General features: G+C 36.9%; 2 protein-coding genes across 4 annotated transcripts; one reads left to right on the top strand and one right to left on the bottom strand.

Moving 5' to 3' along the window:
- Window positions 1-11,547: 11,547 nt before the first annotated feature.
- On the bottom strand, window positions 11,548-49,723 carry CEP126 (centrosomal protein 126). 3 transcript variants are annotated; one of them, XM_066570665.1, is made up of 12 exons: window positions 49,569-49,723; window positions 48,605-48,730; window positions 39,818-39,963; window positions 38,337-38,457; window positions 34,335-34,533; window positions 24,036-24,420; window positions 22,290-22,979; window positions 18,264-18,388; window positions 17,880-17,970; window positions 17,144-17,353; window positions 14,678-14,741; window positions 11,548-11,907 (listed from the first exon to the last, which is right to left on the bottom strand). In XM_066570665.1, coding segments are annotated over exons 1-12 (2,253 nt in total). In that variant the 5' UTR covers window positions 49,664-49,723; the 3' UTR covers window positions 11,548-11,906. The 3 variants fall into 3 exon arrangements, with proteins under 3 accessions (XP_066426762.1, XP_066426746.1, XP_066426754.1); XM_066570649.1 differs by having other exon boundaries at window positions 22,290-24,420; XM_066570657.1 differs by lacking the exons at window positions 11,548-11,907; window positions 14,678-14,741; window positions 17,880-17,970 and having other exon boundaries at window positions 17,203-17,353; window positions 22,290-24,420.
- Window positions 49,724-53,176: 3,453 nt separating this feature from the next.
- On the top strand, window positions 53,177-64,595 carry ANGPTL5 (angiopoietin like 5). The gene is made up of 8 exons (XM_066570636.1): window positions 53,177-53,278; window positions 55,019-55,166; window positions 56,145-56,248; window positions 56,628-56,721; window positions 57,486-57,586; window positions 61,881-62,001; window positions 63,022-63,207; window positions 64,276-64,595. The coding sequence occupies exons 1-8, from the start codon at window positions 53,177-53,179 to the stop codon at window positions 64,593-64,595; spliced, it is 1,176 nt and encodes a 391-aa protein (XP_066426733.1).
- The last annotated feature ends 7,494 nt before the right edge of the window (window positions 64,596-72,089 follow it).

The raw sequence follows: 72,089 nt of genomic DNA, 5'->3' as shown, positions 1-72,089 counted from the left end.
AACATGAGCGGCCACAGGAGTGGCGTTCTTTATAGGAAATGAATAAGCACAAAAGGGTCATCTGATACCCCACAGGCTAATGTGTGACCACTGTCTTATTAAGGACAAAAGAGATCTGAGGAATTGGCAGAGATGTCAAATTTAGTACTCTGGCTTTTAAAAATATGTTAATAACTCCATCTTCTCTAACACTTCAGATTTTTTCTTCTCCAGAAGAAACAAAAAAAAACCTCCAGTAACTTTTAGATTCATTTGGTTTAATATATCTTGCATTTTATAGTACCAGAAGGATTTTAAAATGCTGAATTAATTATGGGCCAGATGTTGTATGCAGGGCCAAGCTAAATTGATAGGACTGTTCAGGGCTGCCACAAAGCTGTGTGTTTGTTGTCAGCTCTCAGGAGAAGGGTAACATACCTGACAGCTATGTATCACTGAACAAGAATTTTGACTGAGAAAATCTGTATGATTCTGAGAGTTATATTGTCTTTTAAAGTGTTTTCTGCAAAATTTCTATAAAGCATTTATACTTTGGTATTTAGAAACTGAACTAAGCATTGTCATTGGACTGTTGGATTCACCTCAATTTGCTGCAATGTGCTCTGTGCATTTATTGCTCTTTTTGGGTGCCATTTAAATGCTTTTGTGCTTGGTTAATAAATCATACCTGAGATTTAAAAATCTTTCAAAAAAATGTTTCCTTAAAATGAGTGGGAACTTTGGACCCTGTCCCTAACTTGGACTATTATAATGTTGTATGAATAATTATTCATCTCAGTATATTGAATACTTTATTTCACCTTCTCTCCTTTCAAAATTAAGAAGAAAAATAGAATAAGTGCTTCTGATAAGGATTTAATTGCAACATATTTGTTTTGAATTTGGATTTTTATCAATAGCACAAAATCCAAATTAAAGTATTTTGCAGAGAATAGTCCCACTTTTCAGAATCATCTTGCTTCTACATTCAAAAGAAAAGTGTCTTCCTATGTTTTCTATATTCTTAGCTCCCTGAAGCAAGCCACAAAACTCAAGCTTTTCCTTGGCTTCCCATTTTGCAGAAGACCCCATGTAAGTGTGCAATCATATTTTCAGCAACATATAATAATATATATAATAGATACATAATTTAGTATATATACACTATAATACTTATTATATATCTTGATATAATAATATAAGAATATTGAAAAGTAGCTTTCATAATGCTCCCCTCCATGTGGTACACATCCCCAATGTTTAAAAAACCCGTAACAGATTCTGAGCTATCAGCATGCTGAATTAGTAGAGACATCTGACTGCTCAAATAGAGTCTGATCTATTTTATCTGACTGTTTTAGAATATAATCGTACTTACACAAATTGGATGTAGTGTCTCATGATGATCTCCTTCATTGAAACTTTAAATCAAGATATTTTGTCTTGTTTACAGTTTAATTTACCAATCTTTGGTATGACCAATAGGAAACTTGAAATATGTTTTGGTGGAGCTGCCTGTTTGTGCAAATCCTACTAGCCAACAAAGGCCACTTGAAAAGATAGATGAAAGGATTTTAGTATGTACTTCTCTTGGAAAAACTGAGCTCAGATGACAAGACCTCAGAAAATAGAGCCATTAGGTGTTCTTCATGCTGTGCTGGTGTTGGGTTGAAAGGATGTTTTTCTTTTGTGTGGGGTCTCTGTTCCTCCATTAATGACAGATTCAGAACAACTTAGAACTGGTCTCAACAGTTTTTTATATCAGATGAGGAATGGAAATGAGCCACTCTCAAAACAATTTCAGCACAATTTTCTGCATGATATTCAGGCAAAGCTTATCCTGATGATGTTCTCATCATTTGGGTTGCTATAATGCAAACTATGGAGACTTACAAGCTGTCTGGAGAGGAACTTTTCACAAGGCTATGCAGCCATAGGCAGCCATAAGAAAAAAAGAAATGTCCTTAAGCTGAAGGAGTGCAATGTTTAGATTAAACATTAGGAAAAATATTCTCTACTGTGATGGTGGTGAGGCACTTGCACAGGTTGTCCAGAGTGGTTGTGGACTCCCCATCCCTGGAAGTGTCAAATGCCACTTGGGATGGGGCTCTGAGTAACCTGGTCTAGTGGAAGGTTTCCTGCCCATGGCAGGAGGTTTGGTGCTAGGTGGTTTTTAAGGCTCCTTCCAATCCAAACTATTCCATGGTTTTTTGATTTTCTGATAGCTGTACAGAATCTCTCAAACGACATGTACCCCACAGCATTCTTAGGTTAAAGAAGAGATGAGACTGAGTCTGCTACAAGTGTTGATAAAAAGTAAAACAAAACTAGGGGCAATATGCTCTCTCCAACTCATATGCACAAAGGACAGTTGCATTGTACCTATATGGTCAAAAAAGTAATACACTTAGACCACAGCTGTGCTGGAGACAGTTCAGGAGATCTTGCTGTTCAAATTACCATGTGTACCCAAATGGCTTTTGGCAAGCTTTGTACCTTGCTGCAGGGTCTTCTGGGAGTGGTAATGCCATAGTTACCTGAGTTTGAAACTCTTTTCCCTTTCCTCTTCTCCTCTGCAGCCTGCCAAAGCTTGGATCCAGAAGCTTCTGGCCCTGCAACCATTTTCCTTTAGTATTGATACGGCAGTGGATTTAATGACACAAACAGAAAAAAAAAAATAGGCCTAAACTGAGAAGAAAACAGGAATATTTTAGTATTTTAGCTGCAGTCATAAATCCCAGAGGTATTAATCTGTGTAGCCAGCATATATGTATCTGTGCAGCCACTGTGCAGTGCCAGGAGCAGTTTCCTTGTTGGAAATGGTCCCTGTGTAGTGTTTATTGTTATAGTGCCATTTCCTCTCCTTTCCTATCATGTGCTCATGGCCAGAAGTGCATAAAACATCTACCAGATCCCTGAAAACAGGAAAGGTGGCTGAGTACTGAGCATACAGGGGGTCTCCCTTTTGCAAGTATGTATTCTCTAACCAATATTTCTTCTTTGAATGTCCCCTATGTAACAGCCCTTGAGGATAGCCTGGAAAACACTTGTTTTACTTCCAGTGCTGTCCATGACAAGGCTCATGAGTCAGAGCCCTGAGGCGTCTCAGGTCCCAGCCCTGGGTGTTCATTAACTTGTTTTGGGGTTGTGAAGTTCAGCTGAGCCATGGGGATGCACATCTCCAGAGCAGGGGAGGATGGACAGATCAGGTCTGTGACACCTTAAGTGACTCAGTGGTTTGACTCCGGAATCTTAAGGGGTTTTTTCTAACCTAATGATCCTGTGATTTTAACATGAGCTATCAGAGCTTGTGAACAAGGGACCTAATAGGGGTTCAACGGCGCCGAGACTGGACCATGTGGTTGGACCATTGCAAAAGCAGGAGACTCAGGACACAGATATTCATTTATAGAATAATGTAACCTCAGCAGGGTTGGAGAAGTATTTTATATTCCTCTTCTCTGTCCTAATTCATTGACATAATGAGGCAGCAAAACTGCTATGACTATTGGTCTATCTATCTATCTATCTATCTATCTATCTATCTATCTGTCTCAGAGTGACTAGAAGCCAGGGCTAATGATTTAGTTCTCCAAACGGTATTAGCCTCTGGAAGATTCAGAATGACATTCGTGTACCTTAAGAGGATACATAAGGTAAGGACACATGTCCAGTACCTAATCCATATCCAAAGTTTGGTTCTCACCCATGAACAGAAATGCTACTATCTTGAGTTAACAGACTACCTGGGCATCAGTCATTGGTTCAAGGCATTTGAGACTCCAAATCTACTTGTCCCTGAGTACTCTGAAAAATGAGGTACCCACAGAGTACATGTAACAAATGCAGCTAATGGGGAACACACATTTCAGAGCAAGGTAAGGGGTGGAGGAGCTGGCCCTGGTAGCCTATTGTGGAGGGGTCTAATCCTCAGACAGTGAGTTTGCCATAATGGTTTGCTCTTACCAGTAGAACCCTTTCTGTCAAGTTTACCTTTTTTTCAAAATCAAAGTATGGGGATCTAATAATGTGTGTCTTTTCATATTGACTGAGTGTGTGAATACAAAATATGATTTAAGAAGACTCATTGTGGAGCTTGTCTCCAAAGCTGAGGACAGAAGCTTTCTCCTAGAGTTCTCCTGTTTGACCTCAGCCCTGCTTTTCTTGCTCTGGTGCTAGGTCCCCAGAAACCTGGAAAGGGCAGTTTTCAGAGGGGAGGCTGGGTGATCCTGCTGCAAGCACTGCATTGGGTGTGAATGGCGATGAGACTAAGGAGATAAACACAGAAGGCAATTGAAAACTTTTTGTTGTGAAGATTTAACATAGGATTCATTGCTTTAAGCACTGCCTTGTCAGATCATTGCCCTTTGACAGGGCTTTAATAACTGGAATAAAGCAAACTGTCAAGATTGTCTCTCCAGCTCTTTGTAATAGAGTAAGCATAAATGCTAGAAATCAATTGCACTTGGATAGGAAACTTGTAAAGGAGAACTTTCTTTCTAGAAAGTAAGATTTATGGGAAGTGTGGCTTTTGTAGGAGATAAAGAATAGCTAAAACATTTCAAGAAAAAAAAAAGAAGGAAAAGTTCACCTTTTTCTATCCCTTAACACCAAACATTCAGCCAAAGGAAAAAAGGTATGGACTAAGCAGAAGACTGCCAAAGTTAGTTAAAGCTTATCATTCACATATTGCCTAGAAAATGTAATTCATTCCTATCCTAATTATTTCAAATTTGGCCTGTCTGGCATTCAGTGACAAGTCATTAGCAAGATAGACTTGCAATAGCAAGCTGCTATTGCAGTGCAGTCTGAACTCTTCTGAAAAAACATGCAAACTATTGAAAGGCACAGAAAAAACTGAGCAACATGTTCCTATTTCCCCAGGCTTACCAGAGAGGAAAGGTACAGGATAGGAAGCAAAGATCACCTTAATCCATTTCAAAATGTGTTGGAAAAATTAAGGTGAAAAATTCTGTGCAATTCTTCTGTCACACTGAGGCCAGGAGTTGATGAGAGGATGTTGTATAATTTCATTTAAACACTACTGGGAGTTCAGGCAGAGGAGACCAAACGGAAGGTCTAGCTAAAGATCCACCACAAGATTTAAGGATGACTGTTGCTGTTCATTCAACATGCAAAGACTCAGCTGTTGTGCCTTTACTGGGTCCTATTGTCACAAACTGAACCCACCAAAGGTGTGCTGTCAATCTGTACAATATCCACTGTCCCCTGTGCCCCTGTACTGCAGAGTGTTTCTCTACCTGCAGTCTGGCCAATCCATGTTCTTTGCAACAGGAGATGCTATTTAGCAGCAGTTTTCTGTGATGTGCAGCTGGCTACAGTCTGAAGGTTTGCCTGACAAGTTTTTGCTGCCCTGTCTCCTCACCTGCTCTCAGGTGCTTAATATGTGGAAACTGCCATCAAATTTGGGGTTGAGGGGCCTCTCATCTGACATGTGCATCAGCCGTCTGGGAGAACACAGCTCACGAGAGTATTACTACAGCACTTGATATTTGACAGGACCTTGAATAACAGGCTAATAGAGCTGTGTGCTTATTTATACCAGCAACAGCACAGTAGTCAGTGCAGGTGAAATTGGGAAGTCACATGCCGTGATAATGATAAGCTGTCCATGTTTCACATGAGTACGAGAAAGTGGTGATGACAGCTGTGTGGCACTTTGAAGCCAGATGCCTCCTGTATTCCAGATACAGGGCCCTTTAATCTTTTAAGAGCCATGCTGGATTTTGCTGTGCTCTGCATGACTTCATGTCTTGCTGTGACACTCCAAGACAGCCTCCTGCCGAGGTTCTCTGAGCAGAGTTGGTCTGCAGGCTGCAGAGCTGCATTGTGAGCTCATACAGACAGGTCAGTCTATTTTCTACCACGGTGAGTGTGGAAAAGAACCTCAATTTTCTTTCTATTGGTGATCAAGCCAAATTGCCTGGCAGCATTACTGAAGTATTAATTAATGTGCTGTACATCTTCTTCTGGATGCACAATGACTGGTTGGCTGTCAACAAAGAGCAGGTTCTCAGTACAGAGCCTCTGGGGCAGCAGGAGGGAAAGTAGCACTCAAGAGTTTATTGTTATTTCACCTTCTGTTGGTTCTTCTGCACTGGAAGAACATTTTTTTGGTAATTATGGATGATTTGCAAATATTAGTTATTTTAGAGCAACTCAACCATGAACAAACATAAATATGTGAAAAGGCATTTTAAGCCATGTCTCCAGAAATCTTTACATGTAATAAGCTTGAGTATGATGTTTCAAATAATCATTCTGAGACTTATTAAGGCTCAGAAGCTTAGCTAAGTGCAGATTTAGACCACTCTGTATGTGACTAGCTATTTTCCTGAGAACTTTCTGACCTAACTGTGTGACAGAAGCTTTCTTTTTTAAATAACCTTATGAATGTTTGCTGGCATGGCAAAGCAAAAGAACAAGATACAATAGCCTCTTGGTATAAATCTCTGTTAATGAGATCAGGACTAGAAACCTCATTGTTCAACTCACATTCTGTCTGAACACAATCTGCTTCTCAAATTATAAATCAGGGGCAAGACACTGTACCATTGTGTAACCCTACACTCTGGCTCTGGAATGTTTCCTAGTCATAAGAGGATTGTCATCATTTCATTTACGAGAGAACTATCAAACAGGCCTGGGCCATATTTGGTCTACAACCCCACCTTGAAAGAAGACAAATACCCCTGCTTGCAGCAGGATATTTTTGCAGTAACAGCACAGAAGCATGCATTATAGTGTGCCACATCCTAAAAACAAAAGAAAAAAAGCACTGTCAGAAGCAGTGCTCATTACTAAGAAAACTAATTTGTTTATGCATACCCTATATATCTGTGTGCCTCTATAAAACAAATACACATATCTGTAATAAGATCACTGAGTTGGAAGGTTTAGTTCTGTCTGCAAAGGCACAATTGTGTGCATGAAGCCTCTGCCATCCCAGAAGACCTTACAGCACATTCTGCTTCAGAAAGAAAGAACTATCCCCTCTGACAATCTCAGACAGACAGAGAGAAGGACTTAGTCACAGGGTGTGGATGGCACAGTCATCTGAAGAGCTCTGAAGGACATAATTGCTTTCACATTTTCATCCAGCTTTCTAACAATCCAAGAAAATGGGGAAAGACTTACTAATTTTTTACTGGCTTAGAAGCTGTCTAGGAAATCCCAAGCTCACTCATTGGCTCCATCAAATGTAGGTTATTAAACAATTAACCTAAATGCACAACCTGCCAGCCAAGTCACCTCTTGTCTTTGGTAGGACACTCTACAGGAAGGGAAAGAGGTTCACCCTTAGCACCCAGTGTTCTGTCTCTCTAGTTCTGCCTGCTCTTAAGAACAATATCATGACAGGTCTGTGTAAATACCATCCTACCCCCATATCCCCACATAGCTTTGTTCTCCAAAGGAGGACCGTGGGCATGTGCTGATTGGACAACACAGAAATCAGTGCTGCCCTGTGAATAATCACGAGAGAATAACACTAGCACTCTGACCGAACGACCTCTGAAGGCTGTGTTCCCCAGTGCCAAACCCTTTGCCTACAGCTGAGAACAGAGTTCAGACCTCTTGAACAGATTGTGTAAGTTTTGCTTTTTATTAGACAGCCAAACTGAAAAATCAGAAAGGGAAATAATTTCCATGGGCAAGAAATGACCAAATTTTTAAGTCAACATTAAACAAAACACTTCACATAGCTTTTGACTAATCTTATTAAGCTAGTCTTAAAATCTTATTTTGAATTGAAAAGTCAATCTTTTAAATTGAAATATTTGAACTTTGTTTTTTTCTTTGATGAAAAATCTGAATATGAATTACTTCATCAGCATTTCCTTTTTTAGAAATATATGTTTTCACTTTTTCAGTTTGCCTAATGGTAACACACTTAAATGATCATTCAATAACAGATAGTGGTCCATTCTACTGGCATTTTTACCTAACTGCAGGATGGCACAATCTGCAAGAGATTCAGCATCTTTTAGAGTCTTATCATGGCACAAGTAAGATCAAATAAAAACATTGCTGAAAATGGAATAAAAAGCATAGAAATTAACCTTTCTCCTTTCCTTTCCTTTCCTTTCCTTTCCTTTCCTTTCCTTTCCTTTCCTTTCCTTTCCTTTCCTTTCCTTTCCTTTCCTTTCCTTTCCTTTCCTTTCCTTTCCTTTCCTTTCCTTTCCTTTCCTTTCCTTTCCTTTCCTTTCCTTTCTTTTTTAAATTTTTCTTCCTCCTTTCCATTTTTCTTTCCTTCTTTTTTTCTTTTTGTTTTTGTTTCTCTGATAGAGCACAAACTACTGGATACAGACTAAATAACAATGTTAACCAATTGCTTCCTTCTCAAAAAAAGAACAAAATTAATAAATACAATAATAGAAATGTTATATGTAGATTCCTGTCACCCATGGACACTTCGGTCACCTTGGATTACTGCTACCATTGTTGTTGGTTTGGGATTTATAGTCACTATTGAAGGAATTGTGTAGCTATGATTTGAAATACAGTTCCAAAAATATTGTGGAGCCATCTCTAGTTATACGGGGTCAAATTCAGTTTGAGTGAATTCTCTCTTATAAAAGCAATGGTATTAGAGAAGGAATCATTATGAGCCAGATGATTATGAATATTATGATGAGGATGAAAAAAGGCTATGACACCTTCTGTCTACTTGATGGAGCAGATGTGTTTTAGTGTATTTAGTGAGAAGTCTGGTCATTCCCACACACCACTGACCATGTTTTAGATGGCACTCTGCCCACTCGTTTCTGGTTCAATTTGTATTGTTTATTGTCATTCCTGTTGTGTCTGGAGAATTTGACAGTATCAGTCAGGTTCTCCTCCCAACAGGGGCTTTACCAAAGATGCTGTCACACAGCTCAAGACTTGTGTACTCTATACTGGCCTAACACAGGCAAATGCATATTTTGAGGTAGCCCTTTTGTCTCAAATGATTTGATGCACCCTCCTAGCAGCCTGTGGTATAGCACAGTAGTGTTCACTGCTGCAATTTTACACACACATTGGCTGCCCCAAAACACTGTCATAAGGGTTTACTTGTGCCTGTTTTGCCTGCAAAACAGAGTGTTCAAAATGCTTGAAACATCATTTACAGGTGTCAGTAGTAGTTCTGCAAAGGCCTTCCCCCTTCACAGGGCTGCAGTTCTTTTAGCCAGTGAATCTGGTAGCTAAAAAAAATACTTTTTTCCCCATGAAAGCAAATTGACCATGAGCAATGGCTGGAGGAGGAGGATCTCTGACTTCTCCCAGTCCCCTTCTTCCCACCCTTTACTGCTGCAGCTCTTGCCCCTGCCAAGAGCTTAGTGCTTATCAATGAGCATAGGCAAGGACCCTGCAGTCTAATGACCATGGCTGGCAGGAAGTTCCAGAAGAGAAAGGAGAACCAGAGCCTTGTTCAGAACTCCCAGGCCGCTGTGGCATGTCCAGCTGCAGCCCAGCCAGTCCCTGTCTTGCTGTGCCTGTCAGTGCTGAGGATTTGTCATAGTCCCCATGTGTCTGTAGCTGCACCTATCCCTCACATCCACGGCACTGTCACGCCTGTCACTTCTGCCTCCAGTGCCAATGGCAGGCCTCAGGTACATTGGCTCCTGCCATCCTAGAGCCTAGATGCAGGTGCTGGAGTGGATGGTGGCAATTTGCTGTGGTGCCCTCCCAGATATAGAGGTAGATAATTTTCTTCCTGGCAGCATTGGAGGCTGCTACACAGGTGATAGAGGAAAAGGTGAACCTTGTTAGGGTAGGGGTGCTTTTACACCCTGTTAAGCCCTGATGGGGCATAAAATTAGCCCATTTCTTCTAACCCTAGCGTTCTCCTGGACATGTCTGCACTCAGGAGGCTGTTTGTCAATGACACCCTCATGAGGCTCTGCTCTGGTTTTTCACAAGTGCTCAGAATCCAGCTGCTGCCCCTGGGCCCACTCTCATAGTGCACATTTCTGATGCCCAAGGGTCACCCTATTTAGACCCCTAAACAAAAATTATACTTCACTGTTGTCATAAGAGCCAAAGTGACCTCAGAAACAAGGTTATTACATTATTGAAGGTAATATTACCTTAGTTGAAGTCTGTAATGCTAAATCAAAAAACTAATTTGAAATTACTTTCCTGGAAATGTAAATGCAGGCACCTGCTTTTGAAAGAATATCTTCAGGTAATTGAGGAAGTTGACTCATGGGCTTTACTTTTGCCACCTAAACTGCCACCCAGGAGTAGAGACCTGGTTAAGCTGCTGCTCTGGCTTGCTGACTAGCACTACCATGGCCTCTGGTATTTGGATTATTTGCTTTCCTCTCTCTTAATCTGTGTTGGGAAACCTTCCCCCGCTATTTAAATATAAAATCCTCACCATACTGGAATGTCACAGGGGACTGCTGACAAACAGAGATGTAAGGGCTCAGTATTTCAGGGCAACCAATTTTGAGTCCAACTCAAAATGCTCCTTGTTAGTTTGTTTCATGCCTTTTGCTGGGAATTCTACATTTATTTGAGACCAAAGACCAAGTAAGTACTGACACACATCAAAATCCTTTAGGCATGTGGACTTCAGCTACATTTTCCCTTTTCTGGCAGAACTATCAGAGCAGATGGCAACAGCAGTCATAAGAAACCAAGTTTCTGCAATTTTGATGTTTAAATACAGTTTATCTTAACAGTCTCCAGACTGACGTCCCCTTTAAGCCAGATTTTTCCTCTAAAGATGTAGTAATGCCTAGCTAGAGGAGAAAGGTTATTTATTATTTATTATTCCAGTCTTCAAAATATTTTCTTGAAAGACTCAATCTTTCCCTAAACCTTCTTTGTAAAATTTAAGCTGCTATTTGCTATATGTAGTTCACCTTAGTCTTGGCTGACACAATGCACCAGCAGGTAGCTCTAAACCCTGAGAAACTGTCCATTGTTAAGATGGGCACATGTTTTCCTCTTCTCTTTTTCTTGAAGTCTGGTTCCTTCCTAAGCAATGGCAGCACTTTTTAAAGACAATGATATGATGACCTTGGTATGATGGGGAACAACCAAGTTTTTAAAATACTTTTGCCAAATGATCATTTAAGATCTTCTTTTGGGAAGATGCATTCCATTTATAAAATACCAGTCTCTAAATGGGGGGAGATGTTCCTGTGGTTGCACTCTTATGGCACTGAGTCCACCCCTGAAATAAGGCTCTCCTAGGCTTCCATACACTTTGTTTCAAAGACTAGCAGAAACACTGTGTGGGGATCAGGCACAGCTCTGGTGGAAGTACAGGAGAGCTTAACCCCCGAGACAATTGTTACTGTGTAGGTATGAACAACTGCTTGTTTAACAAAAAAAAAGAGATGAGGATGTGGTGCCTGAGTACTTGGTTTAGTGGCAAACACTGCAGTGTCAGGTTGATGAACTCAATGATCTTCCAACTGAAATAGTTTTGTGATTTTATGATTCTATGAATGTTTATCTTTTTATTACTTTTTATTGAAACAGCAGAGGAAGTGAACAAGAAGAAGTTAAAAACTTACCGTTTCTTAGCAATTAACTTCACAAATTGAAGTATCATGCTTGTTAACAAAAGGTCTTTAATCCAGAACTAGCATAACAATTCTGATGGGTTTTTTTAAATTGATTTTACAATAAAGTGCAGAATAAAATAGACTGAGTTATCCTAAAAATGCTTACCAGTCAATTGACATTCATTATTTGAGTTTCTGCTTTCTTCTTAATTTTGTTGCTAATTTTGTATTTTCAAACATTATACACACTGCATATAAAGTACATAAAGCCACAAGATCCTGTAGCAGATACTGTCAGTGTCTCCTGTACAATTGCAGTGGGTTGCCAGCTGGAAGTACTCTGGTACTGCTGTGAGGCTATTGCAGGGCTCACCCAAGGGGAGGACAGGCATTGCTGAATACTCTATAATAAAACAGAATATAGTGAGATATGCATGTACATGAACAGAAATGTGATTATGTATAACATTCAAGAAGTATAATTTGATGGTATCATGTGATCTATTTTCCATTCTATAAAAAACTACATACCTTCATCTGGATTTAGAGGTTGGTATTACAGAGTACAAGGTCCTTCACAGAAATTACTGTGTAAATATCCATATTTTATCTGGGTGCTCTGAAACAAGGAGAGCTGAAACAGGTTGTTCTCTTGGTGAAGTAAAAATTTAAAACCCCATTGTTTCTCCCAGTAGATTTGATCTCATTCATCTGTACTTTTTCTGCAGCTGGATGCTTATATGACAGTTCATTGTTATCATCAAGAAGAATTCCAAACCAGTGGCTGAGATTTGAATGTATATCTATAGCTGGACACCTGTTTCAATGTGTAAGTATATACTTGTAGTGAAAGGAGGGTCTTAAATGTCCATCAGAGAACTTGAAGTTCCAGAGACTGGACAGACTGAGCAATATCTACTGTTTGTATCGTATTCATGAAATAAAAATATTGTAGATGAATTAGTGGGAGAAAGCTTTGTTGCAGACCAGTCAGCCAAGAAAGGATTCTGTCTATTGAAAGCCATGGAAATGCATTGGTGAGGAAAACAGCTTTGTTTCTTTTTTTTTTTTTTATTTTTAATGTTGGGCAGACCATGAAGGACCAGAGTTCAAAAATGCATTATTAAAACACACTTAGATCCAATAAAGGTAACTGTGCAGAAAAAAACAAAATTAAAAAAAAATTTAAAAACAAAAGTTGTTTAGCTGTAAACAACTAAATTTATAATATAGGAGGCAGAAGAAAGGAAGTTGAGGTTCCAAGTCACACCTATTACTGAGATTCATAAGAAGAAAGGCACTGATGCACAGTTGTCTTTTCAGAGTCTCACTTCAAAACCGAGCAATCATTTTGAATTTAGGAGCTGGGATACTTCCTGGGGTGTTTCAGTCTCAAATTCAGGGAGTTGTAAAAGCCTTATGAATAAAGAACATTTTCTTTAACATTTTTGGTAACAGCTTATCCAGTAAAGTATATGCAGTATGCGAAGCAGATCATCTTGACTGTGATCACACAGTATGTACAGGACCATGAGGGTATCAGGCCCAGCCAGCATGGGTATAGGAAAGACAGGTCCTCTTTGACCAACCTGATCTCCTTCTATGACCAGGTGACCCACTTAGTGGATGCAGGAAAGGCTGTGCATATTCTTTATCTGGACTTCAGTAAATACTTTGGCACAGTTCCCCACAGCAGTCTCCTGGAAAACTGGCTGCTTATGGTATGAATGGATGCACTCCTCTGTGACGGTGGTTACAGGGGTCTTAGGATGAGTGAAGAGACGTAGATCTGACTCTATGTTACAGAAGGCTCGATTTATTATTTTATGATATATATTACATTGAAACTATACTAAAGAATAGAAGGAAAAGTTTCATCTCAGAAGGCTAGTTAAGCTAAGAATAGAAAAGAATGATAACAAAAGGCAGCTGCCTCAGACTCTGTCTGACAGCTGGGCCTTGATTGGCCATTAATTATAAACATCTAAGATGGGCCAATCAAATATCCACCTGTTGCATTCCACAACAGCAGATAACCATTGTTTACATTTTGTTTCTGAGGCCTCTCAGCTTCTCAGAAGGAAAAATCCCAAGAAAAGGATTTTCACAAAATGATGTCTGCGACACTCCTCAGAGATTAAAAAACTGTCTAGTTGGCTGAGCCCAGAAAGTGGTGGTGCCTGGAGGTACATCCAGCTGGCACCCGTCACAAGTGGGTTTCCCAAGGGCTCAGTGCTGGGGCCAGTTCTTTATCACTGATCTGGATTAGGGGATGAATACACTCTCAGTCACTTTGCAGCTGACACCAAGTTGGGTTGGAGTGTTGATCTGCTGGTGGCTCTTCAGGGAAATCTGGACAGGCTGGATCAATGGTAAAAGTTGGTCAATGCCAACTGTTGAGGTTCAACAAGGCCAAGTGCTGGGTCCTGCACCTGTGTCATTGCAACCCCAGGCAGTGCTACAGGCTGGGGGCAGTGGCTGGAAAATTGCTCACTAGAAAAGGACCTGGGGATGTTCATCAATGGCAGCTGAACATGAACCAGCAATGTGCCAAGAAGGCCGATGGCATCCTGGCCTGGATCAGCCAGGTGTGGCCAGCAGGAGCAGGGCAGTGACCGTCCCCCTGTAGCCAGCACTGCTGAGGCCACAGCTCCAATGCTGTGCTCAGTTCTGGGCCCCTCAGTGCAAGAGAGACATTGAGGGGCTGGAGCGTGTCCAGGGAAGGGCAACGGAGCTGGGGAAGGCTCTGGAGCACAAGTGCTGTGAGGAGCAGCTGAGGGAGCTGGGGGTGTTCAGCCTGGAGAAAAGGAGGCTCAGGGGAGACCTTACTGCAAAGAACTACAAATTATTTCTGAGTTACATATACTTCAAATGGACCCTGCTAAATGACTGTTCCTTAGAAGTTCTTGGGACTTCCTGGACTTAGCAAATGTCTTCAAATACCAAAATGGAAATGAAGCCAGAGGATGAGGCAGTCTGACATAAACTGTTAAAGCCTGTTTACAGTAATATAAAGTTCATGTTTGTTGGGGTTTTTTTTACATAAACAGAAAATAGGGCAAGCCAGCTGAATAGATTGATATCAGTATTTTCAATTATATTTTTACAATAAAATAAGCCATAAGGTTAGTTTGTAGAAATTAAAGCTAAACACATTTAAATTAAATACTTACTAAGGGTTGCTTATCTGCAAAACATGTGAAGCAAATGGGTTTCTGGTAATGGCTTTTTGAACATCTGAAAAAAGCATTAAAGTATATAATGAATATCAAATAAAAAATACTTCAATAAAAATAAGATTCACAGTCAAATATTCAACTAAAAACTTTCTGAAGGCTGTGAAAATGTAATTTAATAGCACTGGTTTTATTTCCCCTGCCAACAGCTGCTGAAGTATAGGCCATACCTCTATTTTTAAAATTTGCATCTAAATAGTATATGAACAAAAAATTTAGTACCAATAAAGACATCTAAAGCTAGAGAAAAGAATGCTATCTACTCATCAGCAACAAATATTTCAAATGTAGATTGGCTAGTGATTGACTGCTATTCATTAAAAAGACCAATATAAAGCTACACGATTTTTCAATTTGGTAACATGTGAAAACAAAGCCAAAAGAAGGGATGCAAAAAGATAACAGCTTAGAAAAGCAACGTACTTGTATGACGTGTGAATACCTACAACACTTAGTTACTTACAAGTACTTACATGTAAGTCTACCTGTAAAATTTCCCAGCTTCCTACTACCAGTATTAATCCCCAAATAATTAGGCATGCTAATTAAATTTCTGAGACACATATGTACGTGTATGTATTACACTAATTTTCACAGTTACTTCATTTTCAATCTGTTAATTCCTATGATTCTTTCACTGTTTCTTCCATACTGCTATGTACTTTTCTTACAGTTTTCCTTTTCACATTTCAAAAAATTCAGCGTTGTTGCTCCCAGATATTTTGCTGAATTCACCTTTCCCTTCTTTGTAGTTTCTCTGTTACTTACACAGAAATTTAATTTTTATATGCTCATATTTCTCTTTTCATATCCACTTTCTTAACCTGAGCACATCATACTAAAACAGTTTCCTGGTAAAAAATGGATTTTTAAATTTCCATTTGCCTGGAAGGTAAATGGAAATTTACCTTCCAGGCAAATGGAAGGTAAATTTCCATTTACCACGGGTTATGATACAATGAAATTCTGAACCACTGTTTCACAGAGCAAGAATTGTAAGCTACAGCTGCACAAAGTTTCTAAACAATTGCAAAGATCTTTTATTCTATTGTTGCAGTCTATAGGAAACTGAAGCTTTTTTCCTCAAAGTGAGACTATTCACCATATAATGTAGAAATACACAGATAGTGTGCAGAAGTTTAATAAACCCTGGTTTAGTTTGATTCCAGTCAATAAGGGGGTAAACAGATAAACTGATCATAAATAGTGCAGTCCAGAAGGAATAGCAGTGGAATAGTAAAGTGAAATCAGTGGACATTTGGAAAGCATTTTATTTCTAATAAATCAAATAATTAGCATTTAAAATTTTATATGAAAAAAGTGCAAGGAAAATGTAAAATTCAGGAGACACCTGGCAATTCCATGTAGAGCACAAATGACAAGCAGTTATTCCAATCATATAAAAAGCCAATCAGCCAAGCAGAAGAGACTAAGTCATAAGGTTCCCACTGATTTCAAGTACAGGATGGAGCACACAAAATACCAAAACTATGCCAAACTAATGTGAATTTTCAATGGAAGACCGGTATGATCACATCAGTCAAAACAAATCCTAAAGCAGCAAGAGACTCAGGAAGTAAGTTTGTTCTTCAAGTGCAAGATCATAGGATGACTAAAGAAAGCATCAGCTGACTAATCACAGGGGAAAAAATTATTAAGAACAAGTACAGACTTTTCCCCCACATTCTTCAGCAAAATGGAAGCTGTGGCTGGGGAGTTCATACAAAGAGCACCAGTATAAAGCAGGTAAGAAATCCACCTGGCATAAAGGAAGAACAAGTTAGAGAACACTTAGGTAAGAATGCCATTTTTAAATGGTTGCACAAGTAATATTCATTTATACATTTATATTTATCTGCAGCAATGTCAGAACTCCTTATTTATTATTTCTAGTCTTTCAGAATTCATGGAGAAGAGAAACATTCTAAACTATTAGAAGAAAGAAAATGAAAAGCCCATTCATTATAAAGGGCTACATTTGCAAAACTGTATGACATAGAGGGCAATAATTTGCAAAAAAATTGCAAAAAAATGAAGATGGATAAGCTTTGGAACAGATTTCCAAGTGAGGCTGATGGACCCGATGCACCTTGACGGAACAATTTTGACAAACATCTCTTACAAACAACAGGTATCTGAAGATATCCTCCCATCACATTTAGAGTTATTCTTTACAAAGAAAAATTCATAATTGTTTTAAATTAATTTCATTGACTTAAAGAAGGGTTTCCTGATTTTGATACACTGTTTGATACATTTAGTAAACAACAACAACAACAAGAACAGCAACAACAGAAAATATTTCTATTACAGGATTCTTGGTTTCATCCTAAAAATCGATGGCAACAAAATATAAAGTTATTTAATCAACAGATGTAGCAGTATATTTATTATCCAACTTACTTTGTAGCTTTTCATCCAGACAATCCAGAGACTGGAAAATCTTCTGTTCTTCTATGGAAAGGGTACTCCTGCCTGGACATAGAGCCCTTTTAAGCAGTGAGAGCTGTCTGTCTGGCTTCACATGGTCCATGACTGCCAGGATTTCACCCTCTGCAATTGGCGTATTTGCTAGTTTTTCTGCCACTAGAAACTGAGCAGTGCTTTCTGAAACTGAAGAGATTGCAGGGGGATCTTCAAATGAGAAGGGCTCATTTGAATAAACATTTAAATAAACTGCTCTTTTTCATAACCATAGGTCTGTGAAATACAAAATTGACTTTAAAGAAGAAAAAGGTGGGAAAATCAAGAAACATGGTATGTTAGAAAATGAAATAATTAAGGACACTAATTTATCTTACAAGTAGTACCAGAGTAGGTACTATTGAGTTTGGAAATATGTAATGATACCGAGCAATACCTGTCCACATCATACAGTTATATGTGACACATACAGTTAAAAAAACTCTAGGAATTGAATAAAAATTGAATATATGTTGTAATGCATTTATAAAACCATTAATATCATGCTATATGATGCTATATCTTATCTTTACAGGAAAAAAAATGCTGTATAGAATTACACTTTCTTACTTAGAATCACTGATGCTAAAAGACACAAGCCATGTTACACAGTGGGTATATTCTGTCATTCTACTTTATGTATAATAAAGAACTGAAGTGAGTTGTGTTACTATACCTTCCTCAGATTTAGAGATGTTTTTCATCTTTTGTACTGGATCAAATGCAGATTGAATGGGACTCAGCTGGGCAGCTGGACATAATGAATTCTATCAAAAATATTGTAAGAGTGTTTTAAGTATAATTTAAAGTAACTATACTACCTTCTCAACATATTTTAACATTTTGTATTACCAAATGTTTTCAAGTGAAAAAAATATGGTACACAAATATAGAGATGTATTCTAGTTGGTTTTATTCTTTTCATTAGCAGTGACAACAAGGTGTTTATAAGCATTGATTCAAAATCATGTGACAATGAACAAATGTTTGACATTCCTGAAACTCTTTCCATTTTGAAGATAAATAACATTTTAATTTTTTTATGGTGTTTTATACTAACCTGTGCACGATGAGCAGGCTTCCATATTTTAGAGATGAGACTTTGTCTTCTGCATTCTGAAAAACCTCGGTGTTTGATTTCATAGTTGCCAAAAACCTGATTTTGTCTTGTAACAGGAACACCACCTTAAATGACATGCAGACAAAAGTAAACCAAAATGTGTAAACAACACAGTAAATATAGTAGTAGCAGAACTAACAATGGGGAATGAATGTCTCTGTCCACATTTAGATAGTTACATGTGATTCTCCCTAAATTGTCTTGGGTGTGGACATAAGGAGCTTAAGTGAAACCCCATGTTGAGTCCCAGAAAATAAAGATGGTCTGTACAGGGGTACCAAGTGTTACCAAGTAAAAAGGAGAATGAAAGTTGAGCTGTGATATAAAAAAATATCAAATAAGTAATGTTTTAGAAAATAAACTGCATTTAGAGAATAATCTTAAAGTCTAACTGCCCAATACAATAAATCACCGTTGATAAATTGTTGGATCTATATGTTAATTGATTCAACTGCCATTAAGATTCCATAGTAGTGTGCAGAAAACATGTAGTAGTTCACAAAGTTTACGTGTTTCACAAAATCACAGAGTGGTAGAGGTGGGAAGGGACTTTCTGAGGCCATCTGGTCCAGTGCCTCCACTCTAGCAGGGTCACATAGAGCTCATTGCCCAGGACCATGCCCAGATGGCTTTTGAGTGACTCCAAGGATGGAGACTCAAGAAAGTCTCTGGGCAATTTATGCCAGTGCTCAGTCACTCTTGCAATATAAAAAAGTTTCCTGGTGTTCAGAGGGAACTTCCTGTGATTCAGTTTGTACCCACTGCTAAGGTACTTTCAGTGGGCAACATAAGTCTAGTAAGTCTAAAAGTCCTCTTTGCAGCTTCCTCCCAGGTATTTACAGATATTGGTAAGACTCCCCAAGACCTTCTCTTCTACAGGCTAAATACTCCAAGCTCTCTCAGCCTTTCCTCATAGGGGTGCTCCTGTCCCTTTACCATCTTTGTGGCTCTTTGCTAGACACTCTCCAGCATGTCCATGTCTCTCTTGTACTGAGGAGCCCAGAACTGAACACAGTGTTCCAGGTGTGGGCTCACAGGCATTGTGAGATTTAAAAATCATGGATTTAAACTTTATTTCTATAGCTTGGCATTTTGTAGTTAACCTTATTAATTCATACATCTTTGTGCTAATTTTTAAAAGGCAGTACTGATGTGCAGCATTTTCTCTCAGCCAGAGAAGTCTAATCTAGACACAGTACCTCAAATTTATCTCAGTTTTGCCTGGTGTAGCAATACATTTTCAAAATGGAAGCCTCAAGTCTCAAAATTAAAATTATGTTCTTAATTAAACTTTCATGCATACAAATAAAGTGGAAATGCAAATTAGTATTTTCATGTGCAACTCAGGAATCTACATACCAAGGAGATACTATATTCTTATTTGTAAACACAGTTACTAGATTTGTAAATGGAGTTACTAGATTTAAACTTGGGAACACAAATGACCTATTTATTTACACAATAAATATTTACATGTGCAGTTTAATGAGCAGTTCATAATTTGACCAAGAGTTGCATTGCTGATTCCAACACAATTTTATTTCTTTTATGGTTATTACAGTGACATTAAAGCAGAATTCTTATCACTCATAGAAAAAGAACTCATCCTAGAAACATATTTGAAACTAGTCATCTGGCTGCTGTCATCAACAGTAACATGGGACACACTAGCTTTGAAACATTGCCATTTAGTTATATGCAAATTATTGTAACACAATACATGGTGCTGAATAACATCTGAAAAGGAAAGGTGATCATGTTATATTAAATATGAGAGAAAATTTTAAAAAAAGAAAAAGAAAAAATAACTCACTTGTTATATTAGTAATCACATAATGTTTTTCTGAAAAAATATAATTCAAAGTTGCTTTATGTCTGTGCATCAATACTTAATTTAATTAATTTACACGACTAGATCAATGCCAAGGAGAACATTCATTTGAGATATATAAGATAAAATAATGATAATCAATAGTATCTTTAGGGAATGAGATTTTAGCAGTCTACTGTAATTTAACTTTAAGCATGTTAATTAGCCCCATATTTGTCACAGGCTAAAGGTTAAACACGTTTTTAAAGCCTTTACTGACTGAACTAGAAAGGTGTTAAAAATTCTAATATCCAGCTAGAATAATATGCTATAATGTGTGTCAGGCAGGAGATATACAACTTGAAGCCTGGAAGCCAAACTAAATTAAGATCCTCATGGACAACAATTGTAGTCATCTCGTTCTCAATTGTATTTATCTCACTTTCTGTACATTTGGCAAAGCATTGCAACAGATCACATTTTCTACAGTGTCTTCACAGACCTCATGGAACTCTGCAGATATTTTACTAGAGAGCACTGCAGTATTCAGTCTCACTGCAAGCACTTTAGGACAAGACTATGGTGTCTATATGCATTTGCAGGCAATTGAACAAATAACAGCAAGTCAGTAAGAGCTATCTAGAGTATTTAAAATAAAGACGACTTTCAAAATACAAAATACAAGCAGATACTGAGAGAGGGCAACCCACATACATTTTAAAAGGCAGTTACTCAGCTCTTCTCTAAAAGAGCTGGAGTCATGTGGAGGATGTAGTGCAGATAAAGCTGCAGTGAAGTCATTGTTAGTCGTGCACAACTTGGACTCAGGACATTTCCTGATTCATTGATTTCATATGCAGATAAGGACATCAAGAGACAAAAATCTCTGCTGGAGGCAAGGCATGGTAAAGCAAGTCTTCATTCATTTCCAATGTAAAATCAAATAGGTTAAGTCACACAGATCTTAAACTCATCTGTTTGACTTTGAACTGGAACAGACAAGCAGATAATATTTTCTGTTCCCACCCCTGCTTTAGGCCAAGAATATTCACCTGCTTGCATCTGCTCTTACACAACAGAGATGTTCTGAATCACTCCATTAAAACTGTAAAAACTGTTAAAACTGTACTACTGTAGATAAAACTAAAAATGTGTGGGGCTTAAAGTTAAGGATATTCATCATTTTGTTAGAAAGAATCTTTGAGTTCCATGGCCAGACCTTGGGGTGATCCCAGTATGAAAAGCAGTTCGGAATACTGCTGGTACCTGAAGCAGGGACTACAGCTCTCAGGAGCTCCAGCTGCAGCCCTGAGTAGGAAGCAAACCAGCACACTACACAGAAATTACAAGCACAAGGATGTCATCAGTGCCCAAGGCACAGAATATAGCTAGGCTGCACAGGACAAACAAGGCAAATAAAAAAGCATGAAATGTCAATTGAAATGTAAACCCCAGGAGATTAAAGTTTACTCTCCCAAATATTTCTTATCCATCTTTCCTCTACCTTATCAACCAATTTGTGCCTCATATTGTTCCCAAGGCTAATTTTTAATAAAATGCAATATTGTTCCTCAAATTTCTTAGAATTCTTTATAAATCAGATATACATTGCAGCAGAGCAATGTTCGCCTGGCAGAAGCTCTTTAATTTTAACTAATCTTTAATTTTTGCTCAGCTTTTAATAGTATTATAGGGACTAAGTATCAGTAATTGTAGGTAGAGTGTCAGCATTTTAAAAACAGTAGAACTAACCTCCTTTCACTCTCAGGTGGCAGTGACTGTTGGACAACAAGCTATCACTCTTAGTTACCTTGTAAAACTCACTTGTATAAACTTAGTCACTTCCTCCTATATCATTATTCAGACCACCTGTCACATCTGCTAATTAGTCATGAATATAATCTCAGGGAAAATACTTCCTTTTCATTTAATATTGCAGAGAGCTATTAGAAATGAGGATTGACGTTTGAGAGGCCTCTGGGCACCACTAGAATAGAAATGAGAATGACAAATGGTGAAAGCTTGTTAAAACTGGCTGTGTTGTGTGAATGGATGAAAAGGTTGGATGTTTTAACTGAAAACAAATCTGTGATGTATTTGAAGAAGACTTTTGTCTGAACATTCCCCCACCCCAGACCCAGAAACATGACTCTTACCAGTAGCAGATTCTTTTGGAGCTTGGGTAGAATGTGCTCCATGCCAGAAGGTGCTTGTTTTTCCAGCTGCTGGGATATGATGGAGATGTAATCTATTTTCTGTGTTAACAGGTCTTCTCTCAGAGCAAGTTACTGAATGATCTTGACAGGCGCTTGCCTTAACACTATTTACAGAACAAATATTTTTTGCCCAAGGTTTGTCTTTGGCTGTGCTGCAGTCAGCTGTAGAGATGGCAGTGGCCAAGCCAGCACAGCCAGCAATATTCTCACTGTTTTCTGCACTGTTCCTATTTAAAACCTGACTGGCTGGCACAACATGCCTGCCATTGAAATCACTGCTGCTAGCACCGGTAGCTTGCAGGCATGCAGGTGGCAGTGAGTGACACCCAGGGCTGCCTGTGTTCTCAACACTTCTGTTTCCTGGCAGAGGTGTGGAAGGTGGGTGAGGTGCGAGGTATTTCCCTGGAGCTTTTTGAGTCTGGTTGGCTTCAGTGGCTGACTGCAGTTGGATCAGAGTGCCTCTTCTCTTCTTGGGCATAAAATGTGACTGAACTCTTACAGATGTTGCTCTTCTGGTTATTTTTGCCTTATTTTTGAGTTGATCACCTTCTTTAGCATTTGTGCTACATACTGGGGGTTTACTTGCTTCACCTTTTGATACCATCCAAGCTTTCTTAGCAGAAAAGGATCCTGTAGATGTAAATATATTCTGAGATGGGTATTCTTTATTTGATTTTTCAGTATTAATGTTTGGTTTTGACATATAAGAATTTTCCTGATGATTTTTTATGAACATGGGGTTTGAAGGCTGAGGAACAATACTTAAATTATTCTTAGGAGCGTTATTTGCAGTTTGAACACATTGCAGTTTTGAAGAACATATTTCGCTGATGCTTTTTTCACAGCATTTTTCATCATTTTCTATTATTATCTGGTCAATTTCATCACACCATTTTAGCTTCCTATTGCATTTTTCAATTTCTGCACTTTTCTTTTTTATTTTTGCCAGTTCTAAACTGTCTCTGATAGATGACATGAGTTGAGTTCCAGAACTGATCGCATGGTCTGTGACCACAGCTTTGAAATGACTAGGTTCATACTTAGAACCCTTCTTTAAGATACTTCCAAATAACTTCACTCTTTTTCTTTCAAGAATATTATTTTTCAGGCTTTTGTCCTGTGCAGGAGTGCCAGAATTGAACTCTGTATCAGGTAACAGTGACATATTTTCAACTATATTTCCTGTTCCTTCTTTATTATTCTGTTGTTTAACTTCCAACAGAACTGAGGCATTTGGTATGTCCTGAAATAAAGATGTTTCTGAAATAATATCATTCATACACTTAATATTTTCTTCTTTTGTTTCAGTCATTTTTCCAAAGGTATTTTTTAAAAAGCCTGATGTTTTTGTGCTGATGTTTTTGTCCTTTGATAATACATCAGCTGTGCTGGGAATGCCAGTGGAACATCCCTGATTAGGAAATAAGATTACAGATGTTGCAATAGGTTGACTGGATGATTGCATAGATTTAGTTCTCTCCTGCGGGGTCATTTTAAAACTCTGATCTTGCATCAGATCCTGAATTCTTACTCCTGGAATAGAATCAGGGCTGTCCCAGGCTCTGCTAGGATTGAAAACAGGATGACCAGTGGCAAATGTGCTAGCTGTTCCAGAAGATGGCTTGCTTCTGTCTTTTATGTTTTGCAGTAAAATAAATGCATTACTTACAGAGCTCTTTTGCTTACCAGAGGCAGAGAATTCTGCAGGTTGTTTTCCAGATCTGTGAGAAGCCGATGATTCCTCTTCTGAAGTGTTTACACGTTCAGCAGGAGTTAGAACATTATGTTTAGCTAAAAGATCATGAATAGGTATGTTGTGGTAGTGTAGCAAATCTACATTTCTCAGACAATTATTTAGATGAACATTTTTAGAAGTACTTTGATCTGTGTGAAGTAAACCATTATTCCTAGTCTGGCATTTTTCTGGTTCATACAGGGCACAGTCACACTGTGTGGTAAAAGATGATTCACTCTGTGTTGTGCAATTTCCATTTTGTTCTCCAGCCTCAAGACTGTCAAGGCTCATCAGGCTGTCTGAATCATCTGTTTCTTTGATTTCTTGATGAAAATTCTGAAATACAGGCATAAAACCAAACTCTCAGATTTATCAGAAATGTGGTTTTGCTGATAATGATTTTTCATTAATGAGAGATTAGACCAAATAAATATTAAGCCTAGTGTTTTTGTGACTTGGGGTCATATCTCCATGTGTGTTTCCATCAAGTCAAAATTTATTTGGGTTAAATTGCAAAAGAAAATGACATAGTTTGGGAAGAAATCCAGAAGAGAGAGCAGCATAGTTCAACAAATTTAATCTTAAATTATATATAAATCTGCAATATTAAAAAAGGAACTAAATTTATTTAACAACAGTACTTTTTCTGAATTTCCCTATGAGACTGGGTGGTTTTCATCTCTGTAAAGGTACTTGAGTTATAAATTGAAAGCAAATCCACGAAAATGAAGGTTTGATGGGGATCTATCCCAAACTGCAACTGCAACTTTTCCATATTACTAGACAGAGTATATTTCTTTTCCTAGAAAGTGCCACAAGTGATGAGGAGTTAAGCCTTATCATGATAAACACAGAAAAGTCTCTTAGTTATCATAACCACAGTGATTAACAACTCCCCCCAGTGAAACTCCTTCTTCAAGTCTGTCAGAAAGAAGAAAATATCTCCTATTCTATGAGGACAGATCAAGTCCCAGGGCATAAGGGACTCATCTACTGAAATACAGTGGGACAGCTGTGTGCATGTACTTCACAAATGTTTTCTTCGCTATTACTCCTCTATCCAAGCACTGAGATGCTGACATGGTTGAAAATACATACTTTGTAAAGTACAAGACTTCAAAATACACAAGAACATAAAGGAAGACAAGCATGTCAACAATTTTCAGTCTCATATACTCTTGCCTGGAAGTTCACTTTCACACAGCTCAGCAGCAAAGTAATTTTAAACCTTATGTTGGACAAAATTGGTATGAAAAATTATGAGAAGCTGAATTAGACATGCACTCTTAATAAATGGAAAATGTTTCAAATAGCAAAATCTGTTAACCTAGGGTGAATGACTATATATCCCCTTGAATGACATTGAATTAACCTTTTGAAAACTCATCAAACACTGAATTCTTTAGCAAATAATAACACATTTTTGTAGTAAACATTTTGTATTACAATAAAATTGCTATATCTACATACTGTATATTTTATAACTGTATAAATATATTAAACTGCAGAAGAAAAAGCTTAGTAAGTCCTGAAATTGAATTATTTACTTTTTATTATTGAATTAAATCTTATCTTGCACTAGATGTTTAGAGGTTGGTGCAGTCTTCCGTTATAGTTGTGATCTGAGATAAAGATACTAAATAGAAGATCAAAGAAGGAAGTGTAGGGAAAGATCCCTTTAGGGACTATTTTCAAACTAAACTTACCTGTGTCCTTCTAATAAAAAAGAATAAGTAGCACTTTGTTAGTTATTTATTAACCTTTATTTTTGCTGAAATTATATTGTTAACCTCTGCTTGAACTTCCCCAAACATGGAAAAAGCATATACTCAGAGTTTTTTATATCAGGCCAAATTTAAGAACTAATTTTGAAATTTTCAGAGGGGGGAAAAAAACAGTGAAAAGAAATTACAGCTGTCAGGCTTACTTCTTGTCTAATTTGGAAACTGCACCTGTATAGCAAAATGTGTTTCTCAAATGACAGAAGAAAAATTTTGTAAAGATAGATTTAAAAAAACCTGCTCGTGATAGCTGGTTAACTTAAGCAGATAAATCTGGAGGGTGCAAGAAAATTTCCAACTTTCAAAAATTAAAATAAAAAAATCTACATAGCTGTGGTCCAGTGGTTGAAAATAGACTTGTTCCTACATTATGTAAATAAGTATGCTCCTTATAAAGCATAGCCCATGGAAAACAAAATCTCAGTTGAGGTAACATCCAGAAATGTTAGGAACTAAAGAACAAAGAAGGAGTTCTCATTGAAACACACTCACTCTTACTTAGTTCATGCAAATTTAGTTCATTTACATTTATTTTGTTGCATCATACAATTTCATCCTTTCACACATTAAAGATACTTAACATTCTCATTAAAATATTTACATATTTCCCCTTTGCCAGTACTATGTAATGCAAATGAATGTCCCATTTTCTTGTAAAAATGTGTAATTAGAAGTCCTTCTGCAGAAATAAAAAAGCATTCAACAATTATGCTTTTTTAGTGATCAATAAGTGCAGGGAAATAAACCTAGAAATCCCAATGACTTAATTTTATTTTATCTGTGAGAATTTTATAGGACGATAAGTAAACAAAATGTTCATACAGTACTATATTGTTCTTTACTGGATTCACATTTTTCCTATTATATAAGTGCCATTTACTGTATTGCCTATAGCCTGCATTATCTTATGTTATAATGCATGAAATCTAACCCCCACACATATCCACATTCCTAGGAAAGGAATACTTCCGAGGAGTTAAAGAGGTCACTTGTATGTCTTAGGACTTAGAACAGCTGTGTCAAACAACTTCATTTTAGTAAAGCAAAGAGAAAACATGAGCCTAAGAGATCTTTCATAAGGCCAGTGAAAGAACAATATAGCAACAAGTAAGATTTTAAGTGAACCTGACAAGTGAATTTTCTGGCAAAGGACTCTGTCAGAATGCTATTACACTAAAGAGCTCCTACATGCGTATTTGACATTTTCTGCAAAAGAAGTGATGACTGCTCATAATTCCAAGACCTGAATAGGAACACTCTTCTGAAGATAAAATCCTGAAAAAATGCTACCTATTCTAAAAACTGAGGCCCCTCACACCTCTCACACTACTTGCCATTTTTGATAATTTCAACTGGTTTCTTTACAAAAATTATTTGTTTTTCATATGTGTATATTTATCATGTTACACTTGACATTGACTGTGAAGTAAAAGACACCACTGAACTTATTTAGATGCAAAACTAACTTTCAAAGCCAGTGAGGTTCCTAAACAACTCGTTTCAAATTTACCAACTATGGAATGGGAAAGTCCATTCAAAATTAATAATCTCATTTCTATATGAGTTTGAAAAACCTCACGTACATAGCACTACACAATACTTATTTCTCAGAAGATCTGGTAGATCTCAAGAGAGCAAGTGACACTGTGAAAGGATTTTGGTGCTTACCTTACACCAGAGTTCCATTCTATTGTGCCAAACCCCCCAAAGAAGCTCTGCAGGTATAGGATGACCAGAGAAAAGGTTACTATCAACACGGCTGTCTTTCCCAGTCTGATGCCTAGGTGCCTGATCTCCTCCCAGGCTAAGAATACAGAAACTACCTATCTATGAATCTATGAGTTTTTGAAAGGACTTGTTTGAAATATCATCACAGGATACTAGAAATACAGGTTCAAACTTCTCAGTATAAAAAGAACTTGTTTCTAATTTCATGGGCATGCAGGTAATATCAGTAAGTCATATCATCAGAAGATTTTAAAAGAAAAGTGTCCTGTACACCGAATACCAATGTTTCATTCTGATTTTCAGTCTGAATAAGCCCTGAGGTAAATGTACATAATTGTGTAGGAAACAGATTTTCAGCTGAACTTGTCTCTCTGTTGCTTTAACATCAGAGTGCTGTTTCTCAAGTACTCTATCCGAGGTGTCTAACTCTCACACACTAATCTAGTAATTTATAATGGTAGGTAAAAATACCATTAAAATTGTTAAATGATTAAATGGTGAGGCAGTGTCCACCATAATGCATTGTTCCCTTTTTTAGTCTCTAACCCCTTAATAAATTCAGTTTGAGCAGGCGTTGTCTACCCCGCAAATTTGTCATACAACAATAACATTGGTTGCATAATTAAAAACCATGATAAGACAGATAGTCATATAGAAATACTGGGCATACATATGAACTATGAATTCTAGAAGTTCTTTTGTGTTTAACTAATAATCATTTTAATGATTACAGTTAACAGATTTGAATGATCTGGAGCCATAACATCAGTAAAAAAGAATAGGTTAATACTATTTGACCAATACACAGTTCCTGAATGAATCAGTGTGTGAATATAATTTTTAAAATAATCTCTCATTCAGCTGAGGAACCCTACCAGAGCTCCTTATTTTCTACAAAAATAGTATACTTTTTTTTAGTCAATGAAAAAGGATTGCTTTTTCTTTTAGCAGTATACTTTGTAAAGATGGAAGAGTTTTTAACATGGTCTCACTGTTCTTCACTGCACAGCAGCAACCAGGGCAGGAGTGGATTTATGTAAGGAAATACTAAAGGTCAGCTACAGAAATACTTTTAGAATCATGGAACATCCCAGGTTGAAAGGGATCCACAAGGATCACTGAGTACAAAGCTGACTCCATACAGGGCAACTTGAAGGCTAAACAATATATCTAAGAGCATTTTCTAATACTTATATTTATATTGTTCTAGAAATACATTTACCTAATAAGGCAGTTTCATGTAATTTCCAACATTCCCTGCATGCTTCATTAATATAATCACTGATCTTGAAAAAAATTCTATGACTTAGATGTTACCTCTTTTACAAATTCAACTTTTTTCAATCATATATGTTTCAAGACATACATTCTTCCTAAGAACTTCACAGATTTGATTTTTAAGAACTTGTACAAGCTTTCAGCATCTACCTTCCCTTAAATAACCTACCAAATTTAAAGGTTAATTTTTTAAAATCTTGCCACTGTTTGAAACAGTGAAATTCTTTGTTTATTACAAGAACTTCTAGTCTTCCGAAAGAGGTCCCAGTTACTCTCTGCTTATTCTTGTCTTCTGAATTTTGGGTGTTTAGTTTGATGCTTTATTTTGTAGTTTAGTTATGGTGACCCATACTTCCTTATGGAGATATGCAAGTATTGGGCATAAACTGTCCAGCAAAGCTCAAGCTACTAAATGTCACAGTAGTGCTGCTTCAGGTTTATAATAACTAGTATTAGAAATAATAAAATAATTGATTGGCTCCTGGTTACCCAGGCCACCATTAGAATACTAAGATATAAACAGAACACTAGGATAGAAAAAAGTAGCTGAATTCTGTGTTGCTTTAAAATTCACAAAAGTCTTATCTTTTAAAAAAAACCCTAAAGCACAGCTCTGCCATCTTTAAAGGGGCAAAATTACTTTGGAGATTGATACTTTAATCTTCATGAGAAATCAACAGATTTTCCAATATCCCCTTGAGACACCAGTATATACTACCACTGATAATACGGCGTTAGTATAATGCAGCATCCTGGTAGACCCATATGCACAAACTTTATATCTTCCAGTCCCTTCTTGCAAGCAAACATCTTACTGTAACTACAGTACACTAAAGATTTCATACTGGTATTTTTTACTCTGTTCCTTTCTTTTAGCTACATTTATGAACATCTTACTCTGTTGCAGTAAAACAAATCTCTCCAAAACCAGTCATGAAGTATGGTAAACATATTTTAATGCATATCTATAAAAATATTATAAATATATATATATATATATATATATATATATATATATTATACATATATATATATATATGTATGTATATGAATGTAAACCCAAAAACGAAGTCACATTAATATGTATGGCAATTCTTATGAAAAAGCTATATGCTTGTAAAAAAGGAGCAGGTATATATTAAAGGACAGTATAAATTTCCTTGTTCCTGTGGTTTGCGAGCTGTGCTGTATGTGTAACAATCAGACAATTACAAACAATTATGTATCCATAAGCATAACCTTATCCATGTATAAGTCTAACTCTGAAATAACCTCTTTTGTACTGAAAATCTACATTTCGGCTTCAATCCTACATTATTACCCCACTCAAGAAGGGCTTTGAACTGAGGAAAGACACTGTTGAATGAATTCCAGATGGTCAGGTATGAAGATTGTCATATGATTTTATACAGCACAAGCTTAGAATAAGTTATTTTATGAAAAACCACCCCTAAAACCTCAAAACCTACTCTTGAGGAATACACAATCAAAACAAGTTGGAGTATTTGGGTAAAATAATTTAGTCTGGAGATACATTTCAATTTGTCTTTATAGCACATGTGAATTTTGGATTACTGAAATAATGTGGAAGATATAGCTGTTAGTCACAATATTGGTTAAAAGCCAATGAAAACTGAACACCTCTCCTCCTGCCAAGACGAAAATAAGTAAGGAAATCACTCAGGCCTGTCATATAATTTAAATGATCAACATAAAAATGTTAACACTCACATTTACAAGTAAAAAAATGGCCAACATTTCTAGATTTAAGGTGACCATAGAAACCTATTTCAAGTTGTTGAATGGTCTCTACAAAATTGAGTTTGACTTCTGCTTCAATGCCATTTTATCCTAAGCATCCTTGTCTGAGTCTGTTTTCCCACTAACAGGCCTTGAGCACTCTCACGGTTTTTGGTTTTTGATGCTTGGGAGAGACTCTGTACACAGCACTCCTTTTTTCCATGCTGCTCTTGCCTATGGCTCTGAAGAATTAGACTGGCAACACCCCTTGCAGAAGGAACTTTTGGTTAACTCATTCCAATCATACAACAGTTTTTCCATCAGTTACCTGAAACATCTCCATTTCACAGACACTGTGAAACTCAGAAGCACAACAACACCAACAGCTAACAGCTTTACAAGTGAACTCCTGCAAGGCAGGTGGTGTCCAGACCATTCAGCAGAACATCACTTAGAAAATATTCTTCATTGTTTCTCAGACACTTATGTGATTTTATATGTAACATGTATAAACACACACAGCACAGTAAGATACAATTTTTTCCTGTATTAGACATAATATATTTTGTGTTGCAATTTCTGAGAAATGATACCGGTGTTCCATTCCTATTTCAATAAATACTGAATTATTTTCTTCCAAGGGGAATGGTATCCATAGAAAGAGGGGTACTGAGTACTTCAATGGCTGCACAATATTCTCAGAATAAACAGCGAACCAAGGTAAAAATACTGCTTCAAATCAGCCTGAAAGGGATCTAAATTCAGATTTCACAGATACCACTTGAGTAACCTAATTATGGTCATATAAGAGAGGGAATAGGAACATACAATCTCCATGTGATAATCTACACCTATTTTGTCTTGAATTAGCTCTTACTTCCAAGTATTTTGTTTAAAAGGTGAAACTATAGACATAAAATGTAATGGTACCAGTCTAATTCAGGCATAATGCAAATTTTTTTCTGGTAGAGCCTAGAAATATTGTACTGATCAAAATAATGTTGCATGGCCATGAAATTGAAGAGGTGACAAAAATAAAAAGACAAAAAGTACCTGAAAAATACTCTTCCTTGTCTCATTTGAGCCACTTAGTGGAAATTTTCTAAATTATTCAGTCCAAGGTAGGTACCAGAAATGGAAAATTTCAACATAAGGAATTAACAGTTCTAAAAAATGTCGAGCACCTTGGGACTAATGTCATTTGGTTAAAAGCTGCATGCACTTTTAGCTAAAGACCATGGTACTAGCTCCACCTTAAAGGATTTATTTATGCATGCAATAAAACCAGGAAAGGATGGAGAGACAAAACCTTTATTTGTGAATGAAGTTAGCAATATTAAATTCTTCAAAATGGAACATATTCATGAACATAAAAAAGTAATTTGATGTAGTGGCTTGGATGAAACTATTGCACAAAATAAAATCAACTGCTCTCAGTACTTAACACAAAATAATTTTGGAAAACGGTAGAAACCACTAAAACCCTTGGCTTACCAATGAATCTGTACAAATATTTAGAGATGGAAATCAGGCAACACAACAAATCTACTGGTAAAGGTTCACATAGAACTTTATTGCCCTGTAGGAAAGTAAAGAATTTTAGGAATCTTTATAATCCTGTTGGGCCTGTAAAAACAGAAACAAAGAGAGGTCAAAGGATCTCAATGGATGGCTAGGTTGCAAAGCATGTGCACAGTGAAATACTTTAATTTCAGAAATTACTTTGGACAACAGGTAGTATCAAGACCACTGAAGTCTATTGGTTTCAGTAAGAGTATTCTAAATCATTATAAATTATAAATTTTATTAGTAAGAGAATTATAAATACTATTTCACAATACAGGATGTCACAATGCACAGGCATGCCAGCCATCAGCACAATCCAAGTATTAAACTTCCAAAACTCAGAACATGGTCAATAGCTTTCTTGACTATTTTTCTAATCAGTCTAAAGCATGCAATTTCAAGAAAGCAAGTCCAAATGTCTGAAGTATAAATATTTACATTTTGAAACTATTCATCAGAGGAAAGAAGCTGAGCAACCCCTAGTGGTAGCAGAAAAATACCTTCTGGAAAAAATGCAACATTTTTTGCAGATATTTTCAAAAATACATTAATTTGTAAACACAAATTCCTATATTATACGCACTGTCCAAAGTTGATGATAACATTTAGAAAAAACCAAAAGTAAAAAATTATGCATGACTCATAGCTTTCCCCTAGAATTCAATTAGAAAGTGATATTCTGTTCGATAAAACACTCCATTATAATGTCTTAAAATACATTTAGAATAATATTTTTATATATTTTTCTCAAAGAGAACGTGTTTTGTTTTCTAATTCTAAGATGTTCTAATGTAGCTACTGCCAAATTCACCATCATCATTTAGGGAGAGATTTACAAACTCTCTACCAGTGAAATGCAAATGTGATATTATTAAAAAAAGCTAATATTTTTTCTATTTTTTTAAAGTGGTTATCTAGAATTCAGTTTTATCAGCTTTCTTCTATAAATTGTCACTTTCTCTTCCTTCTTTTATGCTCAGAAATAGGAAAGACACTGCCTGTACAAGCTATACTTTCTCTCCATTCAACTTTTTTGAACCTCACTTCATTTGAGTGAGATTTTCTGTGTTAGCCATCAGCTGCTCAAGATTTTCATGCATAACCATCAGAACAAAGTAGATACAAAGGCAGAGATTAATGCTCCTAGAAACATCAATGTCAAACCATATCTGAACACTTTAAAGTCTTTCACTAGTTATCTATACACTTGTATTAAAAGGAAAAGCCCTTGCTCTATGGCCACCAATGATTCCATGCCTCCAGCCATGACCAAAATAGAGGGACGGGCTTCATGGAGTCCAGGTCATTTCAGACACCACAACTCTGGACACCAATAGATATTCTAGAAATAAAAGAGTGAGCCCCAAACTATGCCCTCTTTTTTTCAAGAAAATGTAATTTTGAAGACAGTATTTCCAAAATCAAAGACAACACTGAGCCATAAAATCACACTTAAAGGTGCACAACTAAAAATTACCCTAGAGCTCAGTTCTTGATTTTCACTGTTTCTAAGGTGACTTTTTAAACTTATTTTCAGTCTAAAAATTAGTTTAGGCAGAAAAAGCTCATTACTGGAACACCTGCAGCTATTCCAAAGATGATAAAAAAGGAACTCAAGAGACTTGAAGATATCTTTAACATACCACCACACACTGGGAAAAAAACCAACCTAACAAAAAAAAAAATCCCCCGACATTTCACATGCCATCATAATATTGCTATAGCATTTTGTGCTGTCACAGTCAGCACAGCAGAAACTTGGGTGTGCACTGAAAACAATCAATTTAAGTTTAGAGACTTAAATCACAAGATCACAAGAGTGCTGTGATTGACTAATGGCTACCAATGTTAGATACAAGAAATCTGACATACAAATCTCTCATTAACAGGGAAAAAAGGACAGCAAAACAGATACCTTGGATGAATTTGTGAAAACATTCTTACAAGTATTTTTAAAGATCTCTGGCTTCCTTCTGGAAAACATGTATAATTTTACTAAAAATAATCTATTGATAAGGCTTAGTACAGTCTGCCCACCTGTATTGTCTAATTGATAAAGACAGCTGAACAGAACTTTCTTTTTTTCACATTTAAGAAACTTTCTGTCACGCTTAAAACCATCTTGCAATGAATCACATGAAAATGAAAATATCATACCTCCAAGTTGTTGAGATGCTGTTTTTCAAGGAGCTGCTGCATTTCTTTCAGATTTTTCTGGAAGAGAAGTTGGCGACTGTCCACGTCTGTTCTACTGCTCTCCTGTATTGTTTCATCACAGCCAAAGGTTGCTGAATTCTGCTTCTGACGGAAAGAATCACTTCTGCATGCTGATGAGCATGACGTCTCATCTGTGGATCTTGGTACAAACAAGCAAATTATTACTCTGGCTTATTTCTATGCATCAACTGTACATTTTTAAATATGTTCCTTACCAAAAGTATACAACATCAATAAATGATGAAAAGCCTGACAAATGCTGTTAGTACTATCTGAATGTGTCCAACACTTTCCATTTTAAAACTTCTCTCATGTTTATTAATAAATAGAATTTTCTGATTGGGTTGTTGGGTGACTGCTTCAAGATACATTAATATGGAAAATGTCAGCCAACAGTTTGGTAATTTACAGAAACCAAACAAAAAAAAAATTGAGGTTTTTTTTTTTTAACAAAAGAAAAAACGGAACAGGAAAATGGGCTTTATTTTTCCATAAAGTTGGCTTATGCAGAGCGTATTATATTGATGCTGTCAGGTATTCCCTTACTTCAAAGAGCCAGAAGGTTTTCTAGTATCCATAGGGCCCAAATCTACCAATGATGTGTAACATCAGTATCGTGGTGTGCTACAGGATTGGTATTTGCTGCCTGACAAAAAAAAATCTTTAGAGTACCTAGTGTAGTTGGGCCCTCTGACCAACACTTAGTTGAAGATATATGTTTCACATATGTACAGAAATTCAATAACCTCTTTCCTTCATTTCTATCTATTTCTTCAGCTTAAGATTTTTCTTCTGAGCCTTCTCTTCCTGCACCTAAAATTGTCTCTTTTCTTTTTACTGGATCTGTTTCAAGTGGGTAAATAATCTAATAAGACCTTTATTATTTCATATTTATCACAACACTTATAATTTTCGGGCAATGGAAAATGAAAGCTTTCAAACACTTGAGATTATTGTTATTTTTCAGGAGATTTTATACAAGACTACAAAAAACATTGGCTCAATTGCAGTGACCTAAGGAGAATGTGAAAGGGAATTTATTATTTCTGATGAGATGGCTGACAGCAAAAAGGGAGAACAAATTCACGTATTTATTTACTGAACTTAGAAAAGTACATGCTGTTTTCTTTTGAATGGCAGATATTCTCCCTATCCCACATCTTTTTTGTTATTGTGGACCAGACTGACTGACACCTGGCCCCCAAAAATGTGGTTTGTTGGTGGACACACAAAACCTTCTTTATTTGAGTGCTTAGACCATTCAAATTTATAAAAATTTCTACATGCTTGGACCATTTATATTGACAAAAGTTTCAACATTCCAACTTTTCTACAGACCATTTTTGATTTGTCATATTAAAGTTTATATCCCAAGACTCAACTTTATCAAATATAGCAATTTTAAACACCAATAGGGAAATATATCCTGTAAAAAGAGCAGCATGCCAGTTGCACACCTAATGTACAAACATCCCTGTGTCTGTTGGCTGATGAGTTCTCCAAAATCTTTGCTTTAGCATTCAATAACTAAACCCTACTAGAAGAAAAATGGCTCTACTGCAGCATGGAATACACTTATTAGGTGTTTCAGGACTTTTGCTTTCTCCAAGAGGAGTCAATATGTCTCCATTGCTTAATTTATTTTTTTACACCTTTTAAAAGAAAGACATTATGAATCCTAGAATCTTGTAAAATTCAGATATTCACTTGGGTCTGAAGCTATATTTATCTTTCATACTTAATACAGTATTCATTTCTTCCTCTAAGACGGCACTGTCAATTAATTCTAGGCATTCTCTTTCTGAGGAAGGGTTAATTCAAAGATGACACAAGATTTTTGGCTTCAGCATTTATAAAATTGTCAGAAGCAACAGAAATACAGAAAGGTATCTACTACTTCATATGAGTTAGTTATCACCCATCCCAAAATATCCAATTAAAGCGATTCTAAGAAATTTTTAAAGCTTTACAGCTCAGAACTGGTGACTTTTAAAGAACCTTCACTGTTCAGAACTGTCTCAAAATGCTCTTCTGTTTTATCTGTACTAGCTGTCTTGCGACCTTCCCATAGGTCATAGTGGGCTCTAATTTTAAACTTTTCAGATGCTGGGGTCACTTATTTTAATTTTTTTTCCTTGAGAAATTTCTAATTTCAAACTTGCAGAAATATAATTAACCTCAAGATTCTTAGCTTTCTCTCAAATTGGTTACTAGGGGAAAACAAACTGTAAAATAATATGAACATATAAATATAATTTCCTTAGGAAAATAGGTTAAGAAAATGAAAGCCAGAAAAAGAACACACTACCATTATTAAAGAATAATGAGTCTTTTATATTATGTAGATAAAAATGGAATGACAGCACTCTAAGAAATGGTAAGTGGTTTGTGCAATGTGTTGCACAAGAAGCAGCTTGAAAAAACTTGAAAAATAAGGAAAGAAATTATTAAGGCAGTGAGATGCTGTCCTTAATCAAGTTTATGAGTGAAATGAGACAAATGATCAGCAAATCTGAGATAGGATTCAAAAACATCTACGTTTTTGCATAAATGAAACTTAGATTTAACAGGTAGATTTCTTGTTTGCTTCTTTGGTTTTGTTGCTGCAATCTTCCGATAAATGTTGCCTAGAAAATAGCGTGAGTGTTAAGCTCTATGAGTTTGACAGTGGTCACAGGGGTTCTTGGATGAGGGAAGAGATGAAAATGTTGACTCCATGTTCAGAAGGCTTGATTTTTTATTTTATGATAAATATACTACATTATAACTATACTAAAAAGAAATAGAAGGAAAAGGTTCATCTCAGAAGGCTAGCTAAGAATAGAATAGAAAAGAATAATAACAAAAAAAAGCTCTCTCGGACTCTGTCTGAGATAGCTCGGCCTTGATTGGCCATTAATTATAAACATCCAAGATGAGCCAATCAAAAATCCACCTGTTGCATTCCACAGCAGCAGATAACCATTGTTTACATTTTGTTTCTGAGGCCTCCACTTCTCAGAAGGGAAAAAAAATCCTAAGAAAGGATTTTCACAAAAAGATGGCTACGACATATGAGTTATAAAATATTTTCTCAAATGACCAGTTTATCACCTGAAAATGTGTTAATCAGAGCAGAGATATGTAAACAAGTTGAGTATCAATGTCACACTGAAGAGCACATTGAAGCCCAACAGTAGGGAGACCCCTTTCAGGCAGAATTTATTTCTGTTCTGAACATCTGTACAATTTATATCATGCAGAAAATAACTGAAATACAGAAAGGAATAATAAAAGCAGCTACAACAAAAATAACCCCCTGAGCTGAAATGTTAAAGAAATGAGAGGTTGGGAAAGAGATAATCAGGAACTAGTAGGAAATACAGCAGATAAATAAAGTATATATGAAGGAACATTCTGTTATAAGTCAAGGTATCTTAGAAAAAGTATGCAAATAAAATTTTATGTGATATAAAATGAAATTTCAGGTCAAATTTTTACCAGTTCACTCTTGCTTCACATAAAGAATGAGAAATATAAAGGAATGATAGCTGTAAAGAAGATCCTTGGGTGAACATATAAACTAGTGTATCCTTGAATGTCAAAAGGAGAAAAATCTGGATAAAAAATCACCTAGACAGAATGATTCTGAGAACAGCAAATAATTTGATAACCGTGGCAATCTGAGTTGGGCTCATAACTGACTGGAGATTGGGTTAGTCTTGACTGTTCCCAGAATTTGACTGAGGGGGAAAGGTTTGTGTCATCTCCTCTGCTGTCTTACCAACTGGACACAAACAACTCAATGAAATTGCACAATGTTTCACTGGAAAAGTTCACAGAAGTGCTCTCTTTGCCACTAGAGAAATGCCCTACAATTTCTTAAAGGTGATTGTCTGCTCTTTATTGAATACAGTAAGAAATTTACTTCCTTTCATCATCAGAATAAACAGGACTGCTTACCTGAAGTTGATTTTGTTTATGTTTTGCAAGCACTGTCCTGGTGTTAAAACTGATCCTTTAATTTGTTCAAGAGCTTCTTCTAACTGAAAAGCTGCTTTAGTCTGGACTGGAGGGATCAGAGCTAAAAACACACAATGGGGAAAGAGTTTTTTAAATTTGGAATATTTTACCATAAATGGTTTGGTTAAGTTGCTGAAGTTTGGAAGCCTAAATCCAGACAGTTACAATAAACACAGTAGTTTAGCATTATTAGACATGCAAGAGCACTTTGAGTTCCTCTGAAACAAAATCCCAGTCTATTTAAGGGTTACAGTCACATATGTATTCAACAGTTTTGCTATTTGCTTTTAAACTGCACTATTGAAAAAATACAAGGTTAAAAAAATCTAACTTTGTTTTTACATCATGATTATTCCACTCATGCACTAAGCCAAAGTTATGGCTTGCAGATATTTTACAGAGGCCAAATTGTAACTTAATAATTGAACCAGTGGGGAAAGAAAAAGTCCAGACAGGCACAATGTGTTGCCACTTTCAAGTGAGTAGAAGTAGGATAGAGAGTAGCAGAGGCAGAATTTCTATAAAGGAAAACCAAGAGAAAAAACTGTGATTCCTTCTATTGCTACACAGTCTGGGCTGTCAGTAGAGCTATGAAGAAGCCTTAAACCAGTACTGTTCTATTTTGTTATTTTAATCTGACATTTGATCTTGAAGTCAGAGACATTACCTCACAGCTGGCACAACTGCAGTTGGGAGAGTAAATCTGTTAAAGAATACCTAAGTAATAGACCATATCTTAAGCATTTGAACACTGGAAAGTTGACGGGAAATCAGACTTGGCCAATGCTGCTACAAACTCCTGCCAATCTGCACTGATTCCAAGAAAGCAGGAACTGAGTTGAAGTGATCATTGCTTCCCAGTAAGAGAACAGCTTAGAAAGTGGACTAATTCAAGAAAAAGAAAGTTATGTACCATAATAATATATGCTAGGACTGCATTTACTTAATCACAAACAAAATGCACATTTTGGAATATTTTATATCCAAAGGTTCAAAGAGGGGATCATTACACTATCCTAGTAACTGGCTTTGTAACACCTCTCACCCAGCTGTGGAAACACAGTACTGCAACCAATAAGCACACTGCAGTCAAAAAAGTGGGGAAAACCCAGGAAGCCACAATACCTCAAGGAGGTCATGTACTTACTGTGGCTGGAATACAGTGAAATGTCTCAAAATACAGTTTTTAGGAAAAAAAAAATCTGTTTTTATTTCCCCTACCCAATTGTCCTATCTATCAGATCTGAGCTTCTTGTCAGTTGTTTTGCTTTTGTGAATTCAATTACTTTGAGTGAAGTTAACTGTTCTGTTTACTAGCAGAAAAGACTAATGGCCTCCAGAGGTCCCTTCCAACCTTAACTATTCACTGATTCTGTGAATATAAAAATACTTGTATTGTGAATAACAGTTAGTTGACAAACCTGTTTGTTTCTGCTGAGAAAAGGACTGATGAGCATGTTGGAACTTAGCAGTTGCCTCCTGAAATTTAATTTTCCTCTGCTGCAGAACTTGTTCTCTAAATCTTTGTTCTTTTGCTTCTTCTTCCTTCTGTCTTTCTTCAAAGGCTCTGTATATAAGAAGCAAAAGTAGATAATTCCTATGTTTATGAATTACATTTGCTGAAATACTAGTAACTTGCTTACCAACTTGCCATTTTAATACAAAAGCTTGTTTGTTCATAAATCAAATGCTATTAACTTCAGCACAGCTGGATTTTTAGAGTTTGTTGGAAGGTAAACAGGACAGTGGGTGATGAGAAGTCACAACACATTTTAATTTCTTAGCCTCAGCCAGGGATTTGATTATTTTTTATATGTGAATTAACATGCAGACTTGACCAGCTCTTGTTACCAAGGTGACTTTTACAACAGCTTTTACAGTACCACATAAGTGTATCATAGTGAGCAGATCAGTAGAAAGGTTAACTGCAAATGTTCTGTGTGTGCTTTTCATAAGCTGTTGGGGAAATAAAAACAGTTTAGAAGTTGTTATTTCAAAATAACACAAAGGAACTACAGCTTTTATCTATAAATATGCAAGAGTAAGTTGTAGTTGTTAAGAAGCTTCCTGAAAGACAATCAGTTTAGCAGCACAAAATGGGATAAAACAGTAACACAAAACTATATTTGACAGAATCTGTTATTATTAAAAACACATTAAATGGGTCCTCTCACTGATTGGAAAGCAAAGCAGACTCTAGTCAAAAACAACCATCACCACAAAAGTCTCCTTCAGCAGGCATGAGCTTCATGAAGCTATGTAGAATCTTTTCTCCTGCTGACAGAATAATCAATTTTTACTGACAAATTATTTCCCTGAGTGAAATATACCCAGAATATTTATTGGCACAGTGCCTATGTAGGCAAGTCATATTTAATGGTTTTAAACTAAAAGAGGGTAGATTCAGACAGGTATAAGGAAGAAATTTTTTTTACAGTGAGGGTGGTGAACCACTGGAGCAGGTAACCCAGAGATGGTTGTAGATGCCCCATCCCTGGAAACATTCTATTTTTAAACAGTAATACTGTAAAAGTAATGGTCTTCCCATGAAACTTCCAAAGCCTGCCATGCAAAGATCACTACACCTGGGAGCTTCCCATCTGTGTATTAGAAATGTGATTTAACAGGTCACTAGTACACTAAGTAGGGTCCCTCTCTAGCCAGCATTAGTGCAAAGTTTAGCCAAGTTCTTTGTTTCTCTCAACACAATAAGATACCTTCCCATAACTCCAATCACTAGCAGTTACTTCATGACTCTTCCTGCTTAATGGAGCAATGCTGCTACTTCACAGAGCTCTTCCTTAACTCAAGCTATTTTAATTATTATTCCCATTGCTTTTCAGGGAAAAAGTTCAAACTGAAATAATCAGTATCCCTCTCTAGTATCCCTTCAATGTGATGACTGATCTCCTGTGAAAACAAACACAAAAATTATTTGAAATAGGTATTTTTTATTTTAGAAAGCTTAAAGGCTGTAATTACACAATAGTAAAAAAAAATAGAAAAACTGCCAACTAATTCCCAAGTACACACTTATACAGGAATATTCACTTTAATCCACTTGGAAGCCAAAGCGTAGCAGAGAGAGAGACAAAGAACTTTCACTATTTTGAAAATTCATATATACATAGCTGTCAAAAAAGTTAGAACTGAAAAGTAGAACTAGAGTTCATGGTCCACTTTCAGTATTCCTGAATTTTAATCACCATAAAATCTAATACAGAAATATGCAATTTTATCTTGACTAAATGAAATTCACAGGAGAGGAAACAGACTTGCTTATCCTCATAAGTACTTTAGACGCATTCTTCTTCAGGCCCTTTAATATCTCTAGAAGCTGATCAAGGCCTTTAGTTGAACTGTAGTTGTTAAATTCAGACATGTGGGAAATTCTACAATTTTATACCTGGAGTAATTCCATCGTATAACTCCAAAAAAGAAAAAAGTCAATTCTGACAGAGTATTTTTTTCAGACTATTTTGAATATGGCTTAGCTACACTCTTCCACATTCCTAATAATGAATATTATAAAAGGACTGTTGTTTCATATGCTTGGGAATGAAACAGTCCAAATGCTGATGCAAGAGGTCTTTTTCAGCACAGTTCATCATTATCAATATTTGGTTTGGATTAAGACAAGAAGGAGAAAAAAGGATCTTACTTCAAAATAAGAAAATACCTTAAAGTTATTTGGGGAAGCCTTATTAATTTCTTGACCTTGCAGAATGTAAATTGTAACACCCAGGATCATTATCATTATGTAAAATAAATAATTTTAAAAAAGCACATTTACATCTTACAGAAAAACATTTAAAGCAAATGTTTGTTCATGCATTCTCCTTAAGTCACCAGCTTAGGTTAATATCACAGATGTAACATTGGCAAAAGAGTATGGCTTTAAGATGGATAGCTAGCAGAAGAATTTCCTGAATGGTGTTTTTTTAACCTAATTTTTCTGTCTACTATAAACAACCCAGTGGTGCAGCAATTTTTGAAATGGCTGCCAAAATATTTATGGAGAATTTGGAATACAAAACTTAAAATACTTAGCTGTCTCACATATACAGACATTATGAGGAAGGCATTTTTATGTTAAAAACAGTATGACTAGATGGTACAACTATTTCCTGGATAATTTTGTTAAATTCTCTTCACAGTGAAGTGATAGATGCTACATTCCCAGGTGGGTGGACTAAATGCTTACTACTGCATTGGATGAAAATGATAACTAAAAAGGAATCTATACAGTGTGTATGGAGTGCTATGAAATGAATGTTTTGATACTGAGTTGATATATTACTCTTCCATTGCCACATCATGTTGCAAACCAGTGCACAGTAATTTTAAAATTGAGTTAGGGAGATATTTGTATGGTCAATGACAACAGTAGGATGAAGAAAAGGCTAGAATACAGTGTCACATTCAAAATTCCCTTCATGGGCAAACAGGAAGCAATCATATATCCTTAAAAAGATCTGTGGACATTGCCCAAAAATCAACATTTTTAATCTAAGACACTTCCCAAGACCAGGAACACATATTAAATCTATTTCTTCATCTTCTTTGATTATCATATGCTGAATACAAAAAGACAGCCTGAAATTGCTGCAAGAGCTTCAGAAGGACTAACCCCTATAATACTGTATGGGCTCACAGAGGGCTGTCCTGCAATATGCCCCAGAGATCCACTGGTGGGCTGCCTGCACTAGGTACCAGTTGTCACATTCCAAGTCTTGTTCATAGGCAACACCCAAGCACACCTTATATAGTCAAGCATGTTTTTTTCTTAGCATAATTCAAATTTTAAAGAGTCCAATTCTCATTAATCCAGAATTGTTAATGAAAAATAATAATACTGTTAGAATACTTCTATACAGAAAAAGGCTCAGTAATAGTGATATACCAGTTTAAACTGTTATTCACACATTGAGTTTCTATCCACTTTCCTGATGCTCATTCTTGCATTGCTGTTTTGCATCCCAAGGTTTGTAGTTTCATTCTGGTTGTGCTGGAATGTTAAGGTGAACTGGCAGCATCTGGAGTTCCTTCACCAGGAACAACAGGATTTTCATGTAAATGCTTTCTTCTCCCTCACCTTAGGATCCACTTGGAGTAATTTTTATATTTGCTAATACACTTTTACACCTCTGCTCTATCACCATCAATCTGTAGCTCCACAGTACCTCCAAATATTCCATACATGGTGCCTTCTATGTATGTCACATACAATTATTTTCTTCTCTTTATTACCTCTAAAGCCAGGTTTGTCAGATCTAGTTCTGCACTTCTTTAGCTGACTATTGGTGAATATAGCCATGGGGCCTCCAGTGCCAAGCCTGTGTGCCATCTTACCATTCCCTGCCTGTACTCCTCCATGCCACATTCTGCACCTCCAGTTTTCAAAACCTCTGCTACCATACCAGGCCTGCATTTCTCTATACTACTTCATGATTTTATAGTCATAAATGTCTCATCCTCTCCACAGAACAACTGCTTCTTACTGCTATTTATATAAAACTACAATAAAAAGATAAACAAAGGCAAAATTAGCCACAGACACCTGGTCTTTTAGAGAAATTGCTGTTACAGCTAAACCAAGCAAAACAAAGCTGCTGCCAGGTCAAGAAAAGTTCAGAGAGCAAGTTTGGCAAGCATCTGTTTCAAGGCCTTGCAAATTCAGCACAATCCTGTCGCCGATTATCAGAAATAGCAATACTGCATTTCAAGTCCACATCACAGTGGTTACAGTGAACACCTACTTTTCACAGTTCCATTCTGATGCAGAAAGAAATACAAAATTCTTAAAACCCTGCCCTCTCTGTTTACCAAGTGCTGACATTGTTCTCATATTTCGGGCCATACTCTGCTTTTCATTTTCTATCAACAAAACTGGTGAATGATTTAAAGAGCTTTTATGAAATAATCAATGTTAATCAGCCAGTAGGTGGAGCACAAAGCTTGTGCATATGTTGAAAACAAAGTATTATGGAAAGAACAATAGATTGGGAATAGATTGGAAACGGATACAGATTTCCTTCCCCAGTTTCAACAGACAGATTAGCTTTTTAAAGGTATTTCAAAACAAACCAAGATAACTGACTGTAAGGTTTATTTCAAAATACACACACACAATTGCATTTTCAGAATGAACCAGCTACCTGCAGACAATAACATCACAGTAAAATGGGAAACACATTTTGCACTGAGCAGTAACAGCACGAAGTCTATAGTCCCCAGCAAAACTGACAGCTGGTATTTAGAAAGCAGTGTGTTATAGAAACATAAAATATGATATCCTATTCATTTGCATTAAGTATGTGCTTAGTCAGTAGCTCTTATTTCCAGAATACTGTTATTTAAACAAAATATCTGCCAGCTACTGCCCCAGAGAATACTTGATTCTTAATCTGATCTTGAGATTGCAACTTCATGTATCAGTGAGACAATAAAGAAATTGCTTTCTTAATACTCAGGCAACTTGTAAAAACTGTAGGCTGTGTTTTTTTGCTGTGTTGAAGTACTGTTGTTAACACAAAGCTAAGGAGCTTGGTCAGTAAAAGAGATGCAAAGAAACAGATGACATCAGGGGGATTGAAAAAGATCTGAGATTTAAGTTACTGAGACTTTTATTTCCAAAGCTATCCTTGCTCTTTCTGAGCAAGTTATGCTTTTGTCTTTTACTGCTAAACCAATTAACTGTGTACAGCTTGTAGAAGATGAGTATTTTTAAAGCTGAAGGTGCTGCATTTTAGAAGCATTGACAACAAATCAACAGTAGACTGTCAGGGAAAATTTTATTACAAGTACATATAGAAAAGGTTGAAAACAGAAGACCTCAATCTGCAACAACCTTGCATATGCAGTTCTCATTAGCTTATAAAGTACTTTAGTATAACCTTGTTTAAAGGAGGCCTGCTGTTGGTCCCTGAAAAAACCCACAAATTAAAACCCACAGAAAAGTTTTCCTCCACAAAACAACATGAAGAGAATGAACCTAAATGACACAAGATTAAAGACAGAGCAGAAACTCTTCTGTATCTTCACTAGTGCTTCATCCTAAAGGGAATTCACTGCTTTTATTTTTTTTTAGTAGAAAATTTATAAACTTAAGGTTGACACAAAATTTGGTTAGGCTTGATCAACTTCATAAAATTCTGCAAAGAAATGACAGTCCTGTAGATGAGAGGAGAGCTGTAGATATTGTCTATTTGGCCTTTACTAAGGCTCCGCTACTGTCTTCCCCTATGATCATCATAAACGAGATGCTGCTGTACAGGCTGAATGAGCAGAGAGTGAGGTGGAATGTAAATGTTCTGAATGGTCAGGCCCCAAGGGCGCTGATCAGTGCCACAAAGTCCTCATGGAGGCCAGGACATAGTGGTGAACCCTAGCAGTCAGTACTGGGCCAAATCCTCTTTAACATCTTCATTAAACATAGAAACACAGAATCATTTGGGTTAGAAAAGACCTCTAGGGTCATCAACTCCAACAACAAGCCCAGCATGGCGGAGTCCACCACTAAACCACATCTTGAAGTATACCACATGCAACCACTCCAATGGGCAGCCTTTTCCAATGCTTGACAATCATCTTCATGAAGAAAATTTTCTAGTATCCAATCTAAACCTCCCCTCATGCAATTTGAGGCCATTTCCTCTCATGATGTAGCACTTGTTACTTGACAGAAAGGACCAACTTTGCTGTCAAGAAGGCCAGTGGTATCCTGAACTGCACTAGGCAAAGCCTAGCCAGCATGTAGAGGAAAGTGATCCTTCCCCTCTGCTCAGCACTAGTGAGGCCACAGCTGAAGGACTGTGCACAGCTCTGGTCTCGTCAGTACAAGACAGACATGGACAGATGGGAGACAGTTCAATGAAGGGCCATAGAGATGATGAAGGGACTGGAGAATCTCTCTAGGAAGGCTGAAAGATTTGGGACTGTTCAGCCTGGAGAAGAGAAGGCTCAAAGGAATCTTCTTAATGTCTATAAATACCTGGAAGGAAGGTGCAAAGAGGAGAGAGCCAGGCTGTCTTCAGTGATGCCTACTGACAGGACCAAACTGAAACACAGAAGTTTCCTTTGGAATATCAGGAAACACTTTTTTTTTTCAGGTAAGGATGATAGCACTGACACAGATTGCCCTGAGAGGCTGTGGAGTCTCCATTCTTGGAGAAGCTCAAAAGCGATTCCTGGGCAACCAGCTCTAGGTGGCCCTTCCTGAGTGGAAGTGTTCAACCAGATCAAGAGGTCCCTTCCAACCTTGACCATTCTATGTGAAGGTTAGAGGTAGGAAATGGACTGTCACACTCCACAGTGTACTCATTCCTACTCTCCATATAAAAAATTAAGAAGATACAAATTTTCTTTTGAAATTATACACTAGCAGTGCCAAGAATAACTCCTGATACATGCCTGTAAGCCTTGGCAGAGAGAAATCTGGGTGCTGCTGGATGAGAATGTGGAGCTTAAGAACATCATGCTACCCTTGAGAAACCATCATCATATCTAACACCTTAACACATGTAAGAAAGCTAATGGAACTTGGTTCATATAGACCTGAGACATGACCTGAGGGTTGATCAATCAATTCCTACCTGAATAACTGTCAGGAAAAAATATTTAGATTCAAGGAACTTTATTTTCAAATGACTTTCCTGAACATATGCAGTGACCCTTAATTTTTACTTGTATATGTTATAGCTTATAACATTGTATGCACTTACTAACTTTCTAACATTAAACAAGTCACTTCTTCTCAGTTATTAGGAGAAAACCACAGACTTCTATTTGAACTGCTTATTGTGCTAATAATTATGCCTTTCTCAATTATCACAAATTGAAATGTCTTCATTTTATGAATAGCATACCTAAATTTTTAAGTGGTTTACCTGAGTAACTTGGATTTATACTGTGGTTCTTAAGGCTACAATGAAATACATATGGAAATATATTATGTATCCATGAGTATTACTTTAACTACACCAGTCTGTCAAAAATATGCAGGCTGTCTGGTACTTGCTTTTACATTAGAGTATAATATTTCAAGACCAGTAATACAATAAACAGTGTTCATCTGAGATGTGTAGCATTACAGGGGTTCTGTTCCAGAAAAAGAAATTAGGTATTTAATTTTTCAACTGGGACTCAGTCTATTATCCGTAAAGGTTGTGGGTCGCACTCTGTCTTTAATTATTCACAGGTGATTATATCTCTCTTCCAGTTTTCTTTTTATTTCAAAACATAAGTTGATAGCACATACTGTCAGGCTAAAATGGCAATATAAACAATATATACCACCTCTCTTATGAGTTATGAACATATGCAATAAGTAAACATTGTACAACAGAAGTCATCAGATAAAGGAACTGTGGGGCACAAACATTAATGAGTTAACAAGAGGCAGAGGAAGCTGGTCTGAGACTGGGGGCTTGCAAGGAGGAACCCTTCTGCCTCTGCAGTACACACAGCTGAGCTCTCTGTATGTGTGAGCACCACCTCAGTGTGAGGGAAAAAACCTCTATGCCCATGACACTACACACAGCACTTCACTGAGACATTTCAGTGCATAATTTACTTAATCCATTTGCCACAGAACATTTCATGGCTTTGCACTCTCATGTATGCAGAAGACAGACTATGTAAAGCTCTGTTTAAAATGTCAGTACAAAATAAGTTTATTATAAGTATAATCCTGTACAAGAAAAATGTTGCTTTGTGTTTACTGGGAAGTGGGAGCACAAAGCCTCAGCATGAAGGGAAGGCTGTGCAGCTGTTATGCCATGCAGACAGAAAAACACACACTTCAGAAGGCAACAATTGCCTTCTGCTGGCCCACACTGTACAGCTGAGTGCATTTTTCATACCTTCATGGAAGCTAATAAAACCCAGAACACCAGAAATGCAGATCAGAACCACAGGATGAAAGTGCTACTTACCTTTAGTTTATATGAGATGTGACTACAGTGAGTTTCCAAAAATTAGAGAGTAAATCCGAATATTGCTATTTTTATTTTATTTGTCCTATGGCAAGAAACTGGATTGGTGAAACTTTTCAGCTTAGATTCCTCTAGGCCAAAGCAGTGAGCTATTTATCAAAGTGAACATGAAAATAGTAGAGATATATTGATCTGTCTCAAGGTTTTGACTCTTTTTGCTTTGGCTTTCTCTTTTTCTTACAATCCTCCATTAAAGGAACCCTAGTTACTTGCCTTCTTCTTCTATTTGTCTCCATCAAATATTTCATTGCCTTGCTCCGATGCATTTTTTGATCCTTTTTCAATGCCCGACGTTCTTCTTGTAAATCCTGTTCAAAATGAAACATTAAATCTCTACCCCTAAGACTGTGTTAAGGACAATAGAAACTGGATGGAACTGCTCATTAAATGATACAATAGCCTGTATGATTGGCCTTCTATAGAGTAGGTCCCATAACTGTATGTTACAGTCATAACTAACTTTATGCTCATCTAGAAAAAAATGTAATTGCATTTTAATTTTTAAAAGGATTTTAGGAGAGGCTTTGCACTTATCTTTCATGATGGCACCAGCTGAAAAATCCCACCTTTATTATGTTCATTTTGTGTAGTTATCTAAACCTGTAACATAAGGATGCAGGTATGACAGGGAAAATACTAAAGCTCCCCGCCACACACCATAAAGGATTAGTTGTTTACACTGAAATTGATCAACATCATTAAAAAAAAGCTCTCCAAAGAGCCAGATCAGCCCTGCATCACGCCAGTAATTATTTGAGTAGCACCGTGCAGGCGGATCTCAAGAGTTTGTGTCGGTAGTTCTTACTACTAAAATTCAAAAAACAAGAACCCACAAGTTAGGATGGAAAACACTATTCCTAATGACATAATCTCCTATAAAAGGGAAAACAAGAAAACTCCGAAGTTGCTTGAGAAGTCAACTTTCCCACGGCCGTTTAAAACCCGCAAAGTTCAAGTTTTAGTTTGAAGACACCCCTGAGGCGGTCCCTGACCGCGGGGCAGGGCGGAGGCTGGGATATCGCCGCCCCGGCCCGGCCGCCGCCCCGGCCCGGCCCCCGCCCCACACGGGCCCCACACGGGCCCCACGCAGCACCGCGGCCCCGGCCCCCCTTCGCAGGGTTCGGCCGGCCTGAGGAACGCCCGCCCCGGCGGTCGGGGACCGCCTGAGGAAGGATACACAGGGACGCTCTGCCGCCCTCCCGCGCGGTTCTGCGGTCCCCCGGCGAGGAGCTGCCCCCGCTCCGCCCCGCCGGCCTTCCCGCCGAGCTCCATGCAGCGCCCGGGTCAGCGCCGGACCCACACCGCCGCCAGCGCCGGGCCCCGCCGCGCCGTTCTGCGCCTCCTGCCCGGCCTCATAGCAACCGGCCACGCCGCTGCCTTCGCAACGGGGCGGGGCCGCGGCGCGGGGGAGCGGCGCTGGGCGAGAGGCCTTGGCTGCCGCGGCATTTGCTGCCTGCGAGGCTGGCGCAGGGGACAGGGCGAGACGGCACTCGAGGGCGGGCCGGGACCCGCCTCGCCCGGCAGGGCCTCGTCGGTGCCCGTGCCAGGGTGGGAGCCGTGCGTGGGAATCGCTCCGCACACTCCCCGCGGGCCTGGCCCGGGGCCGGCCAGGAGAGCGGTGCCCGACACCCTGCCAGGGACGGTGCTTGGCTCTCGCTGGGCTTTCCATCCTCTGCAGCGCTGTACGCCGCGGGATGACCTTTAAAAGCCCCAAACACACGGGGTCCGAGCGAACGCGTTCTCCTGGGCAAACACCACGTGCGGGTTTGCAGAGCTCTGCGGTGCCTCTTAGGCCTGCTGAAGACTTGCAGTTAACCCCGTAAACTTTTTTTTTTTTTAACCACAGGGTGTAGAAATAACAACAACATCAACCACCAAAAGATGTTTTGTGCAGTTGATGCACAAAATGATGAGTATTATAGAAAAAAGATTAAAAAGTCCATAAATACACAAAGGAAAAAATACAAAAAAACCCCACCCCAGTTTGTTCTTAAGACTGCAAAACTTTTTTTTTTTTTTTTTTTTTTGAAGCAAAGTAGGGTGTGTAGTCTTGGGATATTGCCCTGCCTCAGATGAGCTGTCAGCAACAGGCTAAATGCCTTGGTGGTTTCCTGGCGAGACATTTCTTGGCTGGTGTATTTGAGTTTAAACCAATTCTTCTTTTTTTTTTTTTTTTTTTCTTTTTTTCAGTGTGCAGCTGTTCTATGTCTTTGACTAGGAAGGTAAAAAATAGTACTCTGCATTTGTAAAATACTTTTCCGCACAGACCCCTCCCCCATATTTGTAGCACAGTTTGGGAAGTGGGTGTTGCTGTTACCATTTTGCAGTCAAGACCAGTGGTGGTCAGGTTGCCAAATGTGTTTAATATTTACAGTATTCCAGTTACTGCCATTGAGAAGATGACCCTAAAATGGAAGTCTTTCACCTCTAGTTCGGAAAACCAACCCCAAATTCACCATTTCTTTGCCCCATCTGCTCTGTTGTATTGCTGAAGGTGGAAAAATGGTTGTCAATTTACCACTGTGTGCTTCTCAACCTACACACACATTTAAAATCCCAGTTTGCCTGATAAAATACACTGTTTCATTTAGGATGCAATAGAAGGCTTTATCAGGTTGGAGAACTGAGTCACCCAAGCAGAACTGAGGCAGAGCTGGGAAACTGCAGAATTTGGGCCTATGTCACATTTAGGAAGATTGAAGGTCATGGTCAACTCATGCCACTGACAGATTTTGAGCTTCCTTGGATTTACTGAAAATTTTCATCTAATACAGTGCAACTTGCAGCTTCACCTTAAGACACCTGAGATTCAGAACTTATTCAGTGTTTATATATATTTCTTTCTCTTGTTTATTTTTTTATTAAATCTTCATCGTTCTCCTTTATGGTTATTGGATCTCCTCAAGAGTAACCTCACATCTTTCAGACTGTGAGACAAGAAGGTGACAAGCTGGGGCCCATGTAATCCAGAACTGTATGATTATTCTGGGGTAGGAAGAAACCTGATTTTAAGTAGTAACAGAATGGAAGGTCCTGCTCTGGCAGCTGGTTTGAAAGAAGTTTCATAAATTTTACTTTGGGCCGGACACTGATATTTCATTGAAGCTCTTAAAACTTTGTGGGATGTATTCTGAATTTATTACAAGTCTTATTTAAAGGCTGGAGCATAGCTGTGCTGCTGCAGAAACATATTTTTCTTTCCTTCTTGTCCCAGTGGAGGATTAATCTGCTGATGCCCTATACTTTTTCTCCAAGCTGTGTAGGCAACTGCATGGGAGAAGTTAATGTTCTGACTGTTTTAACCATTCCTGAATTTTGTCACTCTGCCTACTGATGTACATAGAAAGAGGAAGAAAAACTGCCTTTAATGTGATATATAGAGAGCCATGGAAATATTTTCACCTTTTTCCTGAGACTGAACTAATGATCACAACCTGCATCTTCTTGAGAAAGCATCAACTGATGCACTAATTAAACCCTAGTAAGTCTCATATTGGAAAACTATTATGTACCATGAGGTACTTTAGAAAAAATTTAAAATTTTATTTTGAGAGATACAGAAGAGCCAAAGTTGTTCAGAATTTCACAGGCAGTTGAATATACTCCTCTCAGTTACAGGTTCTTAGTACTATTTAGCTATTAATTGTCAATAAATATTGGATTAAAAAGTTTTTTAATCCCCACTCCCAACAAGTATTGGTTGCTCCCAACAAATCTTAGTAGCAACCTATTTCTAGTGTATTCCAGTTTTAGATAGAGGTGGAGATTAACTACTCCACTAGAGGTGGAGATTATCAAGCCAAATTTGGAGCACTGCCTTCTTGTACCAGTGTAAGGTGCAGTTGAACAGTGTATTCTGAAGATCCTTTAGACAGTGTATTTCCCAGTGGTACATTGGAAGCGGAGGCTTCATTTATTCAGCCAGATCACAAACAATTTAAATTCTCTAATGTGTCTAAATTCTCTAAATATGTTGGATATTTCTGAACTTTTTTTTTGCTTAGACTATCAGATCCAGTTTTAAGACACAAAAGTAGTGGAATTGAGTGAAATCTTAAGTGCCTTATAGTTTTAATTAAGCTTCTGTGGACTACATTTAATTTTCTTCTTTTCATGCCATTCTCTTGTACTTCGACTTTTTTCAGGGATAAAAATCATTGTACTGAATGATAGTCTCAGTACCTGTGTTACAAGGGGTGGGCTACCAGTGAGACCAAAATACTGGTATTATTCTCCTGGTAAAAGATTTTCTATTTAATACAAAGTACTAATTTAAAATAATATCTATTCAGTTTTCTATTTTGAAATCACTTTGATGACATATTCCAAAACTGCCTCCACAGCCTGTTCTAGTGCACTACCACCACAGCAATACAGACTCTTTAATTTTAATGAAAAAAAAAGCTTGGTAAAAATTTGAAAGCATGAAGTAATACTAATTTTTCTTTCAAGTAGCCCAGAACACTCATGCCAAATATACACAAATGCTCAAAAATAGCATATAAGAAAATCTGTCAGAGTTTATCACAATGAAAATGTATATGTTTAATGTGTCATGTAGAGGTGATAAGCAGTAATTTTCCTTCAGGATGCAAGTAGTAATATATAAAATCTGCTGTGCAGTTGAAATGTGGTTTATTAAATCCAGGCAGTAAAGGAGTGATGTGTTGGCTGCCCTTTGTGCTGTAGACATTCCCAAATAGTTAGATCAGGCCTTCATAGTGTACAATTCTTTCCACAGAAATTTGAAACTCATCAAAACATTTGAATTTCTGCAAGTAAAAGATGAGCCACCACTTTAGGGTAACTTCATTTATTTGTCTTAATATTTTTTTGTTCGGTTTAGGAGAGACTGTCATAAATAATGGCGAACCTTGTTCACCTAAGGTAAGATTTTCTGTTACTTTGTTCAGATAAGATAATGAATGTAACTGAATGATTTTTCAGAAAACTGACAGATGTTTTAAAAATATGGATTACTTTATTCAAGATAGATATGAAAATACAGAAGAATCAGGTATTTTCAGATAGAGAAAAGAAACTACATTGAAATTGTAGGAATTCAATATATTAGAACATTTTTGAATTAATGTCCTGTATCACAGTTCAGTTGTTATGTCATATTTTTAATCTCATCTGCATGACTTTAAATGCAGAGTAACTATTGGTTTTGGCAGAGTCAGTTCTTGCTTGAATTGCTGAGATCAGACTTGGTGGCTTGTTTCATGTTGGCTTTTGTTAAAGATAAATATTGATTAAAAATATTTGCTTAACAGTGTTTAATTGAACATCTGGTGAGTAGCTGTGATAGCCCTGGAACAAGCCATACTTTCAAGTGTTCTATTTATAAGTTCCAGAGATCTGTTTATAACTCTTGCATAATTTTTCTTTCTTTATTTTGTGCTTATTTCAAAATTAAAGAAACACATTATTTTACTTCTCTATCATTCTCCAGGCATAAAATGCAATTATACTAGTAATTCAGAAACCTTTTTTTGTAAAATTCCTTTGTTAACAGTTTTCTGTAATTTTTACTTTCATTTTTTAAGACCAAAAATCAGGGCAAAAAACCCTGTTCAGTGCTTGCTGGTGTAGTACCAATTGCAGAAAGAGAAAACTGGAGCAGGAAAGAACAATTATGATGAAGATGTATTCAAGTCTAAATAACTTTTGTTTTTCATTAAAATCTTGACATTTCTAAGGATCCTATTTACATTTGAAAACACAATATATGAACATACTACAAATGTCTTGCTGAGATGATGAAATCATCAAAGACTCATATGAAATACTCATATGTTGCTTAGTCTTTTGACAATGACACATAATTTTTTAATTACTTTTAGTAATTTCTTTAAGTGATAATTCAGAGGCATTCCTTTATTTTATGTCATATGGCATCATGGAAGAAAAAATATTAAATATGAATATACAGTTTTAAAATAACAGTAATATGTGGAGCTACTTTTACTAATGCTATTATTGTTACTGTTTCAGATAATTGTGTGCCCATAAATACTGTCCCTTTATTCTTTCCCCCGTAAGAACATTTATAATATTTATTTTACTGCTGAATTGGTCTGCAAATCTTCTCAGTAGTTGCATAAGTTTTCTCATGACTGCTTGTGTGCATAAATTAAAAACTTATGCAACTAATTCCTTGACCAGTGTCTAAATAATGAAGTTAGGAATTTTCAAGAATAAAAGTACTTTGCTAATATCTGGTAAATCCAAAAGCCTGCTCCTTTCCTGTGAAAATAAGTTCATTAGCATTTGAGATGCCTGTTGGGTGTGGTGATTCCTAAAATGCAGGATTTGCAAGTTCTTCCCTCCCACTTACAGTGCTTACAAGTATAATACCTCCCCAGAAATGGTGGTGGTATTTTTTTTAATATATAGAGGTTCTTATTTATCTCTGACACTACTTTTTTCTTGTGAGGTATGGCTAAGCAGAGAACATCTAATCAGTTTTGGTCTCAGCTCTGTCAATTATTGCTTGATAAAGCTTTTAAAAAACAGGTTTTGAAAGAAGTTCTGTGAAGCAATATACTTCATTTTGACAGACTGAGCTATTTTATGTGTGCTTTATGTTCAATTTATTTCCCCCTCCATTGTTTGGTACAACAGGACACAAGGAATGTTGGAGCTGTGGAGGAACCACTCCAGGCAGAAGAGAAAAATAAATCTGGAGATATTTCAAAACAAAAAGAACAATGCCTTGTACCGTGTGATGCTCAAGCTAAAATTTTACGAGGGGACAAACATTATATGTGCAGTATGTATTCATAAAGAATACTTTCAGTGATGGGCTGTGCAGTGCCATGCTATGCAATCCTCTCCTCTGCTACGCTATGCTGTGCAAATTTATTTTTTCATCTTCTTGAGCACACATGACAGCCTTGTGACCCTGCTGCCCAAACTGTGTGTTGTCCAGAAAATGTGGGGTACCCTGTTTTAGGGATGCAGCTGGTATGACAAAGTATAATCATTGGTGAAGACAGGCAAATCCAAGCAGTCACACAACCCACCTAGATCTGTTATGCTCTGAATGTCAGTATCTCACTCAATTAGAGAGGAAGACGAGGATGTCTGTTGCTCATTTAAACATCATAGCTGGGTGTGGGGGTGTAAGTGAGAGGTAATTAATTAATTAGTCAGTTACATGGGAGTAAATGTGTACTTCACCTTACTTTTATGGACGCTTACACAGGATATTCTCTATGCACTAGCTTGACAAACTGCACAACAAATTATACAATCAGCCTCTGAAAATAATTGTGCAAATTCTTGGTTTTCACATATGATTTCAAAATATATATTATTAATTATGTGCCATTATGATGATGACTGTGATTTTTAGCATCAGGGCAAAAACCAGGAGTAGTACAATGAATGAGCAAATGTAAGGTGACAAGAAGCCTTATATATGTCTTTTATCATATGCATTTATATTTCTGTGATATCCATTAACTGGTTGTCCAGTTTATCCAAAGATAAGATTAATTTATTCTTCAAAACATGAGAAGATCCAACACTTCTTAAGATATCTGTACTGCAATCAGAAAGTCTGAAGTTTTTAGCACCTTTGGCTTTAATCTGTGGTCTCTGTATTACTTTAATTTCACTTTTAGGTGCTGTAAGGTAAAACACCTTCAGTATTAATTTAGATGTCATAAATAAGTATGTTGTCATTTAGTCAAGAATATTTCTAGAGTTATGAAAACAAAGTGGATGAACATATTTCTTTCTGAAGGAAATTTGCAGAACTCTCTTGCTGAATATGCCAGAAGTACAAAAAAACTGGTAAGAGACATGATGGATGATCAACAGTCTTCGCTGGATTACCTTTCTAATCAGGTACCTTTTTCCTTTATTATATAGATTTGTATTTGTTTTTTCTCACACCAGGTGTTGTCTTTCTAAGGAAAAATAGGGCTCATTAAAGCATTCAAATTGTCATTAAACCAGTAGGATTAGAGTGTTTTATCACCAGTCCTTGTACCTCTGGTAGGTGTGAGTTCCGTTTCTACGAGGAGCAGTAAGCACCCCATTTCACAACTTAGTGTCATACATTGCAGTAGGGAAAGTGGAGGGCCATTACTTCACATTAGTACAACTAACTACACATCACAAAAATTAACTTCAGATTATGTTAATTAGGTGTCAGAAAAAAAATCTTTAGAATGTAAAATTTCTCATTTCAACCTAATTAAAGATCTTTTATTTGAATTTGCAGGTAAATGAACTTATGAACAAACTTGTTCTTTTGAACACAGTAATTTTGAGAAAACATCTGGATCCACTTCCTTATAAAGCAGTTCAATCTCATGGTAAGTATTTTTCAGATGTAGTCTTGACACCTTCCCTTTTTATCTTTGTATCTTGAAAAGCAGCTAATTAAAGCAAAGGTAAGCAATTCTACATTGACATTTATCCTGTGTTAGTAACATATAATCTCTGGAAACTTAATAAACTATTTAAAACTGTTATCATAAATACTGCTTTAAATCATTTGCATCTGACAACTCTGGGCATCCTCTTTAACATGCTGATTTTTATGTAAAATATCAAGTATGATTATTAGCTAGTAAGTGATCTGAGGCTGCTGAATGGTACATTCTTTTGCAATGAAATAAGGTGTGCTCTGCATCTGCAGTATCCTTCTTCAAATGGAATGTTTTTCATGTATACTTTAAGATGGAAAGGCTTTTACAAGTATAAATATAAATATCTGTAGGAAAAAGACTTCATTTCTCAGATAATATGTCTTTTTCATGGTCTGGGTGTTAAAAATAAAATAAAAAAAATCCATAAATGGGATCAGATACATAATCTTTAATTTCATATGGGTATGTATCATATCTATTAAGATTAGAAAGAACTTTGTCAATACATTGTCATTTGTACTTAGAAGCTCAATGGTGTTTAGAGAATTTTAATTTGCAAGATAAATTCATGACAAAGCATGATTTTAAAGTTTGCATAAGAAGAAAACAATTCATGCCACCAAGAAAAGTAATATTCCTGTATTAATCTGTATTTTTTTAAAACATATTATGCTCATGAACTTCCTTGTATACCTATTTTTCTCTAGGTTTGGACTGCACTCATATTAAAGATACCGTTGGTTCAGTTTCAAAAACTCCAAGTGGTCTGTACATTATCCATCCAGAAGGATCAAATTATCCTTTTGAGGTAATAAATTTATTATTAGTCATAATTTGCTTGAGAATATAAATTTAGAATATTTTTAATAGACTTAAAGTGTTTTCAATGACAATTCTTCAACAGATGAATGAAAAATGTATTAAATGATCTGCACATGTCTGCTTTTACTATAATTTTGACAAGTTTCTTGTTTTCTACAAAGAAATTTAATCTCTGTCATAAGAGTCCGTTGTCAGTTTTCATATGCAGTGAAAAATACCAAAGAGGAAAACCCAAGGTGTTTTCCAGCACCTCTTTTGGATATGGAGAAGAGCTGTTCTTTGCTGTTTTAGAGATGGAAAACTGAAGAGCAATTGACTGATCTGATTGGCTTTTAAGACAGGACTTTGAGATTTTGAGTGATTCTGCTGTATAACATTGCCTTCCCTTGTGATGGGACTCCGTGAATGCAGTCATCCAAGTGTAGGAGAAAGTTGAGAAGTAGAAACCTTGTCTAAGTATCATTATAATCCAGTCTTGAGGCACAGAGGCATCTAAAATTGTGGTTTTCCTATCCAGTTTGCAGGATTTATATTCCTAAGACAAGGATATATATCCCTAAAACAAACTGCAGCAATCATGCTTCCTATCACTGCCTGCACTTTATGTAATTGCTCAGATTAATAGTGCTCATCTAGAAGAATGGAATTTTGCATTAATTTCCTCAGACTCAGAATATTAAGATCTTTGCAAACACAAGGAATATTTTGTTTTATGTATTTATTTCCATTTCAGGCTGTTCTATTTAGAGAAGGCCTTATGCATAGTGGAAAGGTAGACATGGCACTTTCAAACCTTCAACTTTGCCATACAGGTTGAAGTCATTATTTTTGAAGAAAAAACAAGGAATTTAAGCCAACAAATAACTAACAAAGTTTAATATCTATCTTCATAGTGTTCCTTTATATGTAACAAAGGAAGAATGAATCCCTTTATCTCTAGCCAAGTGGAGCCCTTCAAAATGCTACAAAAAGGAGCTTAAACTGGTTAAGAAAAGGTTTCAGAGTTATGCTGGCATCTCAAAAGAAAAAAAATGAACTTGATACTGCAACCTTTGATATAAAAACCTATCATTCTCTTGATGCAATGCAGGGAGCTCGGGAAAAAGATCTGTAACTCATCAGTAAGTCCCTTCCATGTAGAAGAAAGGCAAAGACGTTGCAGCGTTCATAGAACAATCATATTTGTAGTATGAGGAAAATGCAACTATAGCAAAAATTGCATCTGTTTAATAATTTCTTCTGGAATGAAGGTGATTCCAGAAATACAAAAGAAAAATTATAGCAATTTGATTAAAAGAACAAGGTAACAATAAATAATGAGAAGAATGTTTGCAGTCATGAGTGTCTCATTTCTTGTCTGGTAAATGTTGCACAGAACTTGAAAGACAGTGCCAAAAAGCTCTCAGAGAAAAAATTTCTAAAATATGTGTTCCATAAAGAATGTTATTTTAAGGAAAACAACTTAATGTGAATTCTTTCATGTGTTGAAGCATAAAAAGAGTACAAGAGAAATGGTAGACAAAAATATCAAGACATTTGAATATAAACAAGAAATTATAAAGCATCTTTTAGAGGCTAATAACCAAGAGTTCTAAATGTTCTGCAGACCAGCAAAATAAGAAAAAATACAGAGGTAGAAAACCATAGTAAGAAACTAGAAAACAGGAAACAAACCCAACATGAAACAATTTATATCAATGAAGACCTTTGCAGCAATAAAATGTCTTTTTATGCAATGGAACCTAAATGAAAACGTGTTTAGAATAATATGCATAAAGATATCAGTTAAATGAAAACTATTTAGAAAATGTGATCCCATTCTTATTTTTCATGTTTGATACCTCATGTTTCCACAAGTGAGTATAGATTTTTATGCTTAATTTGGGCTAATTGAACTCCAGATGCCAGGAGCAATAAAAATACCTAGCTTTAGTGGTAGTGGCAGGTTTCTGTCACCTCAGAAAGTTACTCTCAACTAGGCTTTTTCCCTGAGCATTTATTAATGAGATGATTAAAGCCAGTTTTACTTTTGGAAAAATGAACCATGACCAATTTCTGATACATTTTTCAATCAGTAAATTTAGATCAATGATATTTCTCAGTTAAATCAGATAAACTAAACAGTTGTTTAGCATATACCTCTTATACACACTGGAGGTGGAAAAGGAAGAAATATTCAGTAGAAGTGTCCTCCTTCTCATTTAATTTAGCTTGTACCTGGCACAATCATGCCCTTCATACCTGTCATGATATGAGACAGAGCAAACTGTAAAGCATATTAACTATTATAAGGCTTTACAATTGCAACATTTCCATAAGGGATTAAGAAAACTACACAGCTATAACTTTATTTTTCTGTATCTATCTAATATTTTATTTAGCTGGTGTATGTATGATTTAGCTGGTGCTGTATCTAACTGGCCGATGACCTCTCATGTAGAACCATATCCGCTCCTTCTGTGAATTATCAACATTCACACTGATTTATATTGGACCAATGACTGATGTTATGACCAAGTGGGATCCTCACAGTTTTCTGACTCATAATCAGAGGAGTAGCCAAGCATGCAATTATCTACTCAAGACAGTGGATGAGGCAATGGTATTATTTTGAATGAGGTTTAGGTATTTTCATTTAAATATTCATTTTGGAATCTTCTGTATTTCTTTTTATTCCAGTTTTATCCTCCTTGGGTGACTGAAATAAGCATGTGACTCTCCAGGGAATAAAGGTCACAATTCTTTTTTCATGCACAAAAGCCTTAGTATGATTCACTTAGTATTTGTTTTGCAAGAATTGCCTGAAGTATCTTACTTGAAGGTCCAAGATCCATCAGGGTGTATTAAATCAAATCGCATCTCTTCCTGTTGCTTTCTTGTCATTCATTGAGAAGACATTGTTAAATCACAGAGGCTCTAACTATAATGTTGATGTTTTCCTGCTAAGGAGCAAGTCTGGTTTCCTGAAAAATATCAGGCTACTACAGGCAATGGAGGTGCAACATATATTGCTCAGTCTGACACAAATTTTTTTGACGGTTAAACTGACACCTAGTTTCACTTTTATCAGCTGGCTAAGACTGCAAATCTCTCTTTTCTGAAACATGTTTCATTTTGTACATTCCCTGTAATGTCAAAAATATTTCTTACTTTACTCCATCACTTGTGCATCGGCTTAGTGTTATCACAGCCAACATTATGTTCTGAACTTACTTTTGTTACCACAAGAAGCTTACTGGCTCACTACCTATAAGCATTTTCCAGGTTAATTCTGATATTTGTCACCTTTGGAGACAAAAATGAGCCCCTGTTTTCAAACACTAATTATGGATACTCTCCCTTAGAATTGCATTGAATAGCTTAGGGAGGACAGTGTATAAATGCCTAATATGATCTTTCTAAATTAGATTTCCAGACTTTATAATCCCAGTTAGAACTGATCAAGATTTGGTACTGCAGATATACTTAGGAAAGTCAATTACAAATCTTAAGTTAGATGGGCTGAGGAGAAAACGTGCCACATAATGTGATATTCCAAAGCAGAGCAGATGGCAGCTGGACCACTGCCATTTGACATACATGCTGGGCACAAATTTTAGCAAAGACTCCTAAAGACTCATAAATTTGAGAGTTGATGTTATGTATTCAGTGGTACTGCTCAGTTGCAGGCAGTTATATGTTCACATTGGGACTTCCCTGGATCGGGGCCACTTCTTATGTAGAGGTTTTTGCTGCTGCAAATTATTGTTGTATGCTGGGTTATTGCTATCACTGTTTTCCATTTCCTCACCCTTATTAAAGGCTCTAAATTTCCCAGGCACCTCAAACACAGTATTCTCTAGAAGAAGGCATGGCGGTGACAGAGAACATATAAGAAGTTGTGTTTATTTTGCTTTGCTGAAATAAAAGTTTATTCGGTGTTGCTACCTGTATCAGTGATATGCTGCCTGATTAATACATGACATTGCAAGTTGCTTCCCTTCCTTGCTATAAATGTTACAGTGACGTTTATCAAAGCTTATTTATTATATCTGTTATGAGCAGACTATTATGCTCAGCAGTTTCTACTGGTTGAAGAAAAATCCAAATCAAACAGTTCCACAAGAACATATAAAAAAATGTTGCAGCTTCATTTTTTTATTTTCTTGGAGCTTTTTTTAAAGATATTTGAAAAATGTGTTACTTAGCGAAACTCTGGGCAGCCCGCCTTTATTTAATTAAAATGTGTTTTTCCTAAAAGCTGCTTAAAGAATGCTTAATCATGCCTATGTTTATTTTAGGTTTTGTGTGACATGGATTTTCGAGGAGGTGGATGGACTGTGGTTCAGAAAAGAACTGATGGAATTGTTCAGTTTCAGAGAACATGGTCTGAATATCTGGATGGATTTGGTGACCTTACTGGTATTAATTTTAAATACTCTAAAGTGCTTTGGATCCCACATTTCTCCCGCTTTTTTGTGAGCTACATTTCACTAAATTGCGTGGTAGTTTTAGCAGTATGAAGTTCTTGTTTCTTAAAAGTCTTGTTTTTACTTAAGGATTTTTTAAATCAAATCTGTTGTGTGATTTTCCCAGTAATAACTATTACCCCACTAGAGTCCTTAGTTATTGCAGTCTTACAAGAGTGTTTAAAATAGTATATTTTCTGTTTGAAATAATAGATTGTATTTCTTCTCTTTTCAGATTTAAAAAAAAAAAGCCTTTGTTGCTTTGAATCACTCATTTCCTTAGAGTAGAGAAAAATCAATAATATTTCACCATAGGGCATGCAAAGTTATTAATAATTGAAATATTTCAGTACCTTATACCAACACAACTATGATGTTAATTTTTTATTGCCACCTTTAATCCTGCCAGACTAAACCCATTTGCTTTTTCAGAAGTTTATCTGGGATTGCAATGGAAGCACTCAGCTTTTCTGTACAAAGAAGTGCAGCTCATATGAGGCCACAAGTGTGATTAATGGAGGCAGCAAATCTTGAGAACAGGGCTTAAATTTTGAGAATAGGGTTTGGATATATTTTTTTTTTGCTTTTCATAGAATGCTAACATTTATCATTTCTCAGTATTGCCCTTAGGAGTGCTACTGAGTTCTGTTCATGCAAGTGGTTCTTCAGCACATTCAGTTTTTGTGGTCTTTTAAGATATATTGCAGATGAATATTTGAAATCTATCATCTGGACAATTTTCTAAAAATTATCACAGAAAAAAAACCCCCATGATGCACACATGGGTTTTCTTAGGGATTTCCTAAGGAAATGGGAAGATTACTCTGTTCCTTCATTAGTCTTTCAAAGGAATATAAGCATATCATGCAACTTTTATTACATTTGGTTCAGGAAGGAAAGTAAGAAAACAGGAACAATCACCTTTTTTTTTACAGTTTCCATTTCTGGACTATATATTATATTTCTCTTCAAGGAGAATTTTGGCTTGGACTGAGGAAGATCTTTGACATCGTAAATCAAAAGGCCACTCATTTCAGTCTTTATGTGGATTTGGAATCAGAAAATGACAAGCATGCCTATGCATCATATGATGGATTTTGGATAGAGGATGAATCATGTTATTTTAAGATCCATTTGGGGCATTATTCAGGAAATGCTGGTAAGAACTTCCTTCTTAGAAGTATTTAAAGGTAGTTATTCCCTTTCTTAATATGAAAAAAAATGATCCAAAAGAATAATAATTAACTTCAAAAATTTTATTTCTAATGTGTTTTTCTCTGGTATATAATGAACATTTATGCAGATAAATTTTTAATTATATGGTGATCTGTTATGCCTGTAATAAAAAAAAAGAAAATTGAAGGGGATATATATATATAAAATAAATAAGGGATTTTTTGGGCGTTAGTGTTTATTTACCTAATCGTTCAATTGTTTAGATGTCCTTTATCTCATTATTGGCAGTCTTCCTGATGATGCTTTGGATAATTCAGAAGTGCACAGATAGTCATGTACAAAGGATAGAGAAAGAAACTGAGTGGAACAAAGCTGTTCTACAGTGTGTAATAGTTGCTGGGTGATGCATAGACACAAATTAATTCCAGACCTCCCTTAATAGCATAAATACACTAAGCGTGCAAAGATTTGCATTAAGCATTGCATCATGTCTTACTGCTTTTTTCTATGTTATGCAAGAATGGTCCTTATTATCAATGAAATAGTTAATCTCTAAAAATGTTAGTGCTTTACTCTGTATTTGTGAAAAATACTATTTCTTCAGTAAGTTCTTTAGTAAGACAACAGAGACAGGAACAACTGACCTTTGTGTTTCAACAATTCCATCGTGTTTCATGACTCACTCTGGGGCTTTGGGCACGTTACTGGAAAATCTGAAGTTACAACCATTTTTGTTTACTTTTATCTCTTCTTCCTCTGTCTTTGAGGACAGAAGCCTTTACCTTCATAGCAAGCATGCATCGCTAAAAGCAAGGCAAATATGAAGACATTTCATTGAATTTTAACTTCTTCCATATTTCTCAGTATTTTATTCTTTTTTTCCCTGCATCTTTAGCACTTTTGCAGCTCATTAGCTGGTGCTCTTAACTGCTTTTGAAGAATTCTACTTTTCTAATAAATTCAGAGGAAAAGTTTGCACAGTGTGCATGAAGTAAGAAACATTTCTCTGTAAATAACTTTTTTTATTGTTCTGTTTATCTGTTATACTTAGGAGATGCATTTAGAGGATATAGAAGAGAAGATAATCAAAATTCCATGCCTTTCAGCACTTTTGATGTTGATAACGATGGATGCAGGCCAATGTGCACTATTAAAGGACAGCCAGTAAAGAGCTGCAGTAACTTCAGTGATAACACCGGATGGTGGTTCAACAAGTGTGGCCTTGCAAATCTTAATGGTGCTCATCGCTACAGAGGTAGATTCCTTGCAACTGGCATTCACTGGGATACATGGACAATGAACAAAAAACCAGTCAAAATTAAATCAGTTTCCATGAAAATTCGGAGAACCAATTATCCATATTTCCATTAACATATGAAAATAGAAATATATCTCTCTTTGCAATTATGTGGAATGATGTATCACTACAATCATAAATACCTTTCATCTTCACTTGAACGGTTCAGTCGTAAAACTTTTTTAGATATTTCTATAATATAGTTACTAATTTTTATTATGAAATGTCAGCATTTATGGTGTTCCAGCTTGAGAAAGATCCTAAGAAGAACTTAGGAAACTCAGGAACTCAGGAAAAGGATTAAGATGAGTGTTTGTCAGCTTTTATTCAACTGCCTCTTAAAAAATCTCAGAACCAGCAGAAAAAATTATAAAAAGAAGTGTAATGCTGTCTTTTGAATGTGCTCTTTCTATGCTCTCCATATCTAAATTGGCAAGAAGTTTCAGCAAATTTTATTAAAAAAACCCATGTACCTGCAATTTTTATCATAATATTTTGGAAAAATACTTAATCTTAAGTTAAATTTCCAGCATCAGCTTTTCTTTCTATATTCCTTATCAGACAAGATAACAATTGTTTCAATGTTTAAATAAGATTTTGTATACCATAAGGGCCTGATTTTTATACAAATAGGGTTGATAGTGACATTCAAGAACTATGACCAATTTTGTATTTCATTTTCATAGTCAGTGTATTTCATAGTGTAGTTTTGACTCTACCATTGTCTATTTCACAATTGACTACAAATTAAAACTTTTTTTCAAAGAAAACTTCTATCTTTTCATATAACCTGTGCAGCTTTAATTTTTGGATATATGGGCCTGATCTTATGTTTTTCATTCTTAGTTGCTTTCACTTTGTGAACGATCATTTGGTAACGAATAAAACCAACTTAAGTTGTATAAACACATTTAAAACTAAGGATTGTGAATTCTTTGAATTTCTGTCGGTAAAAATAGAAAAATATCAATAAAAATGTGGATATGGTCAGTACAGTGTTTCTGGAACCTAGCATCAAATCTGTAGCTAGGCATGGAATATCTCATCTTTGCTTCAGTTTCAGCAGATCAGCTCTGTAATATCATGTGGAATGAAAATAGTTAAAAACTCCATGAATTTCCTCTTTGCTACTTTTTATTTTATCCAAGCATTAATACAGTGAGCAGAAACCATCATCAATTCAGAACCACCACAATTTAGGGCTTCTTCCCAAAGATTTATGTAGCCATATGAGAAAACAAAGCTTTTCACAGGGTATGTTACAATGTTAAGGGGGAGAAAAGATTACTCTTTTTTGTTTGTTTGACTAGCCTTTAACAGTTGGAGGTAAAAAGTTGCTAAAAACAAAAGGTTTCCTCTCTGCTAGAGAGAAACTGAGGACTGTCCTTATGGGAAGGCTTAGAGGAGAAGCATGGTAGGAAGTAGCTTGAGGAAAAATACCACAGGCCTTGTAAAGGCATTGTGAGAAAGGGTATCGGTTCTGCTCTTAGGGGAGACTGAATTCTCTGAGCACAGTGAGGGTTTTTTTTGTCAGACACTGGAGTATTTGAAATTAAAGGTGAAGAGATTGTCTGCACACCCTCTTCAGCCTGCCCTCACACCAGCCTTATCAGGAATGGAACTGCTTTGAACAGCAGCCTGGACCCAGCAGACTTATAAATGTAGATGCTTAAATGAGAGAGCTTCTGCACTAAGATTAACAAGCACTGGAGCAGTATTAATTCTGGCTGTAAGTCTGGATGTTGTCACTGTATTAGGGCTCTTATGTCAGAAAGAGTCCTCAGCCCGTGGCACAAGAATCCTACTGGAGAATGCCAGGGGGTAAATTTCATGGAAGTGCAAAGGCTTTAATGAAAGCCTCAAACTTTGATGGTGTGGCCTCTGTTCTGACAACCAGATCTGAGCCTGTGAGCAGGAGTCTAAGGTACTTTGGATGTATATAACTATATTCTACTGACACCCTGAGGCTGCTTTTGGCTTGTTTAGAATTCCTGCTTAAAACTGAAGGTAGAAAATGAAGATTGCAGACTTGTGCTGGCAGATATTGCCACATTCAATTATGAGCTTTAATCTCCCCGTTGTCAGCATTGGCTAGATTAGCTGGCAACAACAAATCTTAAAGGAGATGGACCTGAAAAGATAATTAAAGAATAATTCTTGCAAATAGACGTTCTAAAATGTAGAGTATGCCTAGAAAATCAGTGGAAGTGCAAGAGATTAGTTGGCAGCTTCCTGGTGCATGTCTGAAATACAGCAATGAAAAGAGAGCATTTTCCATGTGATGAATGGCTATTGTCTCCAAAGGCTCATTCCATTTCCTCCCAAGTAAGAAAAAAAATGGGAAAACAAATCAATTTTTTAGTTAAACACAGAGAATTTTCAAGGACATTAAACTTTTTCTGGGGCCTATGTTTCGTATTTGCAGCTGGTAGCTTCCAACTGTCATAAAATAGCATGAGATTTGTGTTGCCATTTTTAGAACTGGTAATCAGTTCGTTATTTCCCAAATAGTCTTGTTTCAACTATAATATAAGGGAACATGTAGGAACATCTGTTGTGTGATTAAGAGAAACCAATTGAGTGTTTCAAATAAAGAGTACCTTGGTTTAACTGCACTTAATATCTACTCCAGGAATGATACTTCAAACTATAAGAAGTTGCCATTTAAGGACATGTAATCTCTGATGCTACAAAACTGCACTTCTTTTGTTTTGGTTTTTTTTTTCCAGTAGTATGTCTTCAATTTGTAAATTACAGTTTGGTGAACTCAAATAGTCTAGTTATTTGACCATTCTGGTCACAAGCAACCTTTCTGGTGACTTTGATTTTGTTTTGCATGTCTCCCTCTGAAGTATGCCCTGTATTGTCCCATTGCCAAACCAGAAGCCAGCAGAGACAATCCCTGGGCATGGGATTTGTGGGATTTCTGTTGGTATGGCTGTATAGAGAATTTAAGTTATTTACAGAAGAGGTACTGGAAACCTGCACACCCATTTCTAGGCTGGGTATTGATCTGCCAGGTGTTCTGATCTATAAAGACAGGATGCACTTCATTTAGCAGCTCATTGTAAAATGAGTTAACATTAAGGAGAGAAAGGCATCTATGGCTTTCAGTGGACACAGATTTTGCTTACACGTTCTATATTCATTAACCAGGAGTTAAGCTGTTACTTTACAACATGCTCTAATTAATATTTCTTATACAGAACAGTGGAAATGATACTGTACTATTCAGAATTGTACAAAGATATAATACAAGTATAGAAGGGAATGGTTCTTTAATTAAAGAAAGCCTTTTTCCTCCATCATTTCAATTTTTAGCTGTGCATGTGTCTGTGTGTGTAGAAATCACACATGAGCAGACAAACCCAGGTATGTATTTCCAGTGCAATTCTCAGTGAGACAGAAGGCTGCTAATACCCATATCAAAGGGGCTCACAACCATATATTTCCCATCTGTTATCCTCCTGTGCCTCAGCTTTTCCCCAGCCTCATCTAATCCAACAGTTTTGGGTTTTGTGCTTGTGGCAGGCTGTCCTTGGCAGGGGGCTCACAATCGACGCTGTCTAACAAAAACAAGCCTTCAGAAGCAAAAACCAGGCTCAGCTTTCAGTCCAGTAAAGCTTTGTTATAAAAACCTTTCAGAACTGAGAGCGTTTTTCCAGGTCTCTCGTCTGCTGCCAAGGGCCTGAATCCCACGAGATTCCAAACCCGGTGCAGCCCGTCTGCTCGGGCAGCCGCTAGGGGGCGGCAAAGCGCCGGGCGCGCCGCGCTCTCGGGCCCTTCCCTTCCCTTCCCTTCCCTTCCCTTCCCTTCCCTTCCCTTCCCTTCCCTTCCCTTCCCTTCCCTTCCCTTCCCTTCCCTTCCCTTCCCTTCCCTTCCCTTCCCTTCCCTTCCCTTCCCTTCCCTTCCCTTCCCTTCCCTTCCCTCCCCTTCCCTTCCCACTGCACCAGCCCAGGATGCATGGGGTGTCAGGAGGCACAGCCTGTTCTGTGTTCCCTTTGCAGCCCATAACTGCAGTCACTGGTGTTTGCTTTCCATGAGAAAACCCTCAGAGCAATGCCCATCAGGGTTTCCATGTGCTCTGGTTTTCATTATTCACTGTGTACAGTGCTGTGCAGTGGTTTAGGGGGGATTTTATATTTAGCTCTAGAGAAGACGGGCTCATGGCAATGAATCTTTACACAGAAAAGCTTGGTAAAGATAGTGAAAGTTTGCATGATTTTTAAAAGGACTTGAATGGATTCATGGAAGATGAACCTCTAAGATCTAGTCCCCTCAATTAACCTGACATTGTCAGGTCCACCACTAAACCATGTCCCTAAGCACCACATCTACAAATTTTTTTAACTCCTCCGGGGATGGTGATTCCATAATCTGTTCCAATGCTTGACCAACCTTTCAGTGAAGAAAATTTTCCTAATATCCAATCTAAACTTCACCTGGTGCTATTATGTTCACAGACATTGTCACTAGGTCAGGGAGCCCCTACACCAGAGGTTTCTGGAGACAGTTCTGTTTTACCTTGATAGCTTCCACAGGCATCTGCTCCAGGCTCCCATCAGGTATGAGGTTTGCTTAGATGGACCTCTGGATGCAGAATGTGTAATGGGAATATGTGGGGTGGGTAATCTGTAAGTGCTCAGAAGCTGCATTTATAGAGATGGAGGGACTTCCTAGTTAAGGTGGGTTGGATAAGCTTTGGCTGTGGTTTAATGTCACTGTGCTTAACTCCTCTTGTGCCTGGGTGCCTGTCAGATCCTCATTTCTCTGATGCACCTGACTTTTCATGAAGAAGTAATGCATGGCATTTCCCAGGCAGGCATTAGAGGACATTTTGACCAGGTGCTGGTCAGAACACTCATCAGATCAGGACTTCTGAGTTCACCATGTACCCACACTAAGAGCAGAGGGAGAAGATGTCACTCTCTTCCTCCTTGTGCCTCTTTTCCTGGACCATGTACAAAAACATAGGTTTGTGTCTCTCAGCTGAAGCAGGAATGAGATATACAGGAAAATGAAGTCAATTCTTCCAGTTTCAGCTATTTTGTGGTATTTAGCTGCAGACAAAAAAATGCCAAAATCCAATTAATTTTCTACAATGAACAGATGTAAAATAGAAATTCTTTTTTCTTCTTTTTTTTTTTTGATGGCAAAATGAAATACACAAGTTATGAAACAGAACTCAACACAGGCATACAAGTACAAAACTGAGTATTCAAAAAATAAGGTTTCATATTTTATGTCTCCTGCCTATGACAACAGATTCATTTTTGTATTTGAAGCTATTTCTGCCTCATAATATTCAATAAGGTCCTGTATTGTTGCAAGGTTAAATATTTTTCAAACTTTTCTAGCATTCTGGTTTAATTCTGATCAAATCACATTGGCAATCCTCTAAAATGCCGAGTAATAAACAGAATTCAGCAGGCCACAGTACAAAAGTTGAGAAGGTCCTCACAATATAAAAGAATATTTTGTATAAAACCTTTTAGCTATTACAATTTTAATAGCTTCTTTCTTATCCAGAAATTGCAATGAGGGAAAAAAGTACACTCTATTTTCTAGTGAAATATTTGACGGAACTCAGCTATGTAACTTTTCAGATTTTGCTTTGTATTCTTTTCCTAATACCTTTTTAGATGCTTCAACTATTTTTCTGCACTTTCTTTCTGTCCTTTTAAATTAATAATTACAAGACATAAGCAGAAGTAACTCCTGTATTCTAATGGAAGTATATGACTAATTAGTGATTATCATTCTAAAACACTGCATTCCATTTGTGTGTCCAGGTTTCGGTAGTGAGAGGTCTGCACTATGGAAATGGCTGTTGTGAGAAGCTGCTGGAAGCTTCCCCCATGTCCAATGGAGGCAATGGCAGCGGGCTCCAAGATGGACCCACTGCCAGCCACAGCCCAGCCCATCAAAGGCAGTGGTCGCACCTCTGGGATAATGTATTTGAGATGGCCAAAAAACCCTGCTATTCTTGTTGAATATTAGTCAGATCCCGTGTAGAACTTGCACTTTTTTTTTTTTGCTTGGGATTAACATCAGGCAAACTGTCATCAGTTCTGTCAGACAACCTGCAGCCAGAGAGAGAAGTGAGAAAGTGTGAGAGAAACAGTCCCAGGGTCAGTGCAGAAGGAGGGGCAGGAGGTGCTCCAGGTGCCGGAGCAGAGATTCCCCTGCAGCCCTTGGTGCAGCCCTTGGTGCAGCCCATGGTGAAGTAGCTGTGCCCCTGCAGTGCTTGGAGGTGCATGAGAGCTGTAGCTGTGGGAGACCGCCACACTGGAGTAGGTGGATACCCGAAGGACGTATTTTTCTGGAAGCCTCAGCCTCAGTTTAGGACCCACAATTAGTAAATCAAAGCAAAAGATTTTTAGCTGAAATATTTATTTCAATTGGATATATTGGGGCAAGGTGTTCCTTTGACTTGTATTTATAGAGTGTGCTTCAGCTATGTTATAAATTTCTCTATTGAATTGAATCAACTGTGATTAATCTGCCTCACAGAAGTAGCTGTAAAATAATTTTAACCTAAAAGGCTGTATACTTCTGTTCACTTTGAAAAATGTATGTGACTAACTTTTATTTGGTGAGTTTGTCGATAATTTTATGAAGGATTACTTGGAGAAAGCCTTGGCTTAATTTATTTTCTGGACTGTAATGAAACAAGATTTAAAATTATAGGAAAATTCCACAGTCAGTTTGGACACAATCAAACATAATTTTATTGAATAGTTGATGCTGTTCCTTGAAAAACCTCTGTCTTTTTCTACATCACTACTTACAGAGTTACTGAAGACAGTAATTGTAGGTATGGATTCACTAGCAGATGCAGTTAGTGTCATCAACAGCAGGTATAGTCCAATTATCTACAAACTTGCTTTCTCAAATTACATCAGAAAGGAAGTGCTCAAGCTCCAGATTCAATATTTTTAGAAGCCACCCAGAAGCATGGGGTATATGCATCATAGCCAAATGTGTATGCACATGTATGTATCTTTAAGCTAAATGTGCCTTTCCTGATTATAGTTAAGGGAAAAGACTCTTTGGAATAGTGACTCTGCCTGCATGGAATTTTCTAAGTCAAGGGTATGAAGGAAGGATACATGAGTCTGCTTTAGGCCTGCTTCATGGTAGAGAGCCTTGCAATACACTGAAGCCTGTAATCTTAGATTAAGAAATACCTTAAAAAGAGAGCCAAACTCTCTTGAGAGAAACCTTTCAATACCCATTTTAAATGGAAGTAAAGTATGTTCTTCTGTAGTTTATGTTTATTATGGAATCAGGTCTGCCGGTCACATAAATATGTGATTATTCTTGTTGCTGGATAGGCAGATCTCAGCTGATCCATCTGGTCCATTTGTAAATTGTATAAGACTTTTTTTGAAGAGGCTAATCTTTAGAAAATGTGAAGTTCCTTAGCTATAAAGTAAACACCAGAAATATTACAGTAGTTTTTGATGGTATTGCTATGAAATAGTGATCATTTGAGTCCTTTACAGGTGTGAGTGTAAGTTGATTAAATTCTTGAGGTAGAGGGATGTTTCCTTGTTTCTGAATTT

The sequence above is a fragment of the Molothrus aeneus genome, chromosome 2 (genome assembly GCF_037042795.1).
Source record: "Molothrus aeneus isolate 106 chromosome 2, BPBGC_Maene_1.0, whole genome shotgun sequence".
Lineage (NCBI taxonomy): Eukaryota > Metazoa > Chordata > Aves > Passeriformes > Icteridae > Molothrus > Molothrus aeneus.
The sequence above is the reverse complement of the archived record's forward strand: the minus strand, read 5'-3'. Positions and strand labels throughout refer to the sequence as shown.

Excerpts from the sequence above, each read along its gene's own strand:
- CEP126 (XM_066570649.1), bottom strand. The coding sequence starts at position 49,663 with ATGGAGCTCGGCGGGAAGGCCGGCGGGGCGGAGCGGGGGCAGCTCCTC. Across the intron at positions 17,971-18,263 it reads AGCCTGCTCATCGTGCACAG|AATTCATTATGTCCAGCTGC; the intron begins GTTAGTATAAAA and ends TATTTTTGATAG. Across the intron at positions 14,742-17,143 it reads TCTGGATGAAAAGCTACAAA|ATGTTCAAAAAGCCATTACC; the intron begins GTAAGTTGGATA and ends TGCTTTTTTCAG.
- ANGPTL5 (XM_066570636.1), top strand. The coding sequence starts at position 53,177 with ATGAGCCACCACTTTAGGGTAACTTCATTTATTTGTCTTAATATTTTT. Across the intron at positions 57,587-61,880 it reads GATCAAATTATCCTTTTGAG|GTTTTGTGTGACATGGATTT; the intron begins GTAATAAATTTA and ends TGTTTATTTTAG. Across the intron at positions 63,208-64,275 it reads GCATTATTCAGGAAATGCTG|GAGATGCATTTAGAGGATAT; the intron begins GTAAGAACTTCC and ends TGTTATACTTAG.